The 72,089-nt window shown below is 37.7% G+C and overlaps 4 protein-coding genes across 4 annotated transcripts; 3 read left to right on the forward strand and 1 right to left on the reverse strand.

Annotated features, from left to right (window-relative positions):
* Positions 1-21,395: 21,395 nt before the first annotated feature.
* On the forward strand, positions 21,396-30,259 carry gjb9b (gap junction protein beta 9b). Its single transcript, XM_028461039.1, has 3 exons — positions 21,396-21,514; positions 28,522-28,984; positions 29,075-30,259. Exons 2-3 carry the CDS (start codon positions 28,595-28,597, stop codon positions 29,483-29,485), a joined length of 801 nt encoding a protein of 266 aa, XP_028316840.1. The 5' UTR covers positions 21,396-21,514; positions 28,522-28,594; the 3' UTR covers positions 29,486-30,259.
* A 1,821-nt stretch (positions 30,260-32,080) lies between these two features.
* On the forward strand, positions 32,081-42,252 carry pef1 (penta-EF-hand domain containing 1). Its single transcript, XM_028461360.1, has 5 exons — positions 32,081-32,162; positions 33,748-33,967; positions 37,923-38,078; positions 40,329-40,472; positions 41,275-42,252. Exons 1-5 carry the CDS (start codon positions 32,112-32,114, stop codon positions 41,499-41,501), a joined length of 798 nt encoding a protein of 265 aa, XP_028317161.1. The 5' UTR covers positions 32,081-32,111; the 3' UTR covers positions 41,502-42,252.
* A 1,616-nt stretch (positions 42,253-43,868) lies between these two features.
* On the forward strand, positions 43,869-46,136 carry smim12 (small integral membrane protein 12). Its single transcript, XM_028461494.1, has 2 exons — positions 43,869-43,974; positions 45,427-46,136. The coding sequence occupies exon 2, from the start codon at positions 45,457-45,459 to the stop codon at positions 45,730-45,732; it is 276 nt and encodes a 91-aa protein (XP_028317295.1). The 5' UTR covers positions 43,869-43,974; positions 45,427-45,456; the 3' UTR covers positions 45,733-46,136.
* Positions 46,137-59,936: 13,800 nt separating this feature from the next.
* On the reverse strand, positions 59,937-65,987 carry gja4 (gap junction protein alpha 4). Its single transcript, XM_028461200.1, has 2 exons — positions 65,668-65,987; positions 59,937-61,671 (listed from the first exon to the last, which is right to left on the reverse strand). Exon 2 carries the CDS (start codon positions 61,660-61,662, stop codon positions 60,544-60,546), a length of 1,119 nt encoding a protein of 372 aa, XP_028317001.1. The 5' UTR covers positions 61,663-61,671; positions 65,668-65,987; the 3' UTR covers positions 59,937-60,543.
* Between the last annotated feature and the right edge of the window lie 6,102 nt (positions 65,988-72,089).

The following is a 72,089-nucleotide window of genomic DNA, read 5'->3' on the forward strand; positions in this document are numbered from 1 at the left end:
ATGTCAACTTTGTCGAGTTACACATTAAACAAAGACCCAACAGCCATTAAAATGGTTTTCACAAATGGCAAGACTGCTTTTTTAATCTCACATCAGTTAGATGGGTTGTCGTGCAGGAAAGCAGTTTTGTCGAAACAAGGTGTAAAATAAAATTACCTCAATGTTTGTGGATTGATTATAATCATATAGTTTCAAGTGAAATGGTCCAATACTGTTAAAAGGAAAGCTTTACACAACAACAAAAAAAATCCCCAAATACTAATTGTTGTGTATCCGACAATACATTGTTATTCGGTGCCAACCTCAAGGCATCACTTTGTCTTCACTATAATTGTAGGTAATTAATGAATATCATTATGCATTGTTTATATGATGAATTTAGATAACAAGCAAAACCTAAAGGTGTCATTCTCATTCATTAATGCTTAGTACAAATCATTGAGAGTATTATTCATGAAAAGCTTCATTTTCTAGTCTGGTGAACATCAAAACAATGTGGTGTAGCTTTACATGCGGCGCATTGCTTCCGTCCTTAAACCAATAATCAGTTCAAGACATGCAAACCAAAAAGAACGCAATGGAATAACGATGGAAAAAAGGAAAACATTTTGAAGTGAGAAAGGTTTATAACTTGACTTGCATGTGTAAGTGCTTAATGTGATACACACCTAACATGGTGCAATGGGAAAAATACTTAGCAAAAATATAGTGTGTCGCTATTTGTCTCATAATGTTGATATTGTGCTGTAAGTGATTAATAAAAGGGTATTTGTGTCGTGTTTATCCACTGACTTTGATTCATTAATGTTTTTCTTGCAAAACTGTATTGAAAAAAATGAGCAAATCACGATTAAATTGCCTACCACCATTTTGAGCAAAAATATTGAAATATTAATATTGGTTCATATCACCCAGGCCTAATTTAACCAAAGCAGTAATGCTTTATCTTTTAAAGGATGTGATTGTGTAAACTGTGTGAAATGAGGTGTTCAAAACACTGCTTAAAGTTGGATTTCATTGAACAGGAGCGCGTGTTAACTCAAAAACAAATTTAAATCACGAGACCGATATGGTGCCTCGATATGTAGCAAGTGATGCTAATGCTGCATCACTTTAGTTAAAAGGATTGTGTGTGACAAAAATCACATTATGTTTCGCACGTCAGCCTTTTTGTTAGATGTTAATTGTACTTGGAACCAGTTTGATGAATTGCTTACAAACATTTTAAAAAATGTTTGAAAAGGCAATTTAAAACTTAAAAGAAAACTTAAATGATCTTGTATCCCCTTTTTCCATTCCATTTTCAAGTTTGTTTACTCGTAAATAACTTGAAAATAGTCTAAATCATCCGAATGAAAAAGTTGTGATAAAATCGTGATCGTAATTTTACAAAGAAAAAATCTTTTTTTTTTTCTAAATTTCGTCCACCCCTACTTCATGGCAAAGAAAAGTGTTGATTTTTGGCACAGAAAATGAAACGTAAAACAAGCCACACTTTTTGATTGTTTTCAAAAGCGCCCTTCGGCCTCGGAGGCTCCCGATGAAGGTTCTAGCTAAGAAGATGAGCCTGACACCGCTAGCGTTTCTCGTAAGTAGTCTTCCAATGCTAGCTGGTTTTGCAGTCAAGCTAACTCGTGAATTGTGTGTAATGTTGACATTTCCGTGTAGCCAATAAAGCCATGTGTGTGTGTGTGTGTGTGTGTGTGTGTGTGTGTGTGTGTGTGTGTGTGTGTGTGTGTGTGTGTGTGTGTGTGTGTGTGTGTGTGTGTGTCAATTCCTGGCCAGCCCTTTGGACCGAAAGTCAGGCTAGGGAATTTAAAAACAGGCATCCTCGGTTAGAACGGAAGGACAGAAAGTTTGGTAAATACTTGTCAACATGCAAAACTGCAGAACAATGAATTCTGTCAGATGTGTTAATAAAAGTGTAGCATATGTTTCGACAATATCTTTTATAAAACTTATCACTAATGAATTGATGTTAAGAGCAATTCTACGAATAGCTTCCAAAAATGTGGATTTAAAGGTCCCAGAACATGCATTTTTCACCCATCTCCATTTGTTTGAAGAACCCCAAAAACATTATTTTCAGAGTTTTAGCCCTCTAAAAAGTGACTTTCTGACCAACGGGCTGTTTGGGCGTGTCTATACACTGATTTGCATGCGAGGCTTCTGCATGACTCGCTCTGAGGCAGATCAGTGATCACCAAAGCGATTTTCTCTTGCTATCCACACACTGTTGTTATTGTTTTCAGCCAAAAAACTGCACATTACTGTAAAACACATGGCTATTTAAGGGGGTATTGTGTGCGTCCGTCTCCGCGCTGTGTATTCATCCAGCAGCAGCACCAGCTGGGGTTTTAAGCTGCAAATTCACTTTCTTTTCCTCCTCATCTTTATTAAATGCAAAAATAGTTTATTTAAGGTGATAATTTCTTGTTTAACACCTCAACCGTTGCGTCGCATTGGGTCACAAACACGTCAGATCAAGTCAAAGGCGATACGATGTCTGCTCCCTGGGTGCCTACTCTACAGTGTTCATCGTGGAGGCGTGGCACCAACAGCAGGCACTTCCTGGAAAAGGCGGTTCATAATTCTAGTGACGTCACTAGAATTTGAACCGCTTGTTTTTCAGAAGAGGGCAGAGAAGCAGCTCAGAGAGCAGGATTATTGAGAATTTCTCAGAGATGCAGGAAGGAATCCCAATAATACTTTGGACGCGTTTTTGATCAGAAAATGAACATTGTAACAAGGTTAAAAGCTCCAAAAAGTTGATTTGCATGATACAGAACCTTTAAGTATTTAAGTAGCTTTAAAAGTGCAAATAGTGCGATGTTACTTTGAAAAAACTAATGTTATACAATTTTAACCATGATTTAATGTACTTTCGGTTTGTAATAAATACAAAGCCAAAGTTTTTACCCGCAATTAACGGATTGGCGGGTGTTAATTTAAAGCCCTGACAGCATGTAATTAAACTGTTAAAAAACATTATGTTGGTGACATACAGAAATTCAGCAGCTTGGGATAACTTCGTAGCATAAAGCACAACTTGGGCTAGCTGCCTCTCTGAGGGTCTTTCTCCCACATTGATATTTGAGCCAAAGGCAAGAAATTTAAAGCCAAATTATCAAGTTACACTTACAGTTCTTTCTAGTCAATGCTGGCTCCGCTCTTTTTCAGAGTAGTAACAGAGATTAAAAATAAAGGTTATGTAGGACGTCACATGAATACAGCAAACATTAAATTACTACTTAATCTCCAATCTCCAAATCTATGTCTGTTAGGAGACCTGACTATGCTTGATATTCCAGCAAACCAATCACAATCCATCCTTGCGGCACTTGCCATAGCAAAAAAAACAATATTCGTGAAATGGAAAGATAAAAAATCCTTAAACATAAACCAATGGCGAAATCTCCTCATAGAATTTATTTCCATGGAAAAGATGTCTGCTCTCAGAAAAAATAAAATAACCTGCTTTGAGGAGCGTTGGACTCCTTTTCTAATTGCATTGAATCTTGATTTTTCTTTCTTAGCCTGATGATCTAAAAGAAAAAAAAAAAAAAAAAGTTACACTTACAGTTCTTAAGCTCTGAATAGGAACTTGTTCACAGCTGGAGGTTGCCAATCTACGAACTGTCAAAATACACATTTGTGTAAAATGTCAGCCAGGTAAAGGTTTTGTTCAAGGCTTAAAATTCCCTTCCATTCCAATTACGCATTTAAATAGCTTGATTAAAGGTTGTCAATTATACTCATTTTATTTAAAAGAAGTATTTCACATTAAGTATAATTATGGTTATTTTTGATGAGTTTTAATCAGTGACTAATGCTAATTGCCATTGTGCAAATTTCACGGAAAATTACTTTATTTTTAACGTTTAGACAAACTTTTATTCTCCATAGACCCATGCAGTTTGTGTAATGGACAACTAGAGACAGGTAAAGACTGAGAAAGGATGGTGACCTCTTTGAGGGGGCATCCGGACATCATTCATTGTGGCGGCAGAGACATGGTGCTGTCACAGACTGCAGTGAAGTGGAGGGTGGGAGTGGGGTTCTGGTTCGACTTTACCAGCTTTGACACATTGGGAAATGAGCGAGCTCGGAGCTGTGACTGTGACAGTAATGGGACAGGTTGTTGGGAAAGGATAGTGGATGGTGGTGCATTGTGGGAGGTGATTTGTTGCCCTATCAGAGAGACAAAGGCATAACAGACTAGGGCTGTGTGCAAAATCGTATACTAACGTACACTACACACTGAATGAGTATAAACTTTCTAATATATATTATTAGTTAGTTATTCTAAGTTTCCCAAGATGCATTTCAAACCTACAACAAAAACTTGAAGCACAGAAAACATTTTAAGTGAGAAAGTGACCAAGTATCAACATGTGGTCATTTGATTAATAAAACTCGCTGGAACACATTTCATGCCGACATTTCAGGGATTTTCGGAAACCCGCCATTGTGCTACTGACAAAACTTCCAGTTAGCTTCAAAACAAAAGCCCTATTTACAAAATCTTAAAAAAAATAAAAAAAACTAACGGAAGACAAGAAGAGATTATTTTATTTTGAAAAGGGGATGTTTGACTTTTAGCTTGAAACCGGTTTCAGGATGATTCATGATACATTCCGCTCGCAATGCATCATGGGGCGGTTGAATATGACTTGTGTACCCACCGTGCATACTTAAAAAATGTCCCAATATAGTATACATCTGGGTGTTTCTTGCATACTCAATCTTTTCATACCATCGAATATAAACGCACTACATACTCATTTTGGCGTCAGACTTAGTATGAGTAGTATGCAATTTCGAACACAGTCAAGATTATATAACGGTGTTAAAGGTTTCTTTATATATTATATGAGTCAAATGTCAAAGGTTTTTTGCATAGTTTGTTGGTATCAGTACCGATAAGAATTTGGTGTACATTCCTAAACCACACACTGGTCACCAAACTGGCTTGACAACACAACAATAAACACAAAATACACAACCACAATTTCACATCGCATCACTTAAAACTATTCCTCACCCATTCCATATCCTATCTTGTATCCCTCTTCCCTGTTAACTTCCCCACCCCCCTCCAACCCCTCACCTTGGTGTAACACTGCCCTCTCTTTTTTACATCCTCCCTTTAATAAAGTATTTCTTACCCTTCCCTAGGGAGGGCTGGTGACGGTCACAATTATGCAATGAAATAAATAAATTTATTTAATTGCAATAATAAAATATGCATTGCTGTCAAAAGATTGCACTTCTTGTAGTGTTAACCTTCGAAAGCATGTGCAGACAAGGTAAAAAAAAAAAAAAAAAAAAAAAAAAAAAAAAAAAAAAAGAATTTGGTGTACATAATGTTAATACATATAGACAAGTGTACATCAGAGATCAAAGTTGGCTTGTTGACTCTGAAATCCAAACATCTCTTCTCTCAGAGTTTCTGTTTAGATGTTTTTTTTTTTTTTTTCTTTCTTTCTTTAAGCCTTTATTTTTCTACAATTTGTGACATTGTTTACTTCACTAGTCTTTCATCCTCATCTTTTTTCATGAGCCATTTCACTTTCCTGCTTTTTAGGTATGTCAGTCAAGATGCTTGTCTTCACCCACTCTCTCTATTGTTTTGCAGTGGGTTTATTGCTTTTGGGGAAGGCTAAAGTCATTCTGTGGCGTTTGGTAGGAAAACATTGAGCCAATGGCTCTATTTACCCCAAGGCCTTTTGCTTACTTTGCTCAAGAAATGGTACAATTGTTCAGCAAATAAGAGTAATCTCTATAGCACAATTCCCAATATTGTTATAAAAATGAAGATTCCACCCATTAATGAAATGCACAGCCACATCTTAAATGATCATGAAATCATTTAAGTTTACTTAAAATTAAGTTACTTATAGATGGACTTGAATACATCGCATTTAATGATCGAAAACATTTACCCTTTGAATCAGGTTCTGTTAGCTAGTGTTTTGTATTGCTCCTTTTTGGCTGTGTTCAAAATGACGCACTCCTTACTCTGCACTACAAACTCAGTATATACTGTCTATTATAAATATTTAGTATGATTAGGAAGATATACTTCCAAGTTTACCAAGATGCATTTCGAACCTACAGACAAAAACCGGAACATGTGGTCATTTCATCAATAAAACTTGCAGAAACACGTTTAATGCCGACATTTTGGAGTTTTTTCGGAGACCTGCCATTGGGCTTCTGACAAAACTTCCAGTTAACTTTAAAACAACACAAGAAGAGATGTTTTTGTTTTTAAAAGGGGACGTTTGACTTTTATCTTGAAGCCGGTCCCAAGACTATTTTACATTCTGCTCGCAATGCATCATGGGGCGGTTGAGTATGACTAGTGTGTCCACCATGCATACAGTACTTAGGAAATGTCCTGATATAGTATACATCCAAGTGTTTCTCGCACACTCAATCTTTCCATACTATCTAACGTGAAAGCACTACGCACTCCTTTTGGTGTCAGACTTAGTATTAGTATATTAGTAAGCCATTTTTGAACACAGCCAGAACGTTTGCAAGGTCATTATCTTCAACATTGTCTTCCCGCTAGCCTGTAATGTGATGTTTTTCCCCTCTAGTCATGTCATGATTGTTTCCTTGTGATTCCCAGTTCTGTAGTTTGTTAATTTGAGTTTTCTTAATGAAATGGACCGGTACAACGAGTGATACTCCCGTCTGCTGCCACTGACTTTGCAACTAAGTTCTGTGCATATTTACAGAGCTGTATGTCTCAAAGGAGGCTGTCACCACCATTCCTATAGGTGGCATTGTTATTCACACACATCTTTGTTTGTTATGTTGTGAAAGACCTTTCATATTTAATTTTTCCCATCCTTTTTCTTCTTCTTTTTGATCAAAATAAATATATGTCGATATTTATGTTTTTTCCTCGGAGTATTATATAGTTTCCTAATCTCCTCTCAGGGATCAACAAAATATCTTATTTGTGTAGAGATTTCTTATGCAAAGAGTCAAACACAGCTGTCAGTTAGGGAATCTTTTGTTTCCTTTATGGTAAGTAGAAATAACAAGTGTCTACAACAAGTAGCACTCCGTGTGTTGATTCATTATGTCTGAAATTGTCCTCTCAGGTAATAGCTGCATTTTAGCTATTACTGAACTAATTTAAGCAAAAATAATCTGTTGTGGATAATGTGGCATTTTCACACCTTAAAATCCCGATAACTATCACTATCCAAGCTAGAAATCTTGCTTTCTAAAGTTCCCAATGCCTATTATTGACTTGTTCCACTCTTTTGGTCTGCATCCTTGTAATGGAAGATTTGCAACTCATTCAATCGCCTCAACGCTAGAAGTATATATCTAGCCTTTTCAGTCGATCATTTTAAACCTAATTCCTCTTTTGGGGTTTAGTCCAATTAAAAGACAAACTAACCACAATTCTTCTTTGCATCTTGTTAAGCCAATGTGAAGGCTGTAGATGTAAGAGCAGGACACTCAACTAAATAATGCTTCATTTCACATTCGTTTCTCATTCTGAGAGCCAAGTTGTTGATCTAGAGCATATTATTGAATGTGTTTTGATGGCTACTTGGAAAGAAAGTCCTTGGTGAAGTGTTCCTTTCATTTAGTTGGAACTTTTTTCAATGAAATGTTGTCAGTTGTCTACACACTTGAGGCAATAAACACATTAATGGGGCGGTATTATGAAAAAATCACTTTATAATGGTTTTACTACAGTGTCCCTTTAGCCTCATTCAGAGGGTCAACAGTTATGTTTCTTCCCTCTCGTATTATTGACAATCCTGGCTCCTCCTACCCTATAAGAATGTGAGCTCCTCCCTCTCAAACTACCTCACAGCTAAAACAAACACTGCAGTTTAATATAATATATATATTACACTGTATTGTCATATATGGACTATTTTTGGTTTAATCAAACAAAAGGACTGCTTTTCCTGAGTCATGAATGAATTGGATCTGCCAAGAGATCCATTCCACTCACTTTTTGCTTTGTGGTTGGGAGGTCTCAATTCAAAATTGTTGGGTAAATTCAGGTTTCTAAATGACTGCACTATTAGTGTGGGTTGGTCTTGGTATTGCAAGGGACTGGTTGCATTTAAAGTGTGTACAGCCAAATTAGCTGACAAAGTACACAACTCTCTATGTTGCTACTCACTGTCTATGTTGCTACTCACTGTAAGGACATCATTATTGGTGTTTTTTATGTTATCCAGTCAGTTTCAAACTATCTTTTTCATTACTGCCTATACAGTATATCCCTGACTTTTCTGTGGATATCATGCAATACATCCACCAGGGGGCAGTTTAGAGTTGGAGGTTTTTACTAACAAGTTTAATGTCATAAAGCAGTGATTCTTAATTAAGTACCTCTTTTCTCTTAATTCTGAATCAAAGTACCCCCTTTGTCTACTATATTTGCTCAGAATACTATGAAAAAATAACTATGGAGCATAATGATGGAATAAAAGAGTGTTAACGCACATTTTAAAGAATCTAACTTTGTAAAAAAGTGGAATGAAACAGTATTTCAATGATATGTTTCTATAGTTGTTGTCGTTTTCTGGTTTTCTGCCGCCTGGTGTAAGACTGCCCCGTGTACCCCTAGGGCAGGGGTGCACAATACGTCGCTCGCAATCTACCGGCCGATTGCGGAGGCATTTTGTGTCGATCGTGCATGAATGAATGAGAACGGTAGTCACATACAGTAGTCCTTCGCTGTTCACCTTTCGCGGCCTCCGTGTTACGTGGATTTTTTTTTACAGTGCAATTTTGGATGCATTTTTTTTTACAGCGTGTGATCGCCCATTGTGTTCTTCGTCCTGATTGGCTAATGCTGCGTTCACCCACCAGCGACACATCCAACTCAGTGAGTTTTACTGCCTGCTGAAGCGAGGAGCTGCGCTTCTTTTTCTCCTCTCATAAACATAAACCACCAGTGAAAAAAGCTGGTGTGAATAGCGGCTACTGCTATCCCAGCTCAGTGCTACAGAGAGAACTTTTACCTGCTACTACCACCTCCTCGCTGATTCTCCTCCTCGCCTAATCCTTAATTCCTAGTCCTGTCCTGGTTATAAAGGCTGTGTCATACAGCTCCATTTATCATTATAACCCTCCCAACACAGTAGATAATGAATAGCTGTGCGTGGTAGAAGTAGCTCACGAGCCGAAAAAGTGTGTGCCACCCCGCCCTAGGGGTACACTTACCGCCATTTGAGAAACACTGTCATAAAGAACACAAGAAAAAATTTGATTATTGCAAGGATTGAAGTTATGGATCGTAAAAGAAAGTGACAAAACAGGTTCTGAGGCTGTTTTTCAGCCAAGAAAACAAGTGTTTTCATTGTTTCTTCTTTAAATCTCAGGCCAACTGAGAACACTGCCCCCTCTGGTTCTGATGGTACTGCACCTACAGGAGGTGCTGTGTGGAAAAAAAAGGCATGGATTTGTGTCAAATGTTGAATAAATGAGGCTTGAATTTTTGATGTTGAAGTACATGAGGCAAAAACAAAGTAACCAGTCAAACTGAGAAAACAAATAAAACGATACTTGTAAAATGGGCTTACCATTAGGGTTTTTTTTTTTTTTATATTAAAGGAATCAGATAAAATGCACATATCAGCACAATTATTGAAAGTCATTATGAAGGTTTGAGGATGCTGAAGCACTCAGCCATTTATTTCTAAGATGGTGACTGCCTCGCTCACAGGAGGTGATGGGATCATTCATTTTCTGTCATACCTCATCGTCTCCACATCTACAGTACACAGAGAGACAGTAAAACACATGGATGGAGCTTCAGCATTCTCTAGAGGCCGACAGAGAGCATAACATATTCATGGTGAAGATAGAAGCATTCATCTTGAGACAAAAAAAAAAAGAGAAAACCTGCTTTGTGACTTTCAAGGAAAGCTACAAACAATATTATCAAACATTACTCTGACACACCTCAACTGAACTCTGTAATTAGCCTGAGGGGATTTCCTCCTTTCCTTTTCTAAAGTATTCTCACACAGTTCTCACAGGCATTCAAAGCAGCCATGTGTTTGGGAGTCATTGCCTTTGGAAATAAAGCACTCTTTTAGTAGAGCTACAACAGGTGGATTCTGATATAAACATGGCTATGCTATAATACTGTATGTGTTTGTTCCTTTTTGACAGACTTGTGTGTTTTGCCATATTTTTTACCCTGGTTGAGACATTGAGTTTGCTGAAATGTTCAGACCAGAAGTAAAATAATTGCTTCAAGACTGGGAAAATAGGCCTGTAGGATATGAGCAAAACGTGCGATGTGCGATGACACTCCTTAATTTTGCGTTGACGATATGACCTGTGATAAATAAGAAACTATTTTAGTGTGCATGCAGTTACTGTCTCTTTCAGATTTTTCAGCTTTAATATATTTGCTGCTTTCAGGTACCCTCAAACACTAAATAACCAATTACATTTATATATATATTACTGTCTTAAGGAGTGATATTTTTTGAAAAAACATGACGCGACCACACTGGTATTAATACATACATATACGGTGCCTCCAAATTATTACAAAGACGATGCTTCTAATGATGCAGTTAAAGTCAAAATACAGCACCCTTTTATTGTGCACTGAAAAGACTTTTTAAACCACTGCACATTCTTTAAGGCAGTGGTTCCCATACTGGGGTACCCCTAGGGGTACTTGAACACCTCTCAGGAGGTACACAGAAACATCTATCAGTTTATTCTTTAACATTATGGATTTTCTTTTTTCTCATCCATCAATAATAATTTGTGGAACAACTCTTTAAAATACACCAAAAGGTGAAGTTCAAATTCTAAAACAAGTAAAACAACAGGAATAAATTCATAAAAAGGCCTAAATTCAAGGTTAATGTTGGATGAGACACAGGGAAGAGCTTTAAGTAAATAATGTATAACAGGAGCTAAGGGGAGCAAGATAAGAAATTAAGGCTACATGGGGCAATAAAGTTTGAGAAACACTGCTTTAAGAAGTGTTCAGGCTCAGATATATTACAATATTTAAGTGTTGAAAAGTGTAACTTGAAGACTTCTTGACAGTAACAACTGAACATTTATTTAGGCTATTTGCATTAATATGAAATTTGCTTCAAGTTGAGATAAATTCACATTTATCTATAAAAGCAAGGATCGTCTGTGGGCGTGTGTGCGTGTGGAGGGCATATCTCCCTGACTTTTTTAAAAGCATGCACACAGGCCGAGTGTGTGCATCCATTATTTTGGACTTATTTGGTGTTGCAAAATGTTTATTTTAATTTTTTAGTTTTTCCTTGGCGAAGGAGGGTCTAAGGACGGGGGATGACATTTATTATCCATTTGCTTAAATCCAGCGAACATTGGTGCAAATTTTATTTTAAATTATCATGCGCATGTCCCATAGAATTTGCAGGAAAACTGCACACGCTATTTTACTTTGCACCCGAAAATATACCCCTTTATAACACTACAGAGTACAGAGTATGTACACCTCTTTGAACATCCAACCTTCAAACACATACTCATTTGGCCATAATTGACAACTCTACTTAAGCCCCCACTATATGAATACATACTTCCCACTGGCACTGTACTAGTTTAAACAAATGAAAACAGAAAACTGATATGATGCAACTTACGTTAATAATATTGCTCTGGCATTAGTCACAATACATAGCAGAATTCAAGTATTTAAACTATAAAAACATAAAAATAAGTCAATGATGTCACCTCAAAACGTCAGTAGAGTTAACTAGATAAATAAATCTGGGTCTGTTCACGGTATTAATGGACGTCATGTCTTTAGCTTATGGACTTTTCATGAGTTGCGCACACAAAACATGTGCAATGGACTGTCGCTGTGTATCTGTTTCGCACTTGAGAGCAACTTTTACATTGCACGTTTATATCGTGATAATGATGAAAACATGATTAATCATGCAGACATGGTAAATGGTAAATGGACTTGATTTTATATAGCGCTTTATCACCACACTGAAACAGTCTCAAAGCGCTTTACACATCAGCTCATTCACCCAATCACTCTCACATTCACACACCAGTGGGACAGGACTGCCATGCAAGGCGCTAGTCGACCACTGGGAGCCACTTAGGGTTCAGTGTCTTGCCCAAGGACACTTCGACACATAGCCAGGTACTGGGATCGAACCCCCAACCTCTCGATCAGAAGACGACCCTCTGCCACCTGAGCCACGGTTGCCCGGAAATGTAGGCTCAGCGGGACAGAAATAGCTGGTTTTCCTTTGTCCACTGTGTTTCCATCAATGGAGATGTTGTTTGTGGGATGGAGACAGAATAGTTTGCAGTCAATTATTCAATTTCTCTTTTGGGTGAGCTTCATTGTTAATTTGGACAATTTAGTACATTAGGATTCAGTTTTAGTCATAGTCTTTTGACTAAAATGCAGCTTAGTTTCAGTCAAAATTTAGTCATCGGGACTATTTCAATTATAGTCCAGTTTTTGTCAACTCAATTACATTAAGATTTTAGATTTTTTATACATTGAATTAGCCTTGATCAACCTGGTATGGGATGGTATTAATCCAACAGCTGTGATCACACTCCTTTAGTCAGCAAAAATAGGCTGTACAAAAACTAACTTTGGTGTATTTTCAAGCAGATTACATCTATAATTTTGAAATTGCTTGTGACACTGATGTATTCACAATATGTGTGGTCGTGGGCTTCCAGACAAGATTCTCAGATTGGAGAAAACACATTTTTGACACATGAAAAATCTAAATTAGGACTTGTCAGAGAAAACGTACAACTTCCTCTTTTAGGACAAGTACTTATTCTTCAAAGAAATTGGGAAATCTTCTTCTGTATCAGCTTCCTGTCAGATGTGGTTTTGATAACCTTTCAGGTTATCTTCCTTTTTCCTCTAAATGTCATATATTTCTCACCGTTCATTGGATGAGTTCACATTCCAGTCGTTGGTCCCTCTGTTTTCTTTTGTGTTGTTTCAGCCGTCACTCCCACTGCCTACCTGTCAATACCTTGGGGCAAATTGTTTTCATGATCAAGTAATGAATAAATAAAATCTGCGGCAGGACTGTGGGAGAACGCTCTGCATCGGCATGCAGTTTATATTTCATCACTGCTGCACCAACTGTTTTTCATTTTGCACACAGTCTGTGTCTCTCTGTTGTGCAGAATAAAAAAAGAAGAAAAAAAACAGACTTGAAGACTGACAGGGTCCCCGAGTGTTACTAAGATTAGTAATCCTGCCTCTGTGTGTGTGTGTGTGTGTGTGTGTGTGTGTGTGTGTGTGTGTGTGTGTGTGTGTGTGTGTGTGTGTGTGTGTGTGTGTGTGTGTGTGTGTGTGTGTGTGTGTGTGTGTGTGTGTGTGTGTGTGTGTGTGTTAAACAGATAAATTGGCAGTTTTCATGTCTTTTAATGCCAGGTTCAAGCACATGTTCAAGCTTTTATTTACCTATGGAGTCCTCTTTGTGCAATCTGCTCCAACCTGTATAGCGTCTCCTCTATGGAGAGAAGTCTGTGTCTTTTTTATTCAGTCAAACAAAAGATGGATATGAAATAAAGTAAAAAAAAATTAAAAAAAAAAGATTTGCAAACTAAACAATCAATACTAATATTTGAAAAATGTTGGTTTTGTTTACTAATTTAAAATTAGTTCTCATGAAACTATACATTTCGTTTACGTTTCCGGAAGTTTCGGCTGCATTTTCTGAATTTTTGTTTGCGTCAGCTTCGAACGTGGGTGGAGGAGGCCCCGCCCACAAACTTGAAGTTGAAATACAACCAAAACTTCAGGAAACCTAATCAATTTTTTTAGTTTCATGGGAACAATTTTTTGATTAGTAAACAAAACCATTTTTTTAAAAAATATTAGTAATGAGAGTTTTGTTTGCAAATCATCACTAACCTACAAATCCATTATTTTTGTTTGCAATTTTTTTTATTTTATTTCAAATCTTTTTTGTTTTTGTTTTCAAATCTTGTTTTTATTTCAAATCTTGTTTTTATTTCAAATCTTGTTTTTATTTCAAATCTTGTTTTTTTTTTTTGTTTGCAAATCTTTTTTTCAAATGTCAAATCCTTTTTTGTTAGTATACAGGTACATCTCAATACATTGGAATATGATGAAAAAGTTTCATATTTTTGGTCACTCATTTCAGAAAGTCAAACCCATATATTCATTTTTATCTTAATTGCTGTGTGTTTCCTTTCTGTTGTCTTTTTATTGAGCTTTCATGTCAGTAAATAAAGAATAAAGAATCTCTAATCTACTCTAATGGCTTTTTTTTTTTTTTGCACCGGATCAAAAAGGAGATAGGAGGGACTATTCGGATGCAGCCTTTGAGCACGTAATTTTCGTAAAAAAAAAAACCTGCTGGATGGAAAACTAAAGCCCAGTTCCACCTCAAAGCTAACTATGTAGCAGCTAGTACTCTAGACCTAGTGGTTAGGACACAGTGGACAAGATGACAGGGTTCAGCCAAAATGAATAAACTGTGCTAGTTTACAGCCCTGCGATTGATGGGTCTGTTTTATTTATTATATATTATCTGAAGGAGAGAAAAGGCAACAAGTTCGGTGTTCATTAATTGTATCGCTCAGAAAAGTGTAAATGATGTGCTAACTTATTGCGCTATATATGTCCCTGATGTTTTATTTAATTTCTATTTTCTATTATTTGGAGATTGACAAAAGTACACATCAATAGTTGAAATGAAAGGTGTCAGCAGCTTTTTATAGTCTCACGTACAGAGGAATGAAAATGTTTCCAAGTCTGTTAAAAACAATAAATAACTTTATAAAGCCACTTTGTTAAACATCATTTTTTTGATCTGCCACAATAATATAATTTAAATGAAAATACCTCAAGTTGAGGGCATTTCTCAGCATTTTTTAGGTGAGATTAAAAAAAGAGATAAATTAGAGGAATTAATCACAGAGCATAATTAATCAATTGCACAATATTTTGAATCTGTTGACGGCACTACTCAAAATAGCTTAATATGACTGTTAAATTCTTGCATTTACATTACTGGCCAGAGGCAAAGGGTGTTCCTACACTTTGTTGCCATGAAAATGATTAAGGTTTAATAAAAAAAAAAAGGATTTTTTTTTTTATAACTATTGCAATCCACACAGTGCTGTTTAAAACTACTTGCAAATATTCCTTCAGCCAAACCTCACTATAAAGCGGAGTACTTGTTTTGCATAGGGACGCCTTGGGATTCAGGATTTTAAACAAAGGAAATCTGAACCATAAAGTCAGCAACAGTAAAGGAAAACTATATTTACAAAACCTATCCTCCTTTGTGCGATATGATATCAGCCTATCTATATTTATGTGTCCTACTTTCCATCGAAACGTCTAATTTTCCCATCGTTTGTATCGCACAGTTTTCAATTTGAGTGTCTTGCTGCCTGTTACACTGTTTGCTTTCATTATTTCTACCTATTTGTCACTCATCTAGTATTTCTTGGAAAACCCCCTGGCAGGCATTTATGTGACCTTGAGCTTTTCAAAGGCTTTTGTCCACTTTACTGACTCACTGTTTACTCATGCCTAATGCAAGTGCACACGTCAGGATATAATATGGAAAGTGAAACGAAAGAAACCCTGGGAGAAATCGAATCTTTCTATTCAATGGAAAGAACAGGACGTATTCACTCAACAATGAACTATGTTAACTTTCTTTATGTTGTTGTAGCAAAAGATTTTAGACGACTACCGCCTACTCCAACACACCTGATTGCAATGAGAAGCCCGTTAGCAGGACTTCTGGACAGCTGCATGTGACACCTGAAACAGACTCAGGTGTGTTGCGTCTGAATCCTACAGCCTTGAGGCAAAGTCCACACCCTGCCTTAGAACGAAGATACAACAATGATCAGACGAATGTGCTACCTTGGCAGGTGCTTTAGAAAGTTTTAGAAAGGAAGACAGAATCAAAAATCAGCAGTGTTGGGAACGTTACTTTAAAAAAGTAATTAGTTATAGTTACTCACTACTTGTTTCAAAAAGTAACTGAGTTAGTAACTGAATTACTCTATAATAAAAGTAACTCATTACCAAGGAAAGTAACTATTTGCATTACTGTTGAAGAAAAGTGGCTGTATGTCAAAGAATCCAGACTTTTTAGATGCGTGTCGTTGTGAGGCGCTTCATTCATTTCGAGTTGCTTACAACGGATGTTAACAAAGTCTTCTCTCCTGGATATAATCAACACTTCATATACACGTTCTTGCCTTTGACCGCAATTAATTTAAAGTAGTGTTTGTATCGCCACCTTAAAAATGCCCACTTTTCATCAGACTGCTCCACGCTCGCCATCTCTGCTGCTTCATCAAATCTGTAGTGTGTGTGTGTGTGTGGCGCATGTGCTGGCACATGAGTAAAATGACTAGCTCTGATTGGCTACCATGGAACATGACGCCGCCTTAGCCCATCATAATCGCTCACCTTGTTTTTAACCTTGTTTTATAATTTCTACAATTTAACATTTTAATTCAAATTGTGAGGACCACAAACACATTTTTCATCATCACAAAATGAGGCATTCCACATCGATATAGAACAAATAGTGATCGAGATAGCGTTTTTAGGTTTTTGCAGCTGCCATATTGGGTTTTGTGCATACCGGACACCAGGAGGGAGTCTCAGGCTGCGTCCGAATAGTCCCTCCTATCTCCTTTACTATCCACTGTTCCTTCACTCCCGGAAGTGTTTAATAAGTGGCCATGATAAAAAGCATCCGAGTTCTCTTTAAGCTCAGAAAAAGAGACTCAATGATTCCTTTTTTACCTCCTTAGCCTAGGAAACACTGATGCATCCTTTACCAAAGGAGACGAGATAATGCTGACCCACAATTCCTTGCGGTGAAAACATTTAAGGGGAAACGCACACCCGAGTGCTGACAAGTAACGGAGATCATGTAAGTTACCAATGCAATAATATGCCTTGTACAACTTTAAATAAATAACCTAAAACCCATATATTATTATATGTAAGACATATCAGATTATAACTGACATAAAACATTCTGTGGTTCAAGAATAAGAAATCACAGACATTTTTAGCCACATTATGTTTTATTCAACATAATTCACATTTCTGAGTAGAAGGTGAGTGTGAGCAACCATTTTCAATGTGATGTTCTTTTAGTTTCGCTTTTGTTCCTCGTAACCTGGTAGCCTTTCTTTGTTTTTTTCAATTTGCATTTTGACATTGCTTTTATTTTATGACTCAAGCTGTTGGTAAAAGCAATGTCAAATCAATGACCCGCTCACAGCAAGGGCTGTTCACGACAGTTCACCACGACAAATGAACACGTAAAACAAGCTGTAACAATGTTGTGATGACGCAAACAGCGCGTTCACAGCATGCTTATCTGGAAACGGACCAACGAGTCTTTGAACTCAGAGCCTATAACTGACTGAGCTGTTGGAAGAAAGTCACAATAAATATGTTGTCTAATTAATCACAAAGTGCATTGAAGTTATTAATGAAAATCAGCTTCTTGGTTTTATTTATTATACAAGCATGTTCTTTAGACACACACACAGCTCTGTGTACATTTCTTTTGCGCGCTGGTTTAATTTGAATCAATCAAGAGATAATCTTTAGAACGCGGACCATTTACAGTCGTGATAAAGTTCAGACGTGCACTGACAGTAGAGTTGTGGCACAAATATAACACCATACGTGCCGTGCTTCAGATTGCTATGTAGGGGTCCCACGGTACTACAGTGTTGACGTGACACAGAAAATAAAACACACGTACTGCTAAATCAACTCTGCTTAGAAAACTCTTCAGTGATAACATGTATTAAATTCAGCTGCACTGTGAGTTCACGGACTCATTGGTCCGTTTCCAGATAAGAGTGCAGTGAACCCACTGTTTGCATCATCACAATATTGTTACAGCTTGTTTTACGTGTTCATTTGTTGTGGTGAACTGCCGTGTCTCAATGCATGTGCGTGCACTGTGTGTTGATGCACTGATGCATATTCTGCTTGCTTTTAAAATGTACACCCCCGAAATAGTCCCCATTTTTTAAAAAAAACGTATAACATAATCTGATTACACATTTTTTAATACATTGTCACGGATTACAGTTACAGTACATGGTTTTTGTAAACTGATTGCGTAACGCTGTTACTTGTAATCCGTTACTAGGAATCGTGTGATCAGGTATCGACTTGTCACAGCCCTTGCTGTGGGCGGGTCATTGATTTGACATTGCTTTTACCAACAGCTTGAGTCATGAAGTAAAAGCAATGTCAAAACACAAATGAAAAAGACAAAGACAAAACAGAAAAAGCAATGACAAAATGAAAAAAGCAAAAGCAAAATGGAAATGTTTGTATATTTTTTCGTTATTGATTCTCTTTATATTTCCACATTTTTATTATTGATTCTCTTTATATTTCCACATGCATTTCCTTTTAATTTTGGCACTCCTTTGATTCCATAAGGAGGAACTATTCGGACGCAGCCTCTGGTGGTTTTTTAAATCTCCTAGGCCAGGAATGGGCAACTCCAGTCCTCAAGGGCCGGATTCCTGAGACTTTTAGATGTGTCCCTGCTCCAACACACCTGGTTGAAACCAATGTGTCAAGCTCTGCAGAAGCATAATAACAAGCCATTCATTTGATTCAGGTGTGTTAGACAGGGACAGATCTAAAAGTCTCAGGAATCTGGCCCACCTAGGCATATCTACTGCCATACCAAATCTCCAAGAACTGTGAACTTGGTGACACATTTTTGATTCCCTCTCTGCTCACTTTGATAATTGGCTTTTCAAAAAAGGTCTTGATTATTGGTGGGGCTCCTGGAGCAGTTAATACATGCCCAGTCTATACTATAAAATATCCAAAGAACAAGCTATGCAATGCTTACTACCTCAATATTCACTATACCTCTCTATTTGCAATTCACTCAATCCAACCTACTCCACACATTGCAGAGTCCACAGGTGCTAGTTTTATAGGAGGGGTGGGGCCAACAGTGGTGGATGATGATGTAAGAAACCACCAAAATGTCACAAACCACCATTCTCAGCCAATAGCTAAATTTGATTGTCGTAGCTGGGTTTCAACCCATAAAGGGCAGTCACTCTTACAATCAACAACACTACTACATACCCCAACAGAAAGAAAATGGTTTAGGGGTTTAGTTACTCTTTAAGATACCCTATCCTGCATGCACACATGAATCTAATGATTGTGTAATTGTACCTCTAGAGATAGCCCAATGATGAGCTAATCTTAGCAATCAGGTGTAGTTGTAGTCCAGGGTAGTGTCTGGTGGTGGGCTATACTGTAAGATTTAGTATTAACCAATACCATTGGTCTTGTATCTATTTGGTATTGATCTAATACCAAATAGATACAGGACCAATAAGAATACCACTAGAACTTGCTAGAAAGACACTAAAGTATAACTGCTTCAAAAAGTGACAATAAGGACCAATTGGGTTCCAGCCCCTAACCAAGAACACAGTGGCCATGGATTCAACCATTGACTAAACAGGCAACCCTTACAATTAGACCAGTGGTTCCCAAGCTTTTTGTGCCCAAGACACACCAAAGGACAAGTAAAAATCTGAAGCCACACCTATTGTGCAAAATAGTCTTTATAACGTGTCTTATCACTCATATCATGTACAATATCTGTAAATGTGCATAATTATTTACCAATACCAAATTAGTCATAAAATATTTATTAACTAAATATATATTTTTTTAAAAATAAAAATAGGTAAAAAGTTTGCCTCTGTAGTATGAAATGAGTGCATACAAAGTAGTAAATAAAAAAATATATTTTTTTGTGTAGCTGTTTATTGCAATAATGTATTCTTGTCACAAAATCCCTCTTTACAGAAAAAAGGGAATACATTTAGATTGAAAGTAAGTGGAAATATACTAATAGGAAACAGTTTACATACCACACGTTTACATACCAACGTGCATCTGATTTCCAGTAATCCTTTGTTGCTTAATCACCTTTTTCTCTATATGTCTCATCATTTCTCATGCACCTGTTCTATTGTCTTCTTCTTTCTAGGTTTGTAGTTTCTCTTTCCTCTAAATGCTCATGAGCAGGTCTTACTTTCCCTTTAAGGGTTGCGTTCCAGAAGATTCTAAATAGCTATTTAATTAAGTGACATTGAAAACTTAGAGAAGCATTACACATGTTTATTTATTACTTTCACTGGCATTTTTTTTTTGTTTTGTTTTGTTTTGTTTTAGTCTTAGCAGGAATATGTAAAAAGTAACTAAAAGATTTTGACAGCATTTTAACTAAAGCTAAACCTTCCACAGTGGAAGATTCCATTACATAAATTTTTTGGAGAGGATACAGAGCAATATACTGATTCTGGATCAGAAAAAAATCTAAATATGCAGATCTCTCACCGTTGGCGAAGTTTAAAAAAAAATCACATCTCGGTTCATTACTTTTTAAAATTATTATAATTATTGTTACTATACTTTTCTCTTTATTTGTTTTTTTTTTTGTTTTGTTTTGTTTTGGGTTTTTTTTTGTGGCATCCAGTGTGGTGAGCAAAACAGAAATTTAATTGTGTAGGGAAACATGTTTCTGTACTGTGCTTATGTCAATAAACACTTTGAATCTTGAATCTTGAATCTTCATATTTGGCCAGTCTGTATGTAATTTGACTCAGTTATGTTGGGCTGATTCCTCAATTACCCACCGAGTTTCATCCGCTTCATTTTGTCACATTTCTTCGAAAAAATTATGGTGCCTATACACTTAGACCTACTGTATTGTTATTTATGGGGATGGATTGTTTTCTTACAAGCCTTTAATGTGTGAATGATCATGGTATCATGATCAAGATCACTGATCCAGATAACTGACAATATCTGGCAAAGAGGAGATTTGGCGATTGGCAAAGGTCTTCACTTTGAGTGCTCTTATTTATTTATTTATCTTATTTTGTCCTATAAAGTATTTAAGTATTAATGTTCTTGGCATTTATTCACACATACTTCAGTTGTGACAAGCCCTGCCCAGGTGTTTGCAATCTGAATGGGACACTGATGAAAACATTAAAATTAAAATGCTAGATGAAGAGTTTACAGTCAAAAATATCCAGATTCAAGCTCTTTTGCCTTAAAATGATATTTCCCTTAAAAGTATCTCAACAGTTTTCAACCACTTCTCATCGATTCATTTCCCATCTTCGGGTCCTTCTGTGTGTCAAATTGTTTGACACACACTATCTGTGTGTGGTGATTTCTCACAAACCTCCAGGCAAGTCTTTTCATGCCCAGCAAACACAGATTGCAACTGCCAGTTAATCGAAAAGGAATTGTCTGTCGGAGATGCTCCACCCATCCTCCAATACCTCAGCTTCTGCATCAGGTTCACACCTTAAATCCAGCCCTCGCATGGTAACCAGGCGACACCGGGTTAGCGTTGACACAAGAGAAGCGGACACGACACACTCAGGAAACATCTATTGCCTTCTTTTGTCTGGGGTAAGACATTATTCTGTGTACAATTATGTAATTATGTACAAATGGATAAAGAGGAAAAGATGTAGATTATTCATTGAATGTTTTGTGGTAAAACAAGGACAGACGATAGCAAAAGAAGGGCGAAGTTATCGATCATTATGTTTTCTTTTCGTCAGCTGAGAATATCATGGAAAGCAAAGAGCAGATAATGCAAAAGATTAAGATTATGTGGAGAGATAACTAAGTATCAGGTAAAGCTATATATGCTACAGTTTGCTTGTGCGTTCCTCTACTGTACTGACTGATTCATATCATCTTAAAAAATGTAATACAATACAGAAAAGTCTGAATAAAGCTAAAACAGCAAAATGTGTGACCGACAATGAAAACTAACAGATCATGGCAAACAGAGGGAGACGAAAAAAGCTCCGGTAGCACTTTTTCAGCCCCACCTTATTAGCGAGTGCATTGACTCATATATATTTTCCAACTAGCTGAACCTGTAGGGTGAGTCCCAGTGGAGGACACATCACCGTGTCACACCAGCCAGGATCAAGTTCAACTTCAAAACCAGGCAGTTATTAATCTGATACCCACTTGTGTTTTGCATGACGCTTCAAATATGCACAGCTTTTCATTTCAGATCTTTAACTCTGTGCAGTAAAGCTTTGTTTTCATCCCAGTGAGTCATAATAGTGCTACCAGACGTGACACATAATGCATGTTTAGTCGTCGCTGTCACAACAAATACAAAGACAAACAGGATGTCAGAGATAAAGAGGACAGCTGGGTAAAGAAAGCACAGGCATATTCCATCCTATGTGGAGAGATGCAGTGTTTGTAAATTTGCTGAGTCTCCACGGGACTGTATGCAAAAAAAAAAGGGTATGTCTGAGTGTTGTGTGCAGTACAAATGCAGACTGTAAGAGAAGTGTTGCTGGTCATGTTACCCATTTAGAAACATGGGTATAGTGTAGGTTACATCAGCATTTTCAAGGGTTTTAAGGGTTACGCTTTCATCAAATCAAGTCAGATCAATGCAGCTTGAGAGAGGAAAAACGCAACCACACAATGACGCCACAATGCTGAAAATGGCCCAAAAAATTCGCCATAGTTTCCGTTGCCTACGTTTTTTTTAAGTGACAATCACTAAATAGCTAATTAAAAAACCCACATTTTGACAAAAACGATATCAATATATAGTTGTATTTTCGTCAACTAATAAAAACTAAAGTGTAATTTCGTCACATGGGTAGAAATCCAATCAGAACTCATGTGATCATGTGGTGTTATGCATTAATCACCTCAAATCTGTCTGTGTGTATTTACAAACATTAATATCATCCCATATCAAATTGATGAACGGGAATTAAATCATTAAAAATAAAAAATTAAAAACTATATCTGTAACAGTATGTTAAAGCTAGGGTAGGAGATTTTTGGTTGAAATGGTCTTTATTTCCTGACAGAAATTAAGATTTAATGTGCTCTAAAAAGGAACAAAGAAAATCCATCATCTGTAGCAGCTGTAAACCTGTAATAACTTCGACCAATGAAAAAACCAACCGTTTTTTTTAACCAATCACGTCTCCCTGTCTCCCTGCTCGTTCTCGACCCCTGGCATGCACGAGCTCACACTGACAGAGTTAAAACAGAGTTTTTGGTCACGTTTTTTAACAAATATAATGATAAAGTTTATTGTTTACTTACTTACTTACTTACTTACTGCTGAATGAGACAACAAAGTTTCTACACAATACAAGCGATGAGCTGAGCTCCCCTTCTGCAGCAGCTGTGCGCGTGCATGTGAGTGAGACGGAGCACAGAGGGTAGGGGCGTAAAGGCGGAGCCATCGGGGAGGCTACATTCAAAATCATGCCAGCTTTCAAAAATCGCCTATCCTACCTTTAAGTTGCACTTTAAGTTTCGACGGTGAACTGCCAGTCTTCCTCAGAGGAGTTCTGCTGATCGTCTTTGATGGTTCCTTTGAAGTTTCACCTGACTTTCATCTAATAGTTCCAGCAAGATGCATTTTGTCTTCTTTTTTAACAGTATGTTAAAAGAAGACAAAATTAAGCTTACTGGAAGCTTACTGGAAATATACACGTGTATATATATATATATATATATATATATATATATATATATATATATCTGTAACAGATTTAGTCATCTAAACCTCAATGTCATTTAGTCGACTAAAACTAGACTATCTGAAATAGTCCTGATGACATCATTTTGACTAAACCTAAGTTGCATTTTAGTCAAAAGACTATATGACTAAAACCAAATCAAAATTTGCTTTGCTGCATATGAGATAAGACTAGAAGTGAATTAGCTTGTAAATCTTTGCTCGGCTGGAAAATTACTGTCTCGCATCCTTTTTTCAGTCGAATACAAAAAACTGTCAGATGTCGGACACAACTATGACATCCAAACTAAACATAGACATATTTCTAGTGACAAACCTTTTTGTTTCTTTTCAGTGCTGGTGCTCGCATCATGCCCTCCACTACCTAACAAAACACAACACCTGTGCAATTATTTTCCTTAATTTTTTTTTTTTGTCTTTGAAGGCCTGGAACTGCTGTAGGCCTTAAGCGCTACACAAATATTTGAGGCTGTTCAAACAGCTGACTGTTATAGTGGCTGGCATTGTGCTGTGTCTTTCAGCATAAGGGGAGAATGACTGACTCATTGATGTGTAAGGAGTCCGGCTTAAAAAGAGGAACTGTGTGGATTTGATACACCCATATGTGGGAGTGCAGATGGGGAAATGCCTGGTTGTCTGCTATCCCAACAGCTGATCGCAACTCGTGACGTGTTGGTGATCTCTCCCTGAATGTTGTGAATTTGTACCGTAGTCTTCTTATTTGCATGTTTGTCCCTTTACCTATTGTGTTGTTTTTTCTTTTTTTTTTTATCTATGGGAGTAGTTTGCATTTCTAGACTCTCCCAGTAGAAGAAGTGCTCATGTGATTTTTTTTGTTTCTTTTTGTTTTTAAAGGCATTTTGTTTTGTTAATGTACACTAAATATCTTTTCAGCAAATCGTTTGTGTGAGAAAGACTTTGGAAACCGAGGGTTTAACTATTAGTCTTATATTTTAGTTTAAGTTGACTTTGCAGTGCAGTGCCCGTAGGAAGTATGTATTGCTATAGAAAAGTTGGAGGTTAAGTAGATTTTTTCATGAATGGCCAAATAAGATTGAGTTTGAAGGTGGGACGTCAGGGACATTAGGTTTGTTGTTAAATGTGTAGAGTGATAACTATTGTGCTTTCATATAATTTGGCTTTTAGCACGGATGATGCAGGGAGTTGAACCCCATCTATTCCGACTACAGTTTGTTGTCCTCGTGGATCCAAATCCTCTCAGACCAGAACAGACTCAATCCGGACTCATTTAGTGTCATTAAGCCACCACAGTAAATTTAGATGCACACGGAATTTGTAAAGCATTTATGAAATAATTTATTAACAGTATCATTGCAGTCCAAACAAATCCCACGTCGCACACGCTTGAACCAAGCAGCAACCATGTACACGCTCTGCAAGAAACAGCCACTGTGGAGGTAGGACTGATGACATCATCAGTTAATAAATTAGGACACTGGAACATTGGTCCTACCTCCACAGTGATGATGTCATCAGCCCTACCTCCACGGTGATGATGTCATCAGTTAGAAAAAATGTATTAGCCAATCACTGCACATCGTAGCCACGTGTGGGTCAGAGCCAATCACTGGAGAGCCCACCCCCACACCCCACCCTTTTTGGAACATTAGAACAAATTCGACATTGCACACCCTTGAACCAAGCAGCAGGCATGTTGAAAGTCTCAGCTCTGTCCAAAAAAAACTTGAAAATTATGGATGCACACACTTGGGCAGTGTCGTGTCGTCAGCACTAGGGTTGGGTCGGCAGGGCGTTGCAAATCGAGACCACCAATGTCAACACCTATGACAATTTAATATGTTTCTGCTGGCAAGTGTTAATTCAATTCAATTCAATTCAACTGTATTTGTATGGCGCAATTTACAACAGTCATCTCAATGCGCTTATCAAAATACAAAATTCATAATAAAAAAGAAAAAACTCAACAAGATCCACATGAACAAGCATTTAGCCATCTAACAAAATCAACAACATCATAAAACACCATTAAAGAAACATAAACAAGTATTCAATACCAGCCTCCATACTCTCCCAACAAGATAGATTTTACCTCAAAAGAATGTTTCTCTATCGTCTCCAGCGCTGTCATCCTGCCTGTAGTGTTATCCTGCCCACTCGCTAGAGAACGTAGCAGCAGCGGCCATGCTCTATCAATTCACTAATGCACTGTGAACATACATATAGCATTTAGCATAGCGCGGTTACGTCCAAAGACAGCGTAGAGAGCTGCCTTTTTACGTAAATGGTTTTCATCTTGAGGAACTGACTGCGCATGTGCAAACACATAAAAACACGCTATGGGAACAGAGGCAGAGCAGCAATGTGCTTTTGGGAGGGGGTGTGGCCTCCTCCTGCCTTGCAGCGGAGTGAGACTGTGCAGCGTCTCTGCTGTACCAGAAAATAACGATGTTTAGTCATTTTGGCTATGAAAAGCACAAAATGCTGACACTTTCAAGCTTATAGGTGTAGGCTATCGGAAATGGAAAAATAAATAATTTATAATTATATTATTATTAAAACAAATAATCAAAATAACAATTCACCCTTGGGTAGGCATTGCCTACCTTACCTACCCTGACTGCACGTCACTGCACTCGGGCTATACACCAGCCATTGACAAAGTTTTAGGTCGAACAGATACTGCGTCGGTGAGATATTCGCTCCACACACACACACACACACACGCACACACACACACACACACACACACACACACACACACAGAACATTCTTGCATTGAATAACCCTTTTAGTGCTTGCCAATTTTATCAGGCACTGAACATGCAGCTTCTGGTTTCAGCCTTTAATTAAAAAAGCTTGTAATATAATACTTTCTCATTAACTATTAACCTGTGGAAACTAAAACCTTAATTATAATTTATTAAACTAGGCTCGTGCTAATGCTCGGTAAATGCTAAGCTGTTGCTAGTTTAAGGCTATTGCTAGGTTAATGCTATTGCTTGGTTAATGCTAGTTAATGCTATTGCTTGGTTAATGCTAGTTAATGCTAATGTTAGGCTAAAGTTAGGCTAATGTAATATTATTGCTATGTTAATGCTATGCTAATGCTGATGCTAAGTGGATGTTAATGCTAGCTAATGCTAGGTTAATGCCAATGTTAATGTTAGGCTAATGCTAATACTAGCTAATGCAAATGATAATTCTATGTACCATTATCATTTAGGCTAATGTCAATGCTAATGTTAAATAATGCTAGGTTAATGTTGTAATAATGCTACTAGTACAGTGCACGTCAGAGGTATGTATTCATATAGTGGGAGCTTAAGTAGAGGTGTCAATTATGGCCAAATGAGTATGTGTTTGAAGGTTGGATGCTCTAACTGGAACACTGATGACATCATCAATGTTTTTAACAGAAGTTCCACAGTGTGGACAGGAAAAGGAATGGGATATATATAATCTATGTATTTTCTTTTGGTAACCAGAACATCACCAAAATTTAATCACCTGTTCCTTGTCCCATTTATCAATTTTCCCAAAAATTTTGATGACATCATCAGTGTTCTAATTAGAATTGATGACATCGCTCCACAAACACACACACGCGCACACACACACAGACCTTTTTTGCATTACACACAGAGCCGTTTAGAGAGAGAGTTGCGACTTTGGTGTTGCAAAATGTTTATTTTTCGTGGTACTTCCAGGTCCCTTCTTTTTTCTCAACAACCTATGACAGATTATGTGCATGCGCGCGGCTGATGTGTGTGTGTGTATGTAAGAGGGAACCCACGGAGGAGATGGACCAGAGACCGGAACAGACTCGGTCCGGATTCGTTTAGTCAATCCACCACAGTCAGTTTAGATGCACACAGAATTTGTAAAGCATTTATGAAACTTGCTTTTATAGAGATAATTTATTAATCATTGCAGTCCAAACAAATCCGACATTGCACACCCTTGAACCAAGCAGCAGCCATGCGTATGTTCCGCAAGCAACAGTCACTGTGGCGGTAGGACTGATGACATCATCATCAAGCTAGGACTGATGACGCCATAAGTTAGAACGTTAGAACATTGGAACATTTTTGGGAAAAAAAAAAAAAAAGATCATTGGAACATTGGTTATATTATATAATGGTATTTTTATTTTTTAAGGGCTTTATACGCAACTGAAATATTTCTTTATACTTTTTCTTAGGGGATGTTTTTGAGAGCTTTTCCCAATCATGCATTTAGCTTTATTTATACTCAGGGTTTGCAAATTATTGGTACAATACAGGAAAATTATAAATCAATTTAAATTTCTGAACAAACTTGTTCATGTTTCTCAATACTTACACTTGGTTTGAATTTTCATCTTTGTAATCTATACCAGTGGTTTCCAATCTTTATCGTTCTGTGTACCCCCTTTGCATTTTTGTCTAATAATCATGTGTACCCCTTCTCCATATCATAAGTACCGTCTCCATAATTTCAATAATAATTTTCCTCAGAATTTTAAAATGCCTTTTCGTTTGTAGAACAGCGGGCTTTCCTAAACCACTAAATGTGTCTCCAACATTGGTTGACTAAGGCTTTATCTACAAATTCAAAACAATGAATGTAACTTAAAGTTGAAATTATTTTCGAAAAATACAAATGCAACTTTTATGTGATTACTTCAATAATAAATAATGACGGTTTCCAGATTATTTTTAAATTAATTGTCATTTCAAGTACCCCCTGCAATGTGCTCCTGTACCCCTAGATGTACATGTGCCACTGTTTGGGAACCACTGATCTTTACTATACAGTAACTGTTATTATCTTTTGGTTGAAAACAGATTATTGTTCATATGTCATGTTATTTTGACAATCATGTTTAAAATGTCCTTTTGTAATCCTTTTTTAGGTTTAAATTCTAATCCCGCTGGATCGTTTTGGGACTGGTCTTCATCCTCCTCCCCAACACCTAGCCACCAGCTATGAACTGGTCTGCATTAGAATCACTCCTCAGTGGAGTCAACAAGTACTCCACTGTATTCGGACGAGTCTGGCTCTCCATGGTCTTCGTCTTTCGCGTGATGGTGTTCGTGGTGGCGGCCCAAAGGGTGTGGGGCGACGAAAGCAAAGACTTTGTCTGCAACACCGCCCAGCCGGGTTGCACCAATGTGTGCTATGACGAGATCTTCCCAATTTCCCACATCCGCCTGTGGGCACTTCAGCTCATCTTCGTCACCTGCCCGTCGCTGATGGTTGTTGGGCACGTCAAGTATCGGGAGAAGAAGGATATGCAATATACGGCCTCGCACAAGGGCACACATCTCTACGCCAACCCTGGCAAAAAACGTGGAGGTCTCTGGTGGACTTACCTGGTAGGGATAGAAACTTTTACTCTTAGTTTCTATCAGAATCTAACTTGGTAGTAGTTACTCACTGATATTATTCTTCTTGTGCTCTCCTAGGTGAGCCTGATCTTCAAGGCAAGCTTCGACGCTGGCTTCCTCTACATCCTGCATCACGTCTACGATGGTTACGATTTGCCACGTTTATCCAAGTGTTCCCTCGAGCCGTGCCCCAACACAGTGGACTGCTACATATCCCGACCCACGGAGAAGAAGATCTTTACCGTGTTCATGGTGGTTTCCTCTGCAGTTTGCATCTTCATGTGCATTTGTGAGATGATTTACCTCATCTGCAAACGCATCCAGAAATTATTGAGGAGAAAGGCAGAGGCAGACAGGAGGTACTTTGTAGAAAATCATGAAATGACGATGTTGGCAGCACCCAGGTCGTCAGTCAGACTGGATCCAACCATCTCTAACCAGAACCTCAGTCACACCAAGGCTAAGGAGGCACTGCCAAAGAAATTATAGTGCACTGGGTTACACTGGGTTACAGTGGATATGTTGGACACTACAAGAACTGAAGGTGACACTACAAACAAACTCATACCACTCAAAAAAAAAGAATCTCTTTGTCATAGTCAAAGAGAAACCCATGACTCCATGAGTTTTGGACTGGGGGAGTTGTAAATATTGTTGATAACAGCATTAAACTTAGCTACAAGGAAATGAATACAGTAAAGCAGAGAGTGTTTTGTGTCCATCAAAACATCATATATAATAATGGAGGTTTACGGTAGTTGGCTTGTTTTCTTTAAAATACCTTGTGGAGCAGCCAGGAGAAGAAAAAAAAACAGTGACCATTGTTTTTGCACCATGACAGGTGTTGTGACAGAATCTGTGACCCAACAAAATGGTGGCCCCCTTCGGATTAAGCCTGTGTTTTCTCATGGACTTAAGCGACTGGTTTCAGAGCCACCATTTTTGGTCTTTAAGTCCTACGCTTGTTCCATGTCATAACAAGTACCGGTCCTAAACCAGAAAAAATGGGAAGGTTGAGTGTGTCAGACATACAAACAGTGATAAGACTTAGGTGATCTGCTGTGGTGAAAGGGGAAAAGCTAAAAGATTTTGCATTTGTGGTTTCGGTTTTGAATATTTGTGTTAAATGATACTTTTCCACCAATCGGAGCCCAGCTTGAGTGAAAAAAATAGTTGAGTCGACTCACAAATGAGCTTGTGGATCAGTGTCTCTGCCAGTGGCCATCACACCATGTGTACCAAAGTTCAAAGTAACAAAGTAAAGTAACAGACAAAAGGGCATGTCTCTCATTAAACAGCAATAGTTTATTATAACAGGTTATTAATATCCATCCATCCATCCATTTCGTGACCCGCTTGCTCTTTTTTTCAAGGTTGAGGGGGTCTGCTGGTGCTTATCTCCAGCTCTCACTGGGAACCAGTCCATCGCAGGGTTATCAATATAACATTGTAGCACAATCAAAAAAACACGCACATTCCTTTTGAAAGCTGTGTGCTGGATCAAAAAAGCCAACAGATGCAATGAAAAAAGTGATGTTTCAGCCCGAAATGTCACATTTTTTGGCGTAAGTTAAATTAACGATATAACATAACATTTTGATATATATATATATATATATCTTTTTTTTTTTTTACCAAAATATTCTATGGAGCGGTTGATTTATTTTCTTTTTTTTAGTTAAACTAAATTTATTTTATTCAACAATATTCATTTTTTTGGCAAAGATTTTGTATTATTTGGTTTTATTTGGTTTCGAGATTTTCTTTGAAAATATTATGAATTATTGTTTTTGTAGCATTGTTCTTTTTTTTGTTTTGTTTTGTTTTGTTTTTTTGTTTTTTTTATGAAAAAGGCATTTACAATATAACAATGTCACAAAATCTATTGTCAGAATTTTTGTTCTTTAAAGAATTTCATGATGATGGAACTTTTTGCACTTTAAAAAGCAATTGTTTGTTTTTAAAACATATTCCTATTGAGCTGAAACGGTCCCAGTGAGTATGTAAGTACGCCCAGAAGTAAAATTAAAAAAACCTGTTTTTTGTTTGTTTGTTTTTGTTCAATTACAATTTTTCTGTCTTTTTTCTCCCTTACCAAAACATTCTATCATTATTGTGAGCCCATTATCGTCCATCGTATTGTAACTTCAGTTCTGTCTATATCGTCCCACCTCTCATAAATGGACCTTTGACTCATTAAAACGTTTCTTTGTGGACCTTTAAGATTTTTAATTGAGTACTGCTGCTCTATTATTATATATTATATTTGGATAGAGCTTACAATTAAAATTCACTACAGGAACTGTTTAAACATCCAAACGTAGCACTTTAAAAAAAAATCAGACGGGGAGGGATACGCAATTAGATGACACACAGGAATGTAATGAGCACCTTTATCCTTTTATGAACCAAGCAAGCGAAAAACAAACAAACTGATCTCATGACGGTTTTTCTATCAGACATGTGGTTGATTTTCACAATAAAATGAATTGGAAGAATCCTTTTTGAACCCAGAATTGTCAATGCAATTTAATGAAGAGATTGTATTCTATCATTTGTATTTATTTTGAACAGTAAAAATAAAACTTTTGCAATGCATCTGTTGAAATTGTTTCTTTCGTTTTCCTTTTATTTCACGACACACACACACACACACACACAAGTAAATAATAATAAATGATGACGCAAAGGGTTTAACCCACATCTTCATCCATTCAAGTATCATAATGTGTGTATTTAATGTGCCAGACAAACCACCATACCAATAGGGGCTTTACTTGACTATACTGTACTTACACATCGATAACTTAGGACCAGATACCGTAGCACACCTTGCAGTGTCATATCTTCAAAGGGTTGGGAGTGCACAACATAACATTAGTCTGGTGGTGGTGGTGGGCATAATGTTATGGCCTGTGGCTGTTTACAGTGAATCTCTGACGAACTTTCTCCACTAAACGATACCGGGTGTGGATTCTATTACGTAATTTAGCGTCATCCACATTTATTCTCCGTCATCCAATGGGAAGCGCGGATTAAGGGTTCAATGTTTGATTGACGGATAAACCGACCAATGGGGTGCTCTGACTCCAGCCCTAACGGACCGCCCTTTCGGATGACAAGTATTGGAGGAAGTGTTTTAAACATGAGTTTCCACTACGGACAGGTAACGTTTATTGAGTTTTATACCGTTCTTACCAGTCGTGTCATGTTTTTTTCTATTAATTGGATGTGTTTGCTATGTACTAGACTTCATTTACCGTCACAAATAACTGAGAAAACCCCTTAGCGTTAGCCATTCATTTGTTGCCTGTGATTAGTAAAGCTGGTGTGAGAGCTCTAATCTGTTACTCGACCCATTTTAAGGAAAATGTCATTATTTAAATCACTGAAATCAACAGTTCACTCTGTTTACTATTATCTTAAAGTGTAGTGTTTAAATGTTAGCACTCTGGTTCCGGAAATGTCTTAATGAAAGTGTGATAATGTCCTATATGATGTCACAATACAGCGTTAACAGTCAATAACTAAATATTCTAAACACTGGGTTTCCATGGAAGCTAATCTCAATACATTGTAAAACTACATGTATTAGTGTGTGTCCGGTTATTTGGCCTAAGTGTGATCCGGTGATAATGAGTGTTATTTAAATCACTAGTGATTTGAATGGACTTTTATGTCATCAACCATTGTTTCAACAATGTTTAAAAAATAAAATAAAAAAAAAAACAGAGTTGGACAAAAACTACCGTATTGTCTCTAATACAAGTAAAAGTAGCTTAATATTTGCTCCTAATATCCTTTCTTCTTTTGTTTGCCACATACAAAGACAATTACAGAAAAAAAATGCTGACAGCTAGGTTACCATAGACAGTATTTACAAATATTATACATTATAATACAGCAAGTGTGTGTATGTGATATTATAATAATGGTATTGTGCTATTAGGGGGTGATGGGAGGAGACAATAACAAGTTAATAATAGACAAATATGTGGAGGAAATGAACGATACACATAAATAATAATAATAATAATAATAATAATAATAATTACATAGAATAATATACTTAAAAATTGAAAGTTATTTTCCTCATTATAATTGCAAAAAGCAAAGCACAGATTTTTATTTTATTTTTAAAACATTTTTAAATAGTGCTGTAGTACAACTGAATACCACTGCGTTATGTTTCATGAACCACCCTAACATTTAGGTTTACGTTTAATAAAATCACATTAAATAAAAAAATAAATGACAGTTATTCACAGATTGAACGAAAAGCTGCTCAACAAGGTCAACATTACAACATATTTTATTTGACAAAAAAAATATAAAATCTAAACCAACACCCATATTAATATGTTTTAAAAATAAATGTGTTACTTGTAGTAACATTTGAGCCCCGCGATGTACATTTAACAAACATTAATCAACTAATTAATTCCTATGTTTAGTGCGTCTTTTGTTCAGCTAACCAGACATGAACATGGGTTAAAATACGGCCATGGATGCTCAGGAGGAGTCTCTTCATCCTTTGTCTAAATAACAACAACAATACTATTATTTATTTATGTTTATTTCATTTATTTATTTATTTAATAAATAATAATAATTAACAACAATACTATTAGACGTCACCTGCCTCTCTCTGATTGGCTCTTGCATTGACCAGCATGACGTATTAAAGCTATGGTAGAACTTGGACACAACACAAACTGTGTATTACTAGTGTGTGTGTGTGTGTGTTGCAGGGATATCCAGGAGGAAGAAACGCCCAACCAGGCGCTCCATACGGAGGAAGTCCCTACAACGCAGCCCATTCAGCTTCTTATGGAGGTGCTACAGCCCCAGCAGGCGCTCCTTACGCTGGTTATGGAGCCCCAGGTCAGGGGGGGCCGTACGGACATGCACCGTATGGGGGTTATGGAGGCCACCCTCATGGAGGAGCTGCTGGACACTACGGTCATGCAGGTAACTATAGCGATTGGTACAAACAGGAGCATTAGGCATTAAAGAGAGCGTATATGTGAACGATTAGTTTTTCTCATAACGATTATTTAACATCACGTGATCAATGCTAATATTCATGGCATAATAATCTCAAATCATCTCTTTTTAACATTTCAACATTTATTGAACATTTATTTATTCAAACACAAACATTGCTTTTCAGGTCATTGCACAAGAAAAGTATGTTAAAAACAACCTCCTGGGGTGTTGCAAGGTCTCTGTTTTTTTTTTTTTTCTTTAAAGAAATATTCAACACTGCTTTGTTTGTTACTGTAAAGAGGAAAAAGAGAAAATACATGAATATTCACAGGAGCAAATCAGTTTCAGCAAAAGTCACTTCCCACCATGCATATATTTATTTATTTTAATATCCTACAGCCATCACAGAGGCTCAACTTCCAAAATAGTTAAATTAATATAATATTATTACATTTAATTAGTAATGTCAATACTAATAATATAATTAGGGATAGACCAATATGGATTTTTTTTTTTTTTTTTAAGGACCGATACTGATTTTCTTTCCCATCAGCCTTAGCCGATGACTGATAATGACTGATGACATTTTTGAGCCGATATTTGCATTGATTCTATTTTTACTCCCTCAGTTTACATCATAAAAATTACACAATGATGACAAACGGTACAAGTCTCAAGTTTTATAACATCTATTGAAATTAACAAAGGTGATGTAGAACAAGAACACGTAAAAAAATATTTCTGTTCTCTGTAAATAATGCGAACCGGCGAACGCAGCAGCCCGCATTGGCCAATGCCAATGCACTTAAAAAAAAATGCAAAAAACGACTGATGTATCGGTCTATCACTGAATATATTACTAATTAAATTATTTTTTAAGTTGAGCCCCTAAGAGGGCTGTAATAATATGTGAAAATAAAACATTTACTCATAGATGTTTAACGGGGCTCTAGATCATGGAATGTATATCGTAAACGTGACATTGTGTTAATATATACCAGTCAGAGTTCTCTACAGGAGTTTTTCACAGCATCGGTGCAGAAAATGTTGAAATTTATAACTCTCTGAGGGCCAAATTTAGTGAAGTAAAACTGAAGTTTTTTTTTAAATTTTTGTCCCAGATTTATTTTAAAGCTAAAATGTATTTGTTGAATTGGTGACGGTGATGATGATGAATGTAGTTATAGAGTTACTCATGCTTGGTATTGGTCCTCCACTTATTAATACTCACACACACTGTAGAGACAAGAAATAACATTATATTCAAAAGTGTGATTCCAAGACCCGCTTTTCAGATTTAAATGAGGTTTTATGTGGGACCTGTGGTAATACTGGAGCTAACATACACACACACATACATGAAGGATGCACACAGAAGAGCTTTAATCAGGCATTAAAAAAGAAGACCCAGCCCGAGAGAACACAACCCGAACCCGTCTGACCAGAGTGAAGTCGATGTCTCTTTAAGCCTGAGCACGTTTCAACCAGGTGGTTTTAACATATGTGCACGCTCATGTAGAATGATCCGTTGTGAGTTAAATACATGACGAGCAGCTTCCGGTTAAAGCTGCGTTTATATTGGACGGTGCATACAGGCAATGTCGGGGGCAGCTAAGTCGCTGCAGGTGTCCTCGGGTAAAGACGGGAGCATCCGAGCAGATCGCCTGTATTAAATAGACGGTGCGGCTGATGTATGTGTTTCTCGGTTATGCAGACACCTCGAAGTCCCTTTTGTGTCCAAGTGTGCAACAATTATTACAACGGTGCCGATTGAAAAAGGAAAAAACAACAGAAAATGTTTACGTTACTGAAAACTGAACGTAGGGGGCGCCATCACTCCGTAGGGGAGCAAAATTACAACATTGGGGTCCCCTACGCTGAACAGCACTGGCAAGAACCCTGGCGGTTCCAGTATATTAAAAACATGTCCGTAGTACTGCGGGAAGCTAACAATGCTAACGTCAGTCTGAGCGATGCATTTATACAACAAATCAACAGTTTAACGTCACATTGGTAGAAAAAAAACCCCGTTCTTTATCAATTCTCAATAATCATACATTCCAAGGTGGGATCAGAAACATTACTGACAGTGTTTTGTTGTCGTCCTGACAGAACGCTCCGGAGTGTTTTCTTTTCAAATGTCACATGCCATCTGGTTTTTGCATCGTCTGGAAGTTAAGACTTCACTGGATGGTTGACGAGTGATAAATGCAGAATTCCTTTGCTTCGTACAAGCTAAAAAATAAGTACATTTTCACCTATACATGTGAAATACTGGTACTATAGAACCCTGTCATGTGGAGCTTCTTTTTATTAAGAAAAAACACTGCACAGTTGTAGTTAAGGGTTTTCATGTTGAATAAATTTGTGAACAAATGTTGCTACAATACAAACAGTTGGATGTTTGCTTAAGTTTACCACACAAAAGTACCAAAAATAGGTAATGTTGAGTATTGATATCGATTCACGGGTACAGAGTATGGTTCAAATGTGAAGCTACCCATCCCTAGTTAACATCAACTTTAACCTCTTCATCACTTCCCGCCCCTTTTTTTATCCCCTCCCTTTCTTCTGTAGATCTCTTGTGAGTTGATGGATAGATTTAGACTTCCTATCTCAGACCATCACGTGGCCCTCAGCACGATCACCCAGCTGGAGTGGAAATGTGTGTGTGTGTGTGTCACTGTGCATTTGTTTAACTCCTCCCCCTTTCACGCCACATTTTCATACACCACCAGCCACTGCCTTTGATGTTAGGAACACGTTCAGCAGGTTTTCAAATAGGTTCATCATCTTTGGGGCAAAAAAAAAGGTTTTTTTTTATTCCAGGGAAATTAATTGTAGTCGAGGAAAAACGAGAATAACTTACACAACATGTAATTAAATGTAAAACTTTAACCATTTAGGAATACTTACACATTTAGTGTCATTTATTATTTCATGTCAGGTGGTTGTTTTGTAAATATCAAAGGTGCAGACCAGGGTTGGGATCAATTGTAATTGATAATTATAATTATGGTATAATTATAATTTTAAAAATGTGTTGCTGTTGTAATAATAATTAAATTGTAATTGAGTTTAGATAATTTACTTTGTAATTGTAATTGCCATTAAAACTCTATAAAAAAATTTAATTATAATGTAACGCGAAACTGGGGAACTTTGTTACAGTTCTATGTACAGTTCTACACATATGTAGTTAACAATTATTAAAATATGTTTCATATCAAGCTTTTCCACATTTTATCATTAAGAAATAAATAAATCTAGGGGTATACGGACACAAAAAAAGCTCAGTCGCCCACACCAAAAACATTAAAACCTATATTTTCATTGATTATGAAGCCTAACAAGGTAATCAGTAGATAGGAAATGATGATATTAGTTTTTAGTGTATTTTACAGCTGTTATATAACAGAAATCTAACACAAGAGGAAGGTTAACTTTTAATAGGTTATTTATTCCAGGCTAGGTAATTGTGATTAATTGTATTTGAAATGTAGTAATTGAGAACATAAGGGGTAAAAAAAATAATTTAATTGTAATTGGAAAAAATGCTGGTCACTGTAATCGTAATTGAACATGGATAATTGAAAACGTAAATGAAACTGAAAAGACGTAGAATTGAATACAGGCTCAGCGGTTCAACAGTGAGCGTCTTTTCCTCTTTTAATTAAATAAACCATAAAGTCACTTTTTTTCTCTCTTGTTTTATGAGTACACCCCACCCCCTCAGCCCGGGAGCGTCATTAGAACAAAACCATAACTGCAAGACGGCATAAAAGACAGAAAACATAAAGGGGAAAAATCATATCAGACAGCTCAGGTCGACTAAAGCAAAGTCGGCAGAGATGAGCGGTGGAAACACGAAGCAAACGGACTCAGTGATGGAGCGTCTGACAGACGTTATATTCCCTCCCCCTCTTCTTCCCTGTAGGTAACGTCCCTCCCGGTGTAAACCCAGAGGCGTACCAGTGGTTCCACAGTGTCGATGCCGACCGCAGCGGCTTCATCAACCACACTGAGCTGAAGCAAGCACTCGTCAACTCCAACTGGTCAACGTTCAATGACGAAACCTGCCTCATGATGATCAGTGAGTCCCCACACTGCAGCCACACTGACCTAAATAACATGAGGAAGGGTTGTGTTTGGGAAAAGTTCTACACTCAGGGTGCGTTTGTTTCTTAGTTGCTCCCATACAGTAACAGTGCAGGTACCAGAACACACACAGACTGGCTGTGCTCTAAATGTCATACTAACGTACTACTCATACTAAGTCTGACGTCAAATTGAGTATGTAGTGAGTTCACATTAGATAGGATGGAAAGATTGAGTACGCAAGAAATACCCAGATGTATATTATATCATAGTGAGTATTGGCAAGGATGTTGCAATACGATACGTATATGTATGATATTATTGCGATATATCACAATATTCTACCCAGTTAATATCAAAATGAAATGTAGAGATGTATATGTTCATCAGAAGATATGGATCATTCAGAGGACAAATTGAGTCAAAACTATTTGCTTCAAAACATCCTATTTATTATTTATTATTAGCGTTTTTGCACATTTTCACTGACAAAAAATCTATTTAAATTTATTTTTTTTTTTTTTATTTTTGTTTTTAAACCCTAGCATACATAAATAATGCCGGCATTGCACATTGCCATCATAAAATCAAGTAACCATTGCAACACATTGAAAATATTGTAACCACTGAAATACACAAAAATATTGATTAAATATCAGAAAAAGAAAATATATATATATTTAAAATCGTTTTTTTTTTTTTAGTAAAAAAAATTGATTCAAAATCGTAAAAAAAAAAAAAATTTCACACCCCTAGTGTTGAAGACACATGACCACATTTTAAAGGTCTTGGTTTTGTCTACGACTCAGAAACATTTTTACTCTGGATTTTCCGTCTGTTTTTAAACTTTTTTCTTAAATGTGATAACAGGAGAAGAACGCGAATAAACAATATCATGCTTTATTTGTGCGTTTATTTATCCACACTGTATAATGATTGAAAACTTCCTAATGTGACTGAGTCACATTCACGTGACCTAAAAATCTTGTTTTCAGATATTTAGAATAATTGTGACTTTATCAAGAGTTAAAACATGTGAGTTTATTTTTTTCCAAGAATTCAGTTTTAGCTATTTTTTTTTTTTTTTTTGTGTAGTTAAGAGTTTTACGTGTTTTGCTTTGATAGAGTTGCAGACGTCAAATGTATTTAAAAGAAGCTAAAGATAGAATGTTTTTTAACTGTTGAACCGTTTCATGGTTTTAAAATGAATATTGTTATGGTCTTGGTCTCAGTGCATTATTGGTCTTGTATAGTGTGGTCTTGTATGCACGGTGGGCACACTAGTCATACTGAACCGCCCCATGATGCATTGCAAGCAGAATATGAAATTGTCCTGGGACCATCTTCAAGCTAAAAGTCAAACATCTCCTTTTCAAAACAAAATAATCTCTTCTTGCCTTTCATCAGTTTTTTTTTTTTTTTTTTTTTTAACACATAGGGCTTTTGTTTTGAAGTTAACAGGAAGTTTTGTCAGTAGAACAATGACGGGTGTACAGAAATCTCAGGCAGGAAATGTGTTTTCACTAGTTTTATGGATCAAATGAGCACATGTTGACATGGTCACTTTCTCACTTAAAATGTTTTTTAGAACTTTTATATTTAGATATTTATTTTGTCTTTGTAGGTTCGAAATGCATCTTGGGAAACTTCAGTGGGAATGTTCATCATCCTAATATTATATAGTAGAACAGAGGTTCTCAACTGTTCTCACCCTGGGACCCACATTTTTCCACGGTCATTAAATCCCGACCAACTTTTTTTTTTTTAGAATTTAACCTACCAAATTTAATTTTTCAAAAATAGCAGTTAATAACACACATATATAATCTTTTTTTAACTGAAATCTAGGTGTTTTCCTGTCCAACATGCATTTCACAGCATGCCTGTCAAAATAAAAGTTTATTTAGAAATAAAGATAAGTCCGACATGAGTATACATATAAGTATTTATTTTTATTTATTTTTGACCAGATGTCTGCGACCCACTTTAAGGTCCCGACCCACCAGTTGAGAATAGCTGTAGACAGTCTGTACTCATTGAGTGTGTAGTTAGTGTGTAGTACGCAGGTGTGTGATTTCAAACACAGCCTATATGACATCAGGTTAAGCTAAAGCTTGCCATAAACAGATCTAATGGGTCATTTCTATTTCTTAGAATGTGTTTTTTTTTTTTTTTTTTTATTTGTGCTTGAGAAGTGACTGTAGGAAGAAGTGTGAGCATGCTGTCCTGGTTCTCTCCTCCACAGACATGTTTGACAAGACCCGTTCAGGTCGAATAGACCTGTTTGGTTTCTCAGCTCTGTGGGACTACATGCAGCGATGGAGAGCCTTGTTCCAGCAGTACGACAGAGACAGATCTGGATCCATCTGTGGCCCAGAGCTGTATCAAGGTACGGCTGTGTCTAAGTCTGATGTTTAAGACGCAAAACAATGTCTGAATCACACCAGTGCTGATATTTCAGCACAATCACAATTAGAATCACTTTTTTTATTGCCAAGTCATTTACATATATGAGGAATTTGTCTTGGTGTATTGGTGAGAAAGAAAAAACAAGTCCTTAAATAAAATAAAATATGAGAGGCAATTACACATATATAAAATAGAATTTAAACACAAACTGTACAAAGGGAGCATGGAAGAAAATAAATTTAATTTAATTAAAGGATTTTAAGTGCGCCTTAGAGTATAGAAAATATACGGTACATTGTGAAACTACAATAAATAATCAAATTCATCACATCATAGCCGACCAATCACATTAAAACATAATACACGGTGCCAAAATAGCATTAGATCCCAGTTATTTTCTTAGTTTTAGAGTTCATAAATGTATTTATACTTAGAGCCTAAGAATTTTTTCATTTTGAATTTAATTCATTGGTGTTATTTTATTTTTAAAAATAATTTTACATTTCATTTTATATAGATGCCTTTGTGGAAAATAAATTAAGTTGCGATTGTGAAAGATGTGGTCTCTTCCTTTTTAGGTATATACATGAGTGTGAACATAGTGCACTGCAGTGTATGTAACGGTAAATGGTATTTAGATCAGCTGTACAGCGGAGTGATATGATACGATGTTGCTGCTCTACGTCAGCACTTTTGGAATGTCTGTCGTCCAATCAAATCACTTGTTTTGAACTAACTGTTGTATAACCACCTTTTTCTTTTCTGCGCTCCGTGTTGTCCAGCTTTAGCTCAGATGGGCTACAACCTCAGCCCCCAGTTCTCTCAGACCCTGGTGCAGCGCCACAGCTTCAGAGGGCGCCCTGGTATCCAGCTGGACCGCTTCATCCAGGTGTGCACCCAGCTGCAGAGCATGACTCAGGTGTTCAGGGAGAGGGACACAGCCATGACGGGCCACATCCGCCTCAGCTACGAGGACTTCCTGTCCGGGGCCGTCACCAGGCTCATGTGAACGCTCAGTGTTTGATGATGTCCTAAAAAGTGCCCTGAACACATCCACATATTATGCAACATACCAGCATTTTATACACAATATTCCACAGATTGATTTTTGGTTGAATTTATTGAAAGCATTTACATTACATTTACACCTAAATTAAGGCCATGTACTTTTTTTTTTAAAGGAATGTTTAAAGCTTTGCTACAATCCAGTGATCAGTGGAGACGCTGTTCAGTCACTCGCTGCTTTACCACAGATGCCTTTGTGACCGTGGCAGTAAAAAAATGATTGCATCAGCTGTGATTCATAAAGGCAAAAATATGTTCATATATTCCTTTCAGCTAAAGTTCTATTTACAGTCACTAAGTGCAGGAGAACAGCCTGAAGGCCATAGAAGTATATGTTAAATCATATTATTCTGCTGCTTTGAAGCTGTATTAAATTATTATGATGGAAAGTATTTCCTAATATTATACATGCTTCTTAATAGTACTTTTTACATGATTACATGCAGTTTAAAAAAGAGCAGGAAATGTGAGCTATTACCAGCATTATTCTGTTCATTAATAGAAAGTGTCACATGACCAACACAGTGTAAAAGCAACTGTGCTTAAGCATGATTTACTTTTTCACTCCAACTGTATGAAAGCTGAGGTATGTGTGGCCAGTATGAAGGACCAGTGACACGTTTTGATCACATTTCCAACTGAGTTCATGAAACATGCCAAATGATGCCAGAAGCAAATAAATGCTATTGTCTATAGTCAGTGTGGGTTTGTTTATTGAGCTTTGGTGTTTCTTTTGATTGGGTTATTAAAAATACCAATGTATCCAACAGTGTTTAAAAAAAAAAACAGTGGTCACCAACACGGGGCCTGTGGGCACCATGTAGCCCATATGGACCATGTGAGGGGCCCTCAGGCCTGTTCTTAACAGCACTAGTAGACACTAATGAGCTCCGTCTAAAATCTGATTTACTCACTCAGATAAATACAGATGATGGATATAGTGAGTAACTTGATTTAAATATTGCTGATTTAAAGTTGCAGTATGTATGTTTTTTTTTTTTTTTTGGCGTCATTTGGTCAAAAAATTAATAACCGTCTTTGAGCATATTGTAATCCAAAGAGTTCTGAGTGGAGAGTGAATCTCTGCTCCTCCTCCTGGCCCTGTAAATGAGTTTTAGAAATACAGGAGTGTGACGCTGGACTTCAGCCAATCAGAGATCTTTCTACCAACAGAGCCATCCATGAGCTGTTTTAAGCATTACAATTGGCTGCTTGAGCTGCTCTTCAAAAGTCGGTCCACGTTCACAATCTGAGAGGAGGAAAAGTGTACTGGCAGATGTTCCAGCTGAAGTCTCCATCGTGGCTTTTAGCACTGCGGTTACACAGGAAAGCAAGAGGAAAAGGAAGATGGAGGTGGAGAAGCAACACAATAAAGGCACAAATGTGTTCAGGAGGAACGGACTCCACGGAGGTCCCTCTGACTATGCGGTAGACTGCGAGCTATCCGCTTTCAGTCCGTGCGCAGTCTGCCCCGAGTCAGAGAGAGATAGTGACAACAGATGGGATAAATAGCAGCGAGTGATACATGCTTTCAGAAAACTCTCCAATAACACAAGATAAAGTCCCTACATTTGTCACTAGTCACCAGTATTTGGATTAACGGTGTTTATAATAGCATTTAATTTTTTCGGTAACTGGGTAATCTAACTAATTACTTTTTACGCCGTTACAACACTGTTAACGTTACTGAACGTTAAATGTGGTGTGTCACATGCATTGATTGAATAAAGTGTTATCCGAGAGCGCCCCTGGCTTCATACGCAGCTGTAGTGAGGAGGTGGGTTAAAAACGAGGTGAGCGATTATGATTGGCTAAAGCGGCGTCATGTTTCATGGTAGCCAATCAGAGCCAGTGTTTTTACACATGTGCCAGCACGACGTGGTGGCGATACAAACACTACTTTAAATTAAATGTGGTCAAAGGCAAGAACGTGTATATGAAGTGTACATTATATCCAGAAGCGAAGACTTTGTCAACATCCATTGTAATTCTTTGACATATAGCAACTTTTTTTTTTTTTTTTACAGTCAAGCAAATAGTTACTTTCCTTTCCAATACAAATTTAAATGAATACAAATAAAACAAATAAAATATTGATATTATACATTTCGGTTTTGTTTTAATAATAATAAAAACACTTAATAATAACCATGGATTTGCATCAGTTTGTCAGATTTTGTGGTAGCTGATTAATTTTATAGCTAAATTACAAAAATGGACTTCAATGTTTTGTTATTTGAAAATAGCATCACATTGTTCTGGTGCTTTTATTGCAGTTCATGCTTTTAACCAATAGATGGCGGTAAAAGACCAAGCAGTGAAGCAGCAGATGACGTTTAGCCCGGAAGTTCTTAGCCTTTGAGCGGATGTTACCTCACTGTAGCGCTAACGTGCTAACACACCGGTAACGGATAAAGGTGAGTAAATTACCACAATTACTATCATATAATAATTATATAAACTTAAAAAAATAAAAAACATTAAAAAAAACGTCTTATTGACAAGTTGCTGGTGTAGTTGTTGCCTTTAAATGTTCACCGTTTGGATAAATAGACGCTGTTACTGTCCGATGCTCTTATGTAAGCACAATAAATGACTTTCAGGCGTCATTGTTCTCATAAACTCTCTAAACACGGTATTACATCAATAAACTTCCCCCGATCAACGACTATTAAGACTTTGTATGAGTGCACACTCGTTTTAGCTGTTGAAGTAATTTAACGAAGTCCAACATAAATGGACCCGCTTTTAGTTTATAAAAGCCCAAATGAGCGTCAGACTGACGATATTAGTGATGCGTTCAGGAACAGTGAATCCGATCGACCTGAGTTTTTATTCGGCTTATAAAAAACGTGAGAATTATAGCGTATAGATGGAAAGTCATAATTATGAGTTCGTAAAGTCATAATTATTAGATAGATTGTCATAATTACAAGTACATAAATAAGTCATTATTGCAAAATGTTACTCGGTCACATTTATGTATGTTTCTTGACATAAAATTTAAATGAAAAGTAATTTTTTCAAAGCTATGAATTTCTTTCTCATAATTATGACTTTATATCTCATTATGACTTTCTAACTCATAATTATTACTTTCTATCTCAGTCATAATTATGGCTTTCTAATAATTTTGACTTTCATAATTATGACTTTCATTCTCATAATTATGACTTTTCTAACTTGTAATCATGACTTTACTAACTCATAATTATTACTTTCCATCTCATAATTATGGCTTTTTAATAATTATGACTTTCTATCTCATAATTATGACTTCAATGACTCATATTTATGACTTTACTAACTGATAATTAAGATGTTTTATCTCATAATTATGAATTTCTATCTCATAATTATGAATTTCTATCTCAGTCATAATTATGGCTTTCTAATAATTTTGACTTTCATGATTATGACTTTCTAACTCGTAATTGTACTTTTTCTAACTCGTAATTATGACTTACTTTCATCTCATTAATACTTTCTAATAATTATGATTTTCTATCTTGTATTTATTACTTTCTATCTCATAATCATGACTTCAGGAACTGATAATTAAGACGTTTTATCTCATAATTATTACTTTCCATCTCATAATTATGGCTTTCTAATAATTATGACTTTCTATCTCATAATTATGACTTCACTAACTCATAATTATGACTCAGTCACCATGATGATTTTATTTTATGTATGTATTTTTGCCACACGTTGACATGGCACAGCAACAAGGCACACAGTAGTTGTACTGTATCAGCAAGCTCTCTCCTCGATGATGATTAAAAAATCAAAACAAATATTACTCTAGCCAAAAAATTGTAATTTACATTTTTTCCAACCAGCTTTTGACTTCCCTAACCTTGCAGGACTGTGGGGGGGCTAACTGGCGTGCAGCCATGTGGCCCGTACTGTGGACGGCGATGCGGACCTACGCTCCCTACGTCACCTTCCCCGTAGCGTTCGTGGTGGGCGCAGTGGGCTACCACCTGGAGTGGTTCATCAGAGGACCTTCTACGCCCAGGGAGGAAGAGAAGAGCATTGTTGAACTGAGAGAGGAGCGGAAGCTCCAGGAACAAGCAGGCACCGACAGCACGCAGGTCCTCAGCCTGAAGGAGAAACTGGAGTTCACTCCACGGGCCGCTCTGAACAGAAACCGGCCTGAAAAGAGCTAACCTAACCTCGCTTTGAGAAACCAGACTTTATATAGGGTTAAACCTGGAGCTGAAACACACCATCTATTCCTCCTCTGACCATCAACCACTTTAGGAGAAATATTAAACACGTTCAAACTGAAAGGACCTTTTTTTTTTAATTCCACTGCATCAAGTGTCTTTCTGCACTCTACTTTTAATCCTGTCTTGTGAGCGTTAAAGCAGAGGAACGACGGCTTTTTGTGCAAATTCTTTACATCTCATGAGCTTTGATTGCATGTGACATAATGAGCCAGCGCTGCAGCGTGGGAGGTCTGACAGGAAGTTTAAGCTACTTATTGTATCACGACTTTGATTGTGGAAAGATGTGATGCAGTGTGTTCTACTGGGAGTTCTAAGGAACATTAAAGATTCCATGCTGAATATGTGCCTGATTGATGTTTTCACAATTCTCTGTATTCTCTGTGGTAAAGTAAAGTATTTATTTTAATATTTTCGATGACGTTTGATTTTTTTTTTTGCGGTGGTGTATGAAGTAGGGCTGGGGGATATATTTAAGATATATCAAGTTTTCTATTTTGGCAATATATAAAATTGCAATAATCGCCTATGTCAATACACATATATATATATAATAGCTTATTTTGTTTTAAAATACTTGTTTTCACTACTCAGAACAGCATTTAAAGCAGTTACATGGATTTCCCCCAAACATCCACACTACAGAACTCACTCACACATGCTGTCCCTCATAGGGCACATTTTGTGCAACTGTTTGTTAATAAATGCGCCTGTGTGGCATTTGCAAATTTAACCCAGAAAGACAGAAACTGAATTAAAATGATCAGGATTTATATTGTATGTCACTATTTTGAGAAAAATTAAGGAGATATTGGAGTTTTGGTCCATATTGCCCAGCTTTAGTCTGAAGCGATGTGGAATAACTGCAGTAAAGGAAGTTATAACTGCCTTTCAGTTTCAAGAAGGAAATCCTTAAAGAGGGGAACTAATGAGTCATTCACGTCTGGGAATAATTAGCTCTTCAATGGGATCATCACCTTCACACATACTGTCGTTTTCCTTTTTCACAAAATCAGTTGTTGGCTGTGACATTTAAGACATTTTAGTTTGATCTTAAGTGAGCCACAGATTTTAGGTTAGAATAAGAGCAAATTGAACATTAATGTGGCACATATACAGTAAATGATAAAGTATGTTAGCACAGTGGGGCAAAAAAGTATTTAGTCAGCCACCAATTGTGCAAGTTCTCCCACATAAAAACATGAGAGAGGCCTGTAATTTTCATCATAGATATACCTCAACTATCAGAGACCAAATGAGAAGAAAAAAAAAAAAAGCGGAAAATCATATTGTAAATACTTTTTTGCCCCACTGTATATCGTCCCTGCAGGAACTTCACATATATGTCCCTGATTTTGTGGAAAATTGGGGAAAAGTTGGCAGATTTTGGAATAAGTTGAGATTTCTTTCAACAATTTCAGATGAAAAATGACTGTCGTGATGGAAGAACTGGAAAACTGAGCTCTGCAAATATTGTGGATTTAAATTGAATTTTTTCATTTGGAGTGGCTGAGATATCTACAACTGAATTATTTGGTAATTTTCAAAATGTTTCATGTTTTTTTTTTTCTCTCTATCATTTTGACTTTCTCAAGAGGGCCAAGTTCGATGCTCTAAAGGGCTGGATTTGCTCCCCGGGCCTTAAGTTTGACACTTGACTTAAGAGCTTAAATATAAGTATGAAATGTCAAAAGTCAGATAAGACATTTCAACCCTCCTATTATCCTCTAATATTACTAACAGGTTTTAGCCTGGGGGTCAATTTGACCCCAGGATTATTTACCTCCAGAAAAATGATGACTAAGTTTTTGTGTCAGGCACTTACAGAACGAACCATATTGATTTTTTTTTTTAAAGTTCTCATCCCCTGATGTACGCTCACACATGGGTCACACACAGACAGACTGGTTTCACACGCCTAAAACAGCTTGGGGTCAAATTGACCCCAGAGAAACACCAATGCATTCAATATGTGTTCAGAACATTGAACAAATATCATGAAAATTGTATGCTTAATCAATTGTACTCATCAAATTAGAAAAGTATTGAAATATGAAGCAAAAATAAATAAAGTCAACTATTATTTTTTGAATGCTAAATATTGAATGGGGTCAAATTGACGGGTTAAAACATGATGAGTGGACACTTGACAATGAATCTATTTGGTCATCAAGAAAACATTGTTATCCAATAGAATGAACATTTTCATGAAAAAAAAAAAAAAAAGTCTGGTTTTGAAGCCACTCAATGTAAAAGTGAACTTCCTCCACCATCCGACAGCTTTCCCATGGTGATATTAAAAGCAGAAAAAGGCATGAGATAACCTTTGGCCTCATTGGATGGGCAGCGAGAGAGGGAGGAGTTTCCATTTCCACACATTCACTGCAAATATTCTTTGTTTTTGTTGTCATTCCAAGCTGTGGTCAGGAAACCTCTGACGTTCTCTCAAATCCCCCTCAGCGAATAAAAGAAAGACGTGTTAATGACGTGAAAGCAACTAAACGAGAACGCTCTTTAGAGTAGCTGTAAAAACTCTTGACTATGGGGGACCCAGTGTAAAGTGGCGCATGCTAAAATAAACAGCAACTTTTTCCAACATTTAGCAACAAACCACGTTTAAAAAACGTGAATTTTGAACGTTACTTTTGACCAGATTATTTGTGAAATGTGTGATATTTTCTTTTCTTGTAAAATATAATGTCAACGTTAAATCTAAATATTAAATGTTACGTTTAAATATAATTGTTAAATCTAAATGCTAAATGTTACTTTTAAAAATGTCACGGGTTAAACTAAATATTTGGCTAATATGCAAATATTACCTGAAGTACCACAATAAAAGATTATTTAGCATTTAGATGTAACATTTATATTTAATTGTAATATTTAGATTTAACATTTAGATTTAGATTTAACATTAAGATTTAACATTTTGATTTCGATTTAACATTAAGATTTAGATATTTAACATTTAGGTTTAGATATTTAACATTTAGGTTTAACATTTAGATTTAACATTTAGATTTAAATTTAACATTTAGATGTAATATTTAACATTTAGATTTAACATTAACATTATATTTTCACGAGAAAAGTAAACTTCACAAATATTGCTGTAAATCTGGTCAACAGTAACATAAAAAATTCACGTTTGTTGCTACAAATTGCAAAAAGTTGCTGTTTATTTTAGTATGCGCAACTTTACAATTGACGCCCCATAGCTGACATATAGAAATCCTAATGGATAATATCTAACAAAATTAACATCATAGAACACCATTAAAAAAAACGTAAACAATTATTCAATAGCAGCCTTCATACTCTCCCACCAAATTATATCTTATATCATTCACTGTGGAAAGTACAAACAATTTTCAGGTCTGGGAGCTCAGGTGTTGGTCTCCCATCTTTTAAAAGCTGCCGTGTTATCCCGCCCACAAGCTAGAAGCGTCCATGCTGCATCAATTCACTAATGCACTGTGTATGTATATTGGTTACATCCAAAGGCAGCGTAGCGATCTTCCTTTTTACGTAAATGGTTTTTATATTGGGGAACTGACTGCTCAAACATATAAACACAGGCTATGAGGCCAAAGGCAGAGCAGCAATGTGCCTTTGGGAGAGGGTGTGGCCTCCTCCTGTATGGGCCATTGTGCCATTAGAAACTAAATTTGAATAGTTGGTAGTGAATTTGAAAGTCACAACATGAAATTTAAATTTACTGTTTTGAAACTGAATTAGTAACTTGAAATTTGATTTTTCCTGTTGAAAAAAATCCATCTTCATACATTCCAAAAATTCAGATTTACTGCATGCAATTCAATTTCACTACACGGAAAGCAATTAATCACTGATTCATGGAACTCCTGTTTACGTCTACAATAACTCCTTCATGGCCGTTGAGGGTGTGACCATAGATATCATACAATAAAGACATTTATTATCTATATCTATATAGCCCTGAAAAAAAATTCAGACTCGTAAATTTGCATAGAAGTTATGTTTAGACTTTGCTAATAGACCCGCACCATGGGGTTGGTGAGATCAGAGATCGTTTGATACAAACACGAGCCCCGAGGACTCTTTGCCTGTTATGAGAGGGTGGTTGTTCATAGTTAGTTACAGCTTTTTATTCCTTGCTTCTGTTCCCTGACCACTAAGAACCACCGTGGGTTATGTTGTATTCAAAAAGGCAGGATAGTATAATAAAGCAGCTGTGACAGTATTGTAACACAGTAAGGTTACATAGAGCAGTAACATAATGTTGTGCAGTGAATGTGATCAAGCTGACTGATTTTAAACTGTAAATAATATGTATGCAAACTAGCGTTATTTAAACTATAAATGTATAAGTACGTGTCTGGACACAAAACGTCCTCACCCTGTGTGTAATAAAGGCAGTTATACTGTAGCTGTTCACAATCATTAGCATCGTTAGCTCACATACACGCTGCTGTGTAGCTCTGTACGTAGCACTGATTCTAGCGTGTTAAGCAGTAAGTTGGACCACGTATAACTTATCCGATGAATTACAGACATTTTGACATTTTCCAGTTTTATCATCGAGTTTACTTGAAAACGTGTGTTGAACTCAAATGGCTCCAATGCCAAAACATGCTGTTCTACTGTGACGCCCACGCGAAAATTACGCACAAACTCAACGCGACACAAGCGGAAAAGTGACTTACATTGTGTCGGACACTTACCTTGTTTGAATGGTGTTGTATTTATAACAGAAAAATCTGACCCCGCCGCCCGTGAAGGCCGAAGGGTCGCGGCGCAAATTGCAATTGGGAATATTAGCAAAGTCTAAACATAACTTCCATGCATAAGTTTTTTCAGAGCTATATAGATATAGATGATAAATGTCTTTATTGTATGATATCTATGGTCACACCCTCAATGGCCATAAAGGAGTGTTTGTAGACGTAAACAGGAGTTCCATGAATCAGTGATTGATTGCTCATCCTTGCGGACCAGAAGTGTGTCTCCGTGTAGTGAAATTTAATTGCGGGCAGTAAATGTGAATTTTGAATATTGAATTTTTGGATCGTATTAAGATGGGGTTTTTTTCAACAGGAAAAATACAATTTCAAGTTACTAATTCAGTTTCAAAACAGTAAATTCAATTTTAAGCTGCATTAGCCTGCCAGTGAGTTACATTGGCACCATACTTGCTAATACCATGCTATCAGCTAGTTAGCAGATTAGCAATGGAATGATAGCCCTCCTCCTGGGGGCTTGTGTATGTTTATTGTTTAGAGAAGCAAATATTTCAAGCTGGGGAAAGTTTGTGAGGATGGAACCGTGGGAGCCAAGTGTCTACTGTAGGCGTGCGTGTGTGTGTGTGTGTGTGTGTGTGTGTTCTAGTTTCTCCTGGGAACAATCAGAGGACAGGTTAGCCGTGCTAACAATAGCACAGCTACTCTCCTCAGGGCTGTACACAACTGTGGGAACCAAACACCACCCGGGCTTCTTTTTTTAAGATGTTCAATATAACATCCTGAGTGGACAGGCTGGAGACGGTGCAGAAACAATGGAGCTGTCTGCAGGAGTGGACTGGGATAAGAATTCAACCCTGGCATTTTGTGTCAGTGATGCTCAACATGTGGCTTTTTATGTCTTCATTTTAATTATTATGTTTCCTTTGGCCATTTTGCAACTTCCTTTGTCCCGATTTTGCCACTTTTTCATAAAGTTCTAACTTTTGTCAGCTACCTTTTGCCAATAAATACCTCTTTTTTCTTATTTTTTTGTTCATTTTTGCAAATTCATTTTAACACTTGAATTTTTGGGCCACTTTCATCCAAATAAGCTAACTTTTGCACAAGAAATAGCACTTGTTTCCTTTTTTCCCCACATTTTGCCTCTTTTTGTTGCACATTTTGCCCTTTTTCACTATTGTTTGCCACATTTTGCTCATTAAAGCTAAACTTTGCCATTAAATACCACCTGGATCCTCTTTATTTGCCCCTTTTTTAGCCACTCGAATGCTTTTGGCCCATTTTAGTCACTTTACACCAGTGGCGTGCCGTGAGCACTACGGTTGGGTAGGCAGGGCGTTGCAAATCGAGACCACCAATGACAATTTCATATGTTTCTGTTGGCAAGTGTTAATTCAATTCAATTCAATTCAACTTTATTTGTATAGCACAATTTGCAACAAAGTCATCTCAGTGCGCTTATCAAAATTTAAAATTCATAATAAGAAAGAAAAAACCCAACAAGATCCACATGAACAAGCATGTAGCCATCTAACAAAATCAACATCGTAAAACACCATTAAAGAAACATAAACAACTATTTAATATAGCCTCCATACTCTCCCAACAAGATATATCTCATGACACGGCAGCATATCCGTTGTTTGTGTTGGAAACACTGAAACACGGAGAAAATGTCAACAACAACAACTCAGAACAGCCTCAGTGAGTTGCATCCACAAAGCCAATCCTTCCTTTTGTTCCATTCACTGTGGAAAATATGAACAATTTTCTGACCTTACCTTTGCTGAAGGTCTGGTAGCTCAGGTGTTGGTCTCCATCTGTCGTTTTTCCTCAAAAGAAAGTTTATTTATCGTCTCCAGTGCTGTCATCCTTCCTGTAGTGTTATGCCGCCCACTAGCTAGAGAACGTAGCAGCAGCGGTCACGCTATATCAATTCACTATTGCACTGTGAACGTACGTATAGCATTTAGCATGGCGCGGTTACGTACAAAGGCAGCGTAGGGAGCTGCCTTTTTACGTAAATAGTTGTCATCTTGGGGAACTGACTGCACATGCGCAAACACATAAAAACACTCTATGGAAACAGAGGCAGAGCAGCAAAGTGCTTTTGGGAGGGGGTGTGGCCACCTCCTGCCTTACAACGGAGTGAGACTGTGCAGTGTTTCTGCCGTACCAGGAAGTAGCGCTGTTTCGTAATTTGGGCTATGAAAAGCACAAAATGCTGACACTTTCAACCTTATAGGTACTGTAGGCTATCAGAAATTGAAAAATAAATAATTTATAATTATATTATAATTAAAACAAATAATCAAAATATCAATTCACCCTTGGGTAGGCACTGCCTACCTTGTCTACCTTGACTGCGTGTCACTGCTTTACACTCTTTTCTTGCCATGTTTTTGCCACTTTTGCAGCAGGGTACCACAAACACATACAGAGACACACAAAGAACACAGCACTATAAGGAATGGCTGGAAGTAAAATCAAGCACAGTTTAAAATGTGTTTTGTTCACTGTCCCTAAATTTGACTCCCTTTTGCCTTCATGATTCTCCACGCAAGATTTTGGTTCATGAGAGGATGACTGCATCCCTTATTACCTCAATATTGATAAAGTCTACATTATCTGTTGCCTGCCCTGCAGCCACTATTTCAGTATAATGAACTAATTATAGTGATTCAAGAAGCCAGTTTGCGATGGTAAGATGATACACTCATAAACGGATAGACATGGTCCACATTATATATCAGAGAGGCTGGTGTTCTTTAAACATTGGATCAGTTTCAAACTGATGATCTGCAACCGCACAAAGAAACAGTATCTCCTCCCACACCATTACACTACAAACATGACCCATTTATACAGGGCAGTGTGAAGCTGTGCTTTAAAGAGACATTAATATGCACCATATTTATGATATTGGCTGTGTTTGAAAGGACACACTCCATACTATGCACTACAAACTCAATGAGTATATACTGTCTACTATGTACTATAGGTATGGTTAGTAGGATTAGGATGATGAGCGTTCCCACTGAAAACTTCCAAGTTTCCCAAGATGCATTCCGAACCTACAAAAACAAAAACCTGAAGCACACTGAAACTAAATATCTTTGTTGATTCTCCACCTTTGAAAGTTCTGAAAACATTTTAAGTGAGAAAGTGACCAAGTAGAATATCAACATGTGGTCATTTGATCCATAAAACTCACGAAAACACATTTCATTCCGACATTTTGGAGATTTTCGGAGACTCGCCATTGTGCTACTCTGGTTAACTTCAAAACAAGAGCCCTATTGTTAAAAGCGTTAAAAACGAATCAAAGACAAGAAGAGATGCTTTTGTTTTGAAAAGGGGATGTTTGATTTTTAGCTTGAAGCCGTTACCAGGACGATTTTACATTCCACTCACAATGCATCATGGGACTAGGATTCTCACCGTGCATACTTAAAAAATATCCAGACATAGTATATATCCGGGTATTTCTAGCTTGCTCAATCTTTTCATACTATCTAATGTGAACGCACTACATACTCATTTTGACGTCAGGCTTAATATGAATAGTACAATATTAGTTTGACATTTAGGAGTGTACTAAACCTTTGTTGGCCTTAATGTTACAATATATGCATTAAAAATATGAATTAACAAGAATACATACAAAAGCTCTAATTTATGCTAACTGTCATTAACTTACTGCTCAGGGGTAGAATACAGCTAGCTATAGCATTTGTCTTTTTTATGTTTACATTACTATTGTTAAGCCAGGCATTACTGAGGTTATACCTCATGGAATGACACAAAACAGACTGCTAACTATTAGTTAGGTAGTATTCTCCTAAAATCTCCAAAATATTGACATGAATTGTATTTGCGTGAATTTTATGGATCAAATGACCACATGTTGATATTCTACTTGGTCACTTTCTCACTTAAAATGTTTTCAGAACTTTCAAAGGTGGAGAATCGACAAAGATATTTAGTTTCAGTGTGCTTCAGGTTTGGGAAACTTGGAAGTATTCAGTGGGAACGCTCATCATCCTAATCCTACTAACCATACCTATAGTACATAGTAGACAGTATATACTCATTGAGTTTGTAGTGTATAGTACGGAGTGTGCCATTTCGAACATAGACTGTGATCCAAAGCTCCAACAATGGGGACAATCTCTGAGTTAGAGGACAATCACACACACACACACACACACACACACACACACACTCAGGATCTCTTAATTGACTCTAGCCATACACTAGGCACTAAGCCCAATTTCCGCAGATCTTTGATGGGGCAGCGGTGACATTAGGTCAACAAACATAAGGGAGTCTGGACCAAACAATGCAACAATGCCCACTGCAGCCCCATTGTCACTGTGAACAATCCCTAAGCAGCTCTCCCTAGGGAGGAACAATACTGGAAGGGGAAACTGATTCAGCCCCTCATCCTGTGCAGCTTTAAATTTAGCCATACTGGTCAAAGACTTTTATTGGGTTATTCAGTCAAAATCGCACAAGGGATTAAAGAGTGGGCTCATGAGTGTGACACTGTTTTGTGAAAAGAGTAAAAGTTGATTGTTGCATTGTATACACAAAGGAGTAGGCACATACTGTAATGTATTGCTTTCCACAAAGCCTGGTCTAAAATTAAGACTGTATTTCCTTTTACGCACAGAATGTTTTATTCCGATGACATTTGTGTAAACACGTGAAGCCATTTCCACTGCGTAGTGGTAATGCCATGTTTTTGTGTGTGTGTGTGAGAGAGAGTGTCTGATTATTGAAGAAACAGATTAGTCATTCTGCAGTTTTTGATTTGTTTGATTTACTCATGAGTGCAGACCTTTAATGAGCTGCTGGCATATGTTGTGACTCTGTAAAAAAGAAAATGTTATTTTAGTGTAACCTCACTTTTCCAGAAGACTTACAGTATACGCTTGTGCACTTTAAGCTTGACCTGTTGATGGCGAGATGACGTCTATGAGGTGTCAACACTGGCAAAAGGACCTGTCAGTTGTTCTTCTGTGAAATGGCTCATGGACGAGCCCACAGAGCGCTGTTTGTTGTCGGTGAGGAGATGTCCCAGGAGACACAAAGGTTCAGGGACCAGCAAACGCAGTCCACACAAAAGTCATTTAGAAATATATTGATTTGTCTCGAAAAAAGAGAGATTTTTCTGAATCCGCTCTTGAGCCATTTGTTGTCGTCCTCTGCTTTAAAATCTGCTGTGAGTGACTTTCTGTTATACATTGTAAAATATTACAAGGTATAGGTCAACTGTTCATGTTATATTGAAATTATTTGGGAAACAGTATATATCAATACTGTAGTGGCCGTGTTCGAAATGTGTGTGTAATGCGTTCACATTAGATAGTATGAAAGGATTGAGTACGCAAGAAATACTGTATACTGTATTTTTAAGTATGCACAGTGGGCACACTAGTTATACTCAACCGCCCCATGAATATAAAATCGTCCTCAAGCTAAGAATCAAATATCCCATTTTCAAAACAAAAGCATCTAATTTTGTCTTCCGTTTGTTTTTAACCCTTTTGCAAATAGTAGCATAATGGCTGGTCTCCGAAAATCTCTGGAATAGCACGAAATGTGTGTAAGCGAGTTATATGGATCAAATTACCATATGTTGATGTTCCACTTGGTTTTTTATGTTTACATTACTATTGTTAAGCCAGTGTAACCATTACTGTGGTTATACTTCATAGAATCACACAAAACTGGTGTCTGCTAACTACTAGTTGGGTAGTACCATGGTCAGTGTAGAACTGGGTTAGCTCCAGCCCCGCATGCTGCAGCAATAGCATGCTAACTGCCAGATGATACCGCAAAACTCTGTTAATAACTGCTGTAGCTGATGCTTTATTTAACTGCAATTGAGATTTATATAAACAACTGAATGTATATTGGAAACTTTAACAATAAAACTGGTGAAATAGATGTCTGTAACATCTTTTCTATGTAGGATAATGTAGAAGATCCTTCTCCTTCAATTTGTTTTTGTGATAAATATTAAGCCTTGCACATTATCATGTTATCAATTAACTACATTTTTAACCTCTTAAGCCCCAGCCAAAATTTTTTCCCAAAAATCACATACCCATAACAAATAAAGTTTTTCTAAGCTTCTACATGGCCAATTTTTGTTTAGATTGAAGTAGGACCCTTAGTGGTTACAGATGATGTGACATTTTGGAAATATTTTACACTGAGTGACAATAAATCATGTTTTAAATACAGAAATGTATAGTCCTCCCAAAAAAAACCCCTAGAGATTTACATCAAATATAAAGCCAATTCTCATTAGCGAAGGCTATTTTTGTTTGTTATTGCCATATAACAGCTTTAGTTTTAATCCTAACATACACATTTTTGTGTTGACATTTATAAATCATGCTGATACAACTACTGTCACCAACGTCTCCACATGATCCGTCATAATTAAAGTGGTGTAAGCCTACTAAATAACCAACTTACTACTTACATACTGACTTTTGACATTGTTATGCTCGATCAATACATAAAGCATTCTTGTATTCCTGATTACTATACAGTCTCGCACAATGCAGTATGCTGTGTTAATGTTTTTCTTCACGACATAACTCAAACAATGTACAGTATTCTTTATAAGCTTGTGACAATATACTGTACGTTTGATGTGGAATGTAGCTGCAAGCGTTTACCATGTCAAATGCTGCAAATTGTAAGGTCTATGTTATGGATTGTATGGATTGTATTGTAATAGAAAATTGTAACTCATAAACAGGTACATGCTCATGGTTGTGTGTGCCTGGGTATGAAAATGGTATACTTGAACTTTTACGGTAACTTTACCAATGTAAAGTAATGTAATTTGTGAGGTGCAGTTGTTATTAGTTGAATTCCCAATGGGAATACAAATGTGAAATGCACAAGTACTGAGAATATGAATATAGGGGTAGGCGCACATAAGCTTCCTTACTTCATCCTACTCCTTTTGAGCTTCCATTACTGTGTAATGTAAATAAATGTAAACAGTTCAAATAAACTAAAGTATAGTTTTACAGTTTAAGAAATGCACATTTACACTTTTATATTTGTTGCAGTGCATTTTCAACATTTGGACATGATACAATACAATATGATTGCTTGTGACTTCATCACAGATTATGTGATCAATTAACTTGATTAAAACATCTAGGAGTTGCTTAGTATTACCAAAAACCTTCACAAACAATAGATTTTAGAGTAGCCTATAAAAGACTGTAGAAGGCTCTTGGGTACGATAAGATTGCTTTTTATTTTTGTCCCCAAGCCTGTCATTCACTGCCAGAACTACTACTGCCTATGGTGACGTTTTACAGCATGACGGGTTCTTCAAATCACTTCAAAGCTTGTGTACAGTATTGTGTTCATCTCTGTGTGGACACTCCCTCCACGCTACAAGATTGCCTTTTTTGTGTTTAATCAGCAGCTCAGGGCTTTGCCAACAGCCAGAGGAAATGCATCAGTGACTTCAACAATGTCAGGAAACACTGTCAGAATGGCAGCTATTCTCAACGGTTGCGTGTAAAACCGCAACAAATCTGCTCCTTTCTGGTAAATGTATGTCACCCACTTTGCCGTCATCATTGTCAAGGAATGACAGGCACCTTCAAATGATGCATGCTAGGAAACAGTTTAGAGAATGACCATAGCTGATTAATCCAGAGAAAAGTATGTTGTAAAATATCAAACACATGAATAGTAGGAAGCTAATGACCAGAAATGGGCAACTTTCATCACAGCGGGGCCACAAAAATGTGATTGTTTGATCTGAGGGCCACGTTATCAACATTCATGTCAGCATTTACAATAATCATGACCAATCTGAGCAATAACACAGGAAAAAAACAGAGGGTTTTTATCATTGTTTGTTCCCATTTTTTGACTTTTTAGTCATTTTGTGTGTTTTTGTGTATTATTTTTGGAATTCCTCCTGGCATTTTGTGTATTTTATGAGTCATTTGATGTGTTTTTGTTATTTCTTGTGTGTTGTTTGTTTTCAGAACGTTTGTCGTCAATCTGTACACAATTTGTGTAATTATGTTGCATTGTGTGCTTCTTTGAAGTCATTTTGTATACATGTATGTTTGTATGAATGTGTTGTTTTTTTGTGTTTAGGTGGTTGTTTTGTTTTTCTGATGTCCCTTTGTATGTTTTATGAGTCTTTTTTTTTGTGTGTTTTTGTTGACATTCTGTGCATTTTGCTGTCGTCTTGAGTGTTTTCAGAGTTATTTTGTACATATCGTTTCCAATTTCTTGAATTACAATTTGTCTCGAGAGCTGCACAGAATTAAGCCGAGGGCCACCAGTTGCCCATGTCTGGTGTAGGCTATTGTTTCTACGAACCATGCATGAGGAGAACTATCTATTGTCAGATTTATTTTTCCTGCTTGTTTAAGTTGGCAGCAGGAAGACGGTACCAGTTGCCCTAATGCAATCTGTTCCATGACCTGTTTGGCTTTGTGTGAAAAAACACGGTCATGGATAATCACATGGTCACAAGCATTCACATTCAGACTGTGATAACGTGGCTACACTTGGGCAACAGCCAATGTTTTGTGAACAGGCACTGAACTGGGCAGCACCAATGGGCGGTTTGGAATGTTTTTCTCATCAGTACCTGCCAATTTATCCCCAACGTGGGCCAGCAATTTAACCCCATTCCTCTTTGAAGGCTGGAGAATTATTAGACGATTAAGATGTGTTTTCGACGATGCTTGTTGTTGTTTTTTTTCATACAGTTCAAACTATGTACAAGCGCTTTTCTTACTTAAACCTCCTATTTATCCTCTTTCCCTAACTATCGCCATAGAAACAGTTGAGCACATTGACTGAAATGAATGCAGTGTCACAGAGAGGTTCACATTGATCTCAGACATTCTTTCACAGCCTGGTTGAGCACCTTTGTAGAAGGTTCTGAGCTCTGGGGTTTTTCTCTACGAAAACAACTTTAACAACCACGACTCTCCCAGGGATATTAAAGTCAACCAATACAAAGTGCTTTTCCACCTTCTGTGAACATTTACTGGTGTTTAAATGATGTCTACGCTCACCCAGATTACAAGTAACAAACCTATAAAGAACAAACAAATCCAAGATGCTTTCTTTCATTTTTTTCCCCCCTTTGTTAGTTCATATTTGGTCAGCTTCAAAACTCTTAATTAAAATCCTATAAAACCAATTTGAGAGCCCTTGTGTTTTTTTTTTTGTTTTTTTTCGAGTTAAAAACAGTTTTTGTTAACATGAAATGAAATTAACACAATAAACACAATAGTTTTGATGACATTTTGGCTTTATTATCCCTGCAATAATAAATAGTAGTACTCAAACAACTTCACAATAACGTAAACTTTAAATACAGTTTGTACAAAATTCCTTTGCATATACAGTATATGTACCACTTTTTGGTACATTTACCATGCATTATTTGGCTCCTCCTTCCACTCCCCCCCGTCAACATCCCCAATGACTTTAACGAGCGAAGCTCACTGGGTGAAAGGGAAAGACAATATTGTGTGTATGCATGCGTGCCTGCATCTGTACAGTCATTATCCTCCTCCAGGGAGCTGAGTGGGACCCAGAGACCAGTACATTCCACTGAGCCACTGGGAGAACGGGCTGATGTTCTTTCACACAAGTCCAAGGGTTACAGTGCAAATCTCAAAGGGGTCTGATTTGATCTGACTCCTCCACGACCCCCCCCCCCTCCCCCTCTCAACCAATCAACAACGTACACACTTGGGCCATCGCAATGTGGTTGCTTTAATCACTAAAACCTATTCAGTGTTACATCTTGTGACTTTAATCTTTTGCCCTCAGTGGAATCTTGTTTGCCTCGGGGTGGTTTGCCTTTTAAATGCGTCCATTTATCTGTTGAATCCTCTGTTCAATCCACAGTCTGCCTTTGAGGCATCCAGTTCACAGTGCCACAGTGTCATGTGCAAAAAGCTCTCTTTGGTAAAATAAAGATCTGATTCATCTGACTGAATCACACATACTGTTTATGTTTCAAGCTTCTCTTCCCGATACTCTTTGGGTTTCCATTAATGTGCTTGGTGTGTTTCTTGTAATGGATTTGGGGTGAATGTGTTGTCCTTAAAGCACCCATGTAGTTCATAAAAGTTGGCAAGAGGTCACTGTCAGCATCTCCAGGTCTACGGTTGATCTCTACTGTTATATCTCCTTGGCTCTCACTGGGATTCCTGTAGCTCACGGTCTCACTCGGGCTCTCTGCATTGTACTCCGGCGGTGCCTCCAATTGGAGTTCCGCAGGTGCTTGTGCTGGTGCTGGGTTTGTTTGGGGAAAGTATTCCTGGCGCTGAGCCTCGTAGCGTTTCTCCAGTCGCTGGGAGATGGCGAGCTGAAGTAGGTGGAGGAGCTCGACAATGTTCAAGAGTAGGGAGATGGCGGCGATGGCCTGAGTGTAGATGGTGAAGATGGTTTTCTCTGTGGGTCGAGAGACAAAGCAGTCCACCGTGTGAGGACAGGGAGACCTCGTGCACTCAAACTTAGCCGCAATGAAGAAGCCGCCATAAAGGAACCAGAGACCAACTATAAATCCCCCTTCGAGAAGAATCTTTAGTAAAATGCTGAATGCATAAGCACCCAATTGTGCTCCTTTGAGTTTCGGAGCTTCAGGGGAAGGTTTGTCATCTTTTCCATTCCTTTCACTACTTCTATCTTTTCCCTTTCCAAGGTCCTGATCCGCATTTTTACGACTCATTTCTACTTCACCATCACAATTTTCGGCATCTTCCCCCTGGTTTTCATCCTTAACCAGCTCTTTGGAATTGTCCTGACTCGCTTTCATCGCCACATATCCAAAGTAGAAGATGGTTGGCGTGGAAACGAAGATAACCTGCAGGACAAAGTAGCGGAAGTGCGATATGGGAAAGGCTCTGTCATAGCAGACGGAGGTGCAGCCAGGCTGACGAGTGTTGCAGACAAAGTCGGCTTGTTCATCATCCCAGGCTGACTCTGCGGCGGTGCCCAGCACCAGCATACGAAACAGAAAGAGTACGGTGAGCCAGACCCGTCCGACAGCTGTGGAATACGCCTGTCCCTCCTCCAGCAGGTGCTCCAGGAAGGACCAATCAGCTCTGGACATTCTCCGCTCCTAAGAAGACAAGATAAAAAAATTAGAGTGTGTTCACCATCCATCCATCAGTCCTTTTTCAGGACCGCTTACTCCTTTTCAGGGTCGCAGGGCGGCAGATTCACAGTAAAGTAAAATTCAATCCTTCAAAGAAGTTCTTCACCAAAAAAAAAAAGATGGTTATAATAAAAAGATGCTTGGGATGATCATCTTTTCATCAACAGAATACGCCTCATAGATCAAGGAACTGGAAACTGCACAAGTTTTGCGCTTGCCCCGAAAAACTCTGCCAAAGTGACTTCCAACACATTTCTGGTGTTTTCATGAACTGAAAGTTGTGACAAAACAATAGCGTTTGTTTAATCTGGGGCCGACACGGAAAGACCGGAATCTGGCTGATATTAAATGTCTTGTAGACTGAAGTGATATCACAGGAAGAACGGAAACAAAGTAGAACAAAACTGGTGTCAAGCCAATCACGGTAAGAATGACGTAAGGATGCTTCTTTGCATCCGTCTACAGGACTCCACATCCCACAATGCAATGAGCAAAACTTGTCCAACAATGTCAATAAATCGAGGAATTACATTAGAGGTAGAAACAAACTTTTGAGTGGCAATTTGAACCTTTTACTTTTTTTGAGCAAATCCTTTTATTGGTCTGTGAGGCCTACATTATTTAAAGTGAACCGACTGCTTTAAATTACTTTTTGAATAGTTTTTGTAGTATTTGTCTCTGACCTGTGTATTACGGGGGTAGAAAACGTTACCGTAATCATTGAAACACTACAAGTGTAAATGAGAAGAACCACGAACCTGTGGAATTTTCAGGGGAAAAAGAAGAAATTCACTGTCGTTTTTTTTAAACACAATCTTTAACTGCAGAACATTTATGACATTTTGGAGAATTTGCTTTACACAGTCTAGAAATAAATAACCCTTATCTTTCAGATCAATTATTCTTTAATCTTGCAATGTTTCTATTCTCTTTTTTATTGAATAATTTATTTATTCATTCAGAAGGTGGAGATTATTTTAAAGGATGTGGTTACCAGAGGTGAAAGTTACTGATTACAAGTACCCAAGTTACTGTGATTGAGTTGCTTTGATGGGTACTTGTACTTTTTTTGAGTATATTTCTAAATCAGTAATTTTACATGTACTTAAGTACATTTTAAAAGAAGTAAAGTAATATGTTACATTTCTACACCAAACTGTTAGTGAGTATATTATTATTTTTAGTGATTTTTTTTTTAATTCCGCACATTGAACATAATCCATATGTTCTTAGTCGTGTCATTTCTGAAAAACGCCCAGCCATTTCCTTTGGTTCAGGTTGGGGTTTCTACCTATGATGTTGTTACCCGCATGGCAAATTTGGCATGGTACTGTTTGAGAGTTCATCGATGTAGTTATACTTAGAGATTTGTGTTATTTCAGTAACTAGTAACTTTTACCTTGAGTACTATATAATTGAGCTACTTTTTACTTGTACTTTGAGTATTTCATGTATGACTTACTTGTACGTGTAAAAATCCAATGAAATAACAGTACTTCTACTTGAGTAGGACACATCAGTAGTCTTGACACCTGGTGGTTACTTTTGATGATGTCAGAGTATAATGTTGGTTCTGTGGCCTATACAATAATATGAGTCAGATATATGAGAGTTATTTCTCTGTTTTTAGAGCCCATCATGAGTAAAAGTAACCACTGACATCCTTAAAGTCTCAGACAAAATGATTCAGATTCAGATTCAGGAGTATACTGTAAGAGCTGTCTTGGGTAGCATTTAATCCACAATCACTGGAACTCTCTAAAACCCATTATATATTTATATATATTTTTATCCATACTGTAAATTGACAAACATTTTGTCTTCAATGTGATACTTCAACACCTAATTGGTGCATTTTACTTTTATCACCAACTTTCCTTAAATGCACAATTTAGACGCAGGACCCTAATCACTCCTATAACTCGGAATGAGCTCAATCTCTCCAGAAGTTTTCACAGTAGTGACGCACTCTTTACCACTCTCTCCTGCCTCATTTGTTCCATGAGCTCAGACTTCTAATCATGTCGAGTAAATGCCTTTGTAGAGTAAAATAAAACACAAACACATGGCACCAATCTTTGCCTCACTGTGTACAGCAGAAATGAAGAATTGGTGCATGATGGATTATTATTATACTGCACCAAACACCAGCATTATTCACTAACCGACAATTTGTTTAACTCATTGATCCACTGGCCAATGATAAATAAAGGATTTGCCTTGATTTTTCTTTTTTAAGTCACTAGTGCAGTGCTCGTAGGAAGTATGTATTGCTATAGAAAAGAGGGAGGTTTAATATTTAGCACTGTAATATAGGCTAGCAAACGTGTGTGTGCGTATTTTATTATTATCATTACTCACCTTAGTTAAGAACGTTGCTCACTGGGGACACCTGCTTCTCGATATTTATGCTGTGATTTTTTTTTTAGAATATTAGACCCACTTGAGTTGTTTTTAAAAACCCTTCTCAGGTCAAAGTCTCAGGTCAGTCTAATCCTGATGCGGTGAGATATTTGAGGAACACACACACAAAACCACACACACGCACAGAGATACAGAGATTCCTTGCTTTTATGGACAGATGAATGACTGCTAAAGTCCAGTGTATCCACAAACACCTGATAAACATCCCGTCCACAGGAGTTCAGGTATAACTCGTTCATTTGTTTATTATCTACTATAGTTTTCCCATCTGGGGGACAAAAAAAAAAAAATCCACATTGATTTAAACAAAAAAAGACAAACTCTTCAGACAGGATGTGGCCAGACAATGAGCTGTCATTGTATTCTGGTTCACTGAATACACACAAAATCACAGCAGGGTTTGTTTTGTTTTGTTCTTTCATCGTCAACGTGACAAAAATGTTGCACAACACTAAACAGATTCAATAAAACATTTCCTATTCGATAAGGTAGGAAAAATATCAACTATATTCCATAATCATCATCAACATACATTTGAAAAGATGCCTGACATGTTTAGAGGGAAAACTATTCACAAAGCAGACTAAATCCAACCGATCTGGCTTGAGGAAGAATTAAATAAAGCGGCTATGATCGTGTCTCCATGGCAACTTAAGTGTTTTCTCTTTGGTATCCAGGATTTCAGGGTTAGCCTGGCTAAAACCCTTATCTAGGTTTTGAGAAATAGCCCCCCATGTGTGGTGGACCAGATAGCAACTAAAACATGCTGGATTGGTGCTTTCTAAGAACATACTTGGGTAATGAAATCATGATATAAATGAAGTCCATTCAAGTGATTAAATTGTGATTGCTTAAGGAAGGAGAAAATGAGGATATTTGTACCAGTTTTAGTTTTGTTGACTAAAAATTTCCATCATAATTTTCATCAACCGCATTTTTTTTAAAGTGACACAAATGAGACTATGACCAATTCAAACAAAAAAGTAAACAAAAACTAAACTATAACTATAAAAGATATTGTAAGAATTTTGAGGATTTTTTTCAACATTAAAAATGACTGCAATCATGTGATAAAAGCATCGGGGGGACTGTGAGCCCCTGCAAATATTGTTGGGTTTCATTTACACAATGATTGATGTTTTCTCTATCATTTTTACTTTTTTCCTGCGGGCCGAATTGGATGGACCAAAGGGGCCGGATTTGGCCCCCGGGGTCTTGAGTTACACATGTGCTAAGACTTCTTTTCAATTAAAATCATTGATATTTGTGTCGTATATCGCCAATTTGAGAAAAAATATTTGCGATATCAGGTTTGGTTCATATCGCCCAGCCCTAAATATAAGATACTATCTCATAATTATGAGAAGCTAAGATGTAATTATGACAACATTTTTTAATCATTATTACTGTATTTTACTTTTCCTAGTTTTTTTTTTTTTTTTTTAGGCGGGAATGGGCTTGCATAGCTTCCAAAGGCAGATGTGTCCGTATTAGTAAATAAATAAATAGATTTAAAAAAATAAATTAAACTCTTACCTTTTTCTCTACTGAAGCTGGCTGTGTCTCCTCCTAAGCTCTGTCCTCTTTGTGCTGCTCTGTGTGTGTGTGTGTGTGTGTGTGTGTGTGTGTGTGTGTGTGTGTGTGTGTGTGTGTGTGTGTGTGTGGTGTGTGGTGTGTGGTGCGTGTGCGTGTGCGTGTGTGTGTGTGGATCGGAAAAAGTGTGCAGAAACTTTCCCATGCCTCTTCTCCTCTCCTCTCAGGCTGCGTCCGAATATTGCTTCCTATCTCCTTTCCTATCCACTGTCCTTTAACTCCCGGAAGTGTTTAATGTGGTGGAAAAGACCGTCGGGATTTTCTTTAAGCTGAGGAAAGGAGACGCGGCCGTTGGATTATGACGTCACCTAGTGGAAGTGCGTCTGATTGTCTAAACCAGGGGTGTCCAATTCCGGTCCTCGAGGGCCACTATCCAGCATGTTTTAGATGTTTCCCTCTTCCAACACACCTGATTCAAATGATTAGGATCGTTATCAAGCTTCTGCAGAGCTGGATGAGTCCTGTTATTCCAGGACTACTAAAGCACATACAGGCCCTGAATAGTTTCAAACATGACCAAACTATATTTATTCTAAGACATTTTTCTACTTTGAGTATTGATTGGACTGATAATGCTGAGATTGTCATTTATCAGGTGGCCACATGTCGGCGCCACTCCCCTTATTTATATGAGCTGTATCTTCTTCTTCTTCTTCTTCTTCTTCTTCTTCTTCTTCTTCTTCTTCTTCTTCTTCTTCTTCTTCTTCTTCTTCTTCTTCTTCTTCAGGGAGAGTGAAGCTTGTGAATGCAAATGTGTGTGTCTTTCTTCTTTACTTTCATTCTTTGTCTTTGTTATATGCTGATATTCTCCTTTTGTTAGTTTGTATTTTTGTCACTTTTCCGTTTTTTTTCTTGGTGTGTGTATTTTTTGGCCGCTCAGACGCCGTCATGGCATCTGGCGTCCTCACGCACCTGTCTCGGTAGCACATCATCAGGGTGAGTGCTGGCTCACCTTGCAGTGTGGAGGATGTGGCCTGAACGATATGGGAGATCATCGTGCACGGTGCCGTGAAGTAGAGCAGGAAGACTGTCAGCCATTTTCAGAGCAGCCAACCCCGTCAATGCCAGGTGTTTTACATCATTCTCATTGTTATTATTTTGCTATCTGTGTCAGAGTTGAATGGATTTCTTATTGTATTTTGGTGTTCCTCCAAGTCTCTCCCTCCGTCATTCTCCACACACGCAACTTCCTCATCCTCCCGGACATGTCGAGTTTCACCGCTTGCACCATTTTTTGATCGTTTTCTCTCACCATCGCGATGCTCTCAATAGTTCACTTAGTTCTACACATGCTCTGGTCGAGTGTGAGCTGCTGGGAACTTCATCATCAACTCTCGTAGCGCCATTTTCTGTCTTGTAAACTCCTTGTTAACTCCTTGATGAGCTCTGCCCATCACTGATGGCCTCTCATCCAAAGGTGGGCTGCTGCCACCTAGATGGCACCAGTTGGTCACTACATCATGGTACAAGCTTGATATTCACGGGAGACCTTCGTCACATTGTGTCCTAGCAACCCCAGCCGTAAAACACAATTGACATTTTTAGATGTCTTTAGACGGGTTGTTTGAGCAGGTCCTGCCGCTGTTGCAGCCTGCGTCGAAGATCATGCTGTCAAGCGTGCCACCGTTTATCAGTGATTAGAGAGCTGTCATGCCACGGTGAAGTGGTGTCGCTGCTACTGAAACACGTTGTGTCTCATCGCCAGCAGCTTTTCATGATCCTTAACAACAGGTCGGAGGAATTGAAATGCTGTTTTATTGTGAAGATGGATGGCTTTGATTATATGTTGTTCGCTACCTCTACTTAGTTAAAATGTTTCGGCTAAGGGGTGGAGGGACCCCTTATTAAAGCATGTCCTAACTCTGTGAAACTCTGTGACAGACATTATAAAATATATGTTATTTATTTGTGTAAGATAGTCAAATGCAATGACAGCGCTGGACACGGTTGCCTCTCAGGAGATCAGCAGCCGAGTGTCCAAACATTGTTTACCATTCCAGGTTTCTTCTTTCCCCATGCCCCGAACAATGGGTTGGACTTCATGCAATTGGTCATTTTAGCAATAACACAAGGATGCCAACCAATCTTGTGTGCCATCTGTGTGCAGTTAAACTGTGTCTATGTGTGAGTGTGTGTTGAACCTGGAAGTTCTGATGTCTGCTCTGTGAGAAGGCGTTCTTAGCTGAAGGACACTTTTGAGATTGCAACTTAGTGCAGACAATATAATGATATGACAATCATATGCTGACTCATGTGTATCTAAGATTAAGGCTAAGCCAAAAGGTCAAAGCACAAACGCAACAGGTGAGTTAGAAAGTGAAGCAGGTCAAGACAATGATAAGGGACCTGAGGTAACCAAGATAAGGGGGCGGGGACAGGTGGAGACAGAGTGTGGAGGAAGATCAATGAGATGAGTGAAGTCTCAGAGATGATTCTTGAGCTGAGGGAGACTGGTGAGGCTGTGGGTAGCCTAGAGGAGAGGGAGGAGGCAGGTGAAGTGGGTGAAACAGGGAAAGTGAGGTGAGGAGAGCATCGTTACTATGGTGCCTGCAGAGGACGATGCGTCGGGGGGGGGGGGCTCCTGTAGTGGTAGAACAGCGTAGGCAGCACAGAAGCACGCTGCCGGTGCGTGCTGCTGTTGTGCGTAGCGCTGGTCGGGTGAAGGCCGTTAGTGAGCACTGCAGTCAGCAGTGACAGTGAGGATTGTGTGTCTGACAGCAGTGATGTCTCTCTCACTCTCTCACAGACTACAGCCAGCCAAGAGAACACATTTTTATTCAGAAAAAAATGTTTAAAACATTCCTACAACAGACCTAAGGCATGAAACGACTTCATTTAGAACAACATTTTCCTGATAAATTAATTTTCTATAATTCAACCAAACGCATTATCAAAGGTAGAGCTACATCAGATCTCACTGAACAGGAAATTTTCAGGTTGAGAAAGCAAATGATTAAACTTAGAAAACAGATTAATTTCTAGTTCATGATGAGGCTTTTTTTTAAAAAAAAATTTCTCTCCTTTTTGTTTGTTTGAAGGTATTTGCTTTTAACCCCTTTTTTTTCTATGAAATCTTTTAGGGTGGGGACGTTTAACATAAATGGGGCCAGAGAGGGGAAAAAAAACGGCACTGGTGTTCAACACAGCAAGGAGGAAAAACATTGATTTTGTAGGAAACGCATAGTGATGCATGTACAGAGACAGACTGGGTTAAGGAATGGGTTGGAGAAGGAGAGGTAGTCCTGAGTCACAACACCACACCCAGTGGTGGAGTAGGTTTCCTTTTCCCCAGAACTTTAATCCTCACAACTTTAGAGATTGAGCATGTTGTAAAGGGCAGATGTTTATTGGTGAAAGCCCAATTTGAAAACCATACAGTGGTCTTTATTAATATTTACGGTCCAACAATTGGTTCAGAGAGGAAGAGCTTTTTAGAAATAGTTAAAGCGAGGTTGGATCGCTGTGGCTTGGAGGAGTTTTTATTCCTGGGTGTGGAGGGTGAGTTTTTAGACTGTAATCATGTAGAGCCAGACCCAGCTTCCCAGTGCATTCTGAAGCAGCTGATCAGTGCGCATGGCCTCGTGGACATGTGGAGGAGGGTGCACGCAGACTGCAGACAGTGTACTTGGTCTCACCTGACATGTTTGATTGTTTTTACTGTTTTAAACACCATTTTTAATGTTTTTAAGTGCTGTGACATAGTGCCAGCTGGTTTTACTGATCATTATTTGGTTTTATGTCTTGTTGCCATAAAGGATGTTTTACCAAGGAGTGCATAATGGCATTTTAATTCAAGTTTGACATTTGATAAAGGTTTTGGTGAGACTTTTATGTATTTATTTTTTTTGGAACACCTTTAGATGTAGGAAAGCTGAGTTTATATGCCTTAGGCAGTGGTGGGACTATGGCAAAACGCATATTAAACTCTTGTGCCAGCAGCATACATTCAATGCTACACGCGACACATGTGGGTCAATAAAGGACCTGGAGACTGAGATTGTGCAGTTAGAAACTAATTCTTCCTCTAGAAATCAGGGGGACATTGAAACTCAAATCTAAAAAAATGGCTTTAGCCAACCTGCTGGATAATAGAATACATGGTGCACTGGTTCAGTCCACGGTTCAGAACATCACTGAGATGCTCCCTCTAGCTTTTTCTTTAGCCTGGAACAAAAGCATGGGCTGAGAAAAGTAATCCACTCTTTGCTCTCGGACACAGGGGAGGAGCTGTTAGAGCCTGCCCAGATACAAAGGCTTGCTGTTGATTTTTACTCGTCACTCTACACCAGTGAGTGCGACGAGAATGACCCACTGTTTGGAGTTCTGTGGTGTGCTACCTCAAGTCTCTGTGGAGACTAACTCACAGCTGAGCCGACCTCTACAAATGGAGGAGCTCGCTGGTGCACTGCAGAATAAGCAGGGACGTTGGCCCCCTGGCATCGGTTTTCCACTTCTTCCTGGGAGCCTATCTTGGAGGACGAATGGCCTCAAGTATCTTGGTGTCTTCCTTGGCAACGAGGCAATGACAAGGAGGAACTGGGAGGGCGTCACCAAAAAAATAGTAGGGAAGCTTCAGAAATGGAAACGTTTACTGCCATACGTCGTACAGAGGCAGAACCCTGGTTGTGAACAACTTAGCAGTCTCACTTCTCTGGCATAGTTTGGCCTGTATGGATCCTCCATCAGGTCTTTTAGCCTATCTTCAGACAAAACTCGTTAACTTTTTCTGGGACAATTCACAGAGTGCCGCAGTGGGTGTTGTATTTACCTAAAGAGGAGGGGGGACAGGGCCTCGTCCACTTGGCTCGTAGAACAGCTACCTTTAGATTACAGTTCATTCAACGGTTCCTAAAAGGATCAGTAGATCTGGTGTGGAGAGAGGTGGCCAGATGCATTTTCAGACGTGTGGGTAATCTGGGGCTGGATGCTGCACTGTTTTTAACTGATTCTAGTTTTTTAAAGCTAAATGGGCTGCCTTTTTAAATGGAAGTCCAAAAAAAGCTCATCCTCTCTGTTCTGGCTATTGAATGAACCTTTGATTTATGGGGCTAGGCTTGATGTTTGTAGTGCAGCCACACCTGGGCTGTTAACAACACTGTGCCGAAATGGGACTCTGACTCTTCAGCAGTTGGTGGACAATGCATGCTGAGCATTCGGTCAACAAGGGTGGCTCATAAGGTGCTGGAGCTCTGGAAGCAAAGACTCTCTCAGAGAGAGAGGAACCTCCTTTTTGACTACAGCCATGGGACTGAACCTGACCACAGGGATCCTTTGGCAGAGATCTACATCTGTCCCCTTCTTGGTGAGCTGAACCAACCCCTCTTAAAGGACTGCAAAGACATTGGCCTGCACACCGCTGCAAAGAAGCGTAAATGCGATAAATAAAAAAAGGGCTGTATGACAGAGCACCCACCGTATGGACTTACAAACTTGGAGGAGATGGATTGGGTCTGCAGTGGGGGGTGTTCTACAAACTACCCCTCAGGAAAAGAACAACTGACCTCCACTGGAGGATTTGGCATGGGGCTATTGCTACTGGTGCTTTTGTTTCTGTACTCAACCCTGCTGTGTTGAACCTGTGTCCCTTCTGTCTCTCTCGTGAAACAGTTTTTCATCTGTTCACTGAGTGTAACAGACTTGCAGTGCTCTTAATTCGCTTAACAGATATTTTTGATCTGTTTGATGAGACCTCTTATATTTATGGTGTAGGATACACAAAAAGAAGCCATGAAAAGGGGAAGCTTTTGAACTTCAATTCTGGTGAAGCCAAACTGGCGATTTATGTGACGCAAAAGAACAAAGTGGAAAGTAAACCAGCTCAGGAGGCAGCCATGGTACTCTGCTGAAATATCAGGTGTTGACTGAGACTGGAACTCAGTTTCTATAAATTTACAAAAAGTTTTGAGGATTTCAGGAATATCTGGTGCTATGATAACATACTCTATACTGTGATTAGAGACAAACTGAAATTTCCTAATTTTCTGATGGAGTAAATGTCTTACTATTGCATTCTTTTATTTATTTAATTTTTTTATTCCTTTTTTTTGTATGTAAATGTGAATACATGTAGATAATGTAAATGCAAATAAAGTGTGTTTGTAAAAATAAAAAAAATAAAATAATCTTCTTCTTCTTCTTTATGATTGGAGCCAAAATGGGTCACATATTTTTTTTTAATTTATTTATTTATTTTTTAGGTTGCTAATTATTAAACTTTTTTAACTAATCAATAGTTCATTATCTAAAGTATTATACAATCTAGGAGCTTTATGAGGGAAAGAAATGGTTGTACACATCAGTAGCTCATAAATGATGTGTTACATTTTTAGTACACTTTTTGTTTGTGCAGTTAACCAAGCCTTTGT

This window comes from Gouania willdenowi, chromosome 11 (assembly GCF_900634775.1).
Source record: "Gouania willdenowi chromosome 11, fGouWil2.1, whole genome shotgun sequence".
Taxonomy (NCBI): Eukaryota; Metazoa; Chordata; class Actinopteri; order Blenniiformes; family Gobiesocidae; genus Gouania; species Gouania willdenowi.

What these genes read in the sequence shown, in the direction of transcription:
- gjb9b (XM_028461039.1), top strand. Translation starts at nt 28,595, where the DNA reads ATGAACTGGTCTGCATTAGAATCACTCCTCAGTGGAGTCAACAAGTAC. An exon ending in GTCTCTGGTGGACTTACCTG is followed by an intron (nt 28,985 to 29,074) that starts GTAGGGATAGAA and finishes GTGCTCTCCTAG; the next exon opens with GTGAGCCTGATCTTCAAGGC.
- pef1 (XM_028461360.1), top strand. Translation starts at nt 32,112, where the DNA reads ATGACAAGTATTGGAGGAAGTGTTTTAAACATGAGTTTCCACTACGGA. An exon ending in TGGACACTACGGTCATGCAG is followed by an intron (nt 33,968 to 37,922) that starts GTAACTATAGCG and finishes TCTTCCCTGTAG; the next exon opens with GTAACGTCCCTCCCGGTGTA. An exon ending in AACCTGCCTCATGATGATCA is followed by an intron (nt 38,079 to 40,328) that starts GTGAGTCCCCAC and finishes TCTCCTCCACAG; the next exon opens with ACATGTTTGACAAGACCCGT.
- smim12 (XM_028461494.1), top strand. Translation starts at nt 45,457, where the DNA reads ATGTGGCCCGTACTGTGGACGGCGATGCGGACCTACGCTCCCTACGTC.
- gja4 (XM_028461200.1), bottom strand. Translation starts at nt 61,662, where the DNA reads ATGTCCAGAGCTGATTGGTCCTTCCTGGAGCACCTGCTGGAGGAGGGA.